General features: G+C 43.7%; 1 protein-coding gene across 5 annotated transcripts; it reads right to left on the reverse strand.

The window, feature by feature from the left end:
- Nucleotides 1–3700: 3700 nt before the first annotated feature.
- IL34 (interleukin 34) lies at nt 3701–47576 on the reverse strand. 5 transcript variants are annotated; one of them, XM_075576585.1, is made up of 8 exons: nt 47226–47576; nt 25188–25361; nt 14996–15096; nt 14158–14235; nt 11665–11826; nt 10021–10175; nt 9475–9580; nt 3701–8797 (listed from the first exon to the last, which is right to left on the reverse strand). In XM_075576585.1, the coding sequence occupies exons 2-7, from the start codon at nt 25213–25215 to the stop codon at nt 9517–9519; spliced, it is 588 nt and encodes a 195-aa protein (XP_075432700.1). In that variant the 5' UTR covers nt 25216–25361; nt 47226–47576; the 3' UTR covers nt 3701–8797; nt 9475–9516. The 5 variants fall into 5 exon arrangements, with proteins under 5 accessions (XP_075432700.1, XP_075432703.1, XP_075432699.1 ...); XM_075576588.1 differs by lacking the exon at nt 9475–9580; XM_075576584.1 differs by having other exon boundaries at nt 3701–9580.
- Nucleotides 47577–72089: the final 24513 nt, after the last annotated feature.

Consider the following 72089-nt stretch of genomic DNA (forward strand, 5'->3'; position numbering starts at 1 on the left):
TTGTATTTCAGCCAGTCCCCTTCCTATCACCGTGTACATTTATAGGAAATCGAAACTGAAAGCCAAAGCACAATACATTCCTTCACAATGAGCCCACAGCTGCCTAGAGACCCAACGAGTCTCTCTCTCTGTATCTCTCTATCTCCACCAGGTCTAGCTAGACTTCCTGCCCTCGGTGATGCTGCCATGCATAGACATAGCACCGACGGATTGACACTGCCAGGGGGAAGGGGGGCATCATACCTTAATGGAGCGAGCTCGGGGGGGGGGGGGGGGGCTAGTGCGTCATACCTTACTGGAGCGAAATTCATACCTTACTGGAGCGGGTCATACCTTACTGGAGCGGGTCATACCTTACTGGAGCGGGTCATACCTTACTGGAGTGGGGTTCATACCTTACTGGAGCAGGTCATACCTTACTGGAGCGGGGTTCATACCTTACTGGAGCGGGTCATACCTTACTGGAGCGGGGTTCATACCTTACTGGAGCAGGTCATACCTTACTGGAGCGGGGTTCATACCTTACTGGAGCGGGTCATACCTTACTGGAGCGGGTCATACCTTACTGGAGTGGGGTTCATACCTTACTGGAGCAGGTCATACCTTACTGGAGCGGGGTTCATACCTTACTGGAGCGGGTCATACCTTACTGGAGCGGGGTTCATACCTTACTGGAGCAGGTCATACCTTACTGGAGCGGGTCGTACCTTACTGGAGCGGGTCATACCTTACTGGAGCGGGTCATACCTTACTGGAGCCCTGCGCTGGGGGGGTGGGAGGGGGAGCGCATCACACAGCTGGAGCACGCTCCTTCAAGAGGGGGGTAGAAGGGGAGGGGGGTTGAGGGGGCTGTCGCGGGCCGCACAGGGAGTCCCAGCGGGCCGCATGTTGTGTAGGCCTGATCTAGAGCAAGTACCTTTTATATTTCTGTTGACTCTCCCAATAAAGTTGAAGAAAATAGGACTGTGTGTGCTTTCAAAAGGGGACGAGTTAAACCACTGGAGTCATTCACATCCTACATGTGATCCTGGTTCCAGAAGACACACACACACGAAACTGCCCTAGCACCAGCCCAGCTGGAGAAATCCACGCCCCCAAGCCGGTCAAGTTACGAAGTCCAGAGAGGTAATACCGGACGCATATGGTATTAGCTCCCATTTTTTACTGGACAGTGGCCAAATACAGGAAAGCCCCTTTTAATACCGGGCACCTGGCAACTAGTCCCATTCAGAAGTATGGACCATCCATAGCGGCACCGAGGACAGGACGTCCTGCTGTATCTGTATATATGTGTACACAGGGCCGCCAACAGAATTTTGGGGGCCCAAGACAAACTTGAAGAATGGGGCCCCCGCAAATGTTATAACATAATCACATTCGGTCTACTTTGTCCCCTTAAGGAATTTTAGTGAATGTAGTTTTGCTGTGTTGCTGCTATAACTCTCCCCCAGCATTCAGACATTTTAAAACTCCCTAAAAATTCACTTTTTCAAGGAAGCCCATCTGGCACGCACCTAACATCTAACACCCCCCCCCCCCCCTCCTCCTATAACCCTATTGGGACCAGCTGTGTGGCTGGACCGTACTCCACGCTAACACCCCATAACATCCTCACCCCCCAAACATATATGTGATCTGCCGTGCGACTGGACCATACTCCCTCCTGACGCATACTCCGTCCCACAGCCCCCACTTTACCTTTTGTTTCAACATTGATGCTTATTCCCACTAGAGTGTAAGCTCTTAGGGTCAGGGTCCCCATTACCTTGTGTATCTGTTTGTCCTGATTTGGTATGTCGTTCTGTTTCTGCACCTCCATTGTACTGCGCTGTTGCATATGCTGGCGCTTTACAAATAAGCGATGGTAAAAATAATAGATGTAACAGTAAGTGAGAATGCATTGAATTCCGTGGCACAGATTGATAAAATGATGGTGGTTCCCGTGGATCGCACTAAGTCGGAGCCAGTCCCACTGATTGTTTAACATCAGCATCTTATTAACTTCAGTGGAGTTTCTGATAAAAATAAATAATAATAATGCGATTTTTGGTCTAGAATTCTCTAGTCTCACTGATCTGAAAGTGGATATCTCTGGAGATTGTCCAAATGACTAATGCTTGCCAGTCCTGGATCCCACGTTATCTCTCCCGCTCTGCTGTACAGATGTAGCAGGCGTTACTGCAGCCGCTGGCATGTTAGGGCTGTTATATAGTGTTCGCGTGCGCTACGCCGTGCGCGCGCGGCACCTATAATTGGCTGAGGTTAGTCAGCCCTTCTATACAAGGACTGCACGCGCGCACGGCAGTGAGCGCGCATTCGGCCGACAGCGGGGAAAACAAAGTATAGAATGATTTTGCGCTGCTACCGGCGCTGAAACGTATGTATATGTGTGTGTGCGTGTGTGTGTATGTGTGTGTCTGCACAATGCTAATAAATATTTAATTTTTACCGATGTGTTTAAAAAAAAAAAAATAATAAATTACACACACGCACGCACGCACGCACGCACGCACGCACGCACGCACGCACACACACACAGTACCTTCTCAGCTCACAGCATACACACAAAAAGCATGTGGCACGTGCACACGCGTTCACACTGGCGCACACGCACTGCCGCACACACTATATAACAAGCCTAAAATCGGCCCTTTTTTGTTTTTTGCATGCGCTTGTGCATTTAGAATGGCAGTTTGGCACGTTGTGCGTGTCCTGTTTTAACGCGCCAGTGGGAGCAGTGACAGCTGCTCCCTCTGTATCTCTGTATCTCGCTCCTTTGTGTACGCGAGACTGAAGCTCAGACCACAGAACCTGTGGTAAAAGCAGATGTCAATTCTTAGGCTGCGGCCAGGGTGGGAGAGCGCTCGCTGGCGCTCGAGCGCCGTGACGTCAGCCGCTGGGCGTTTCATGGCCAGCCAGTTGTGTGCTGGAGGGGGCGTCAGGGGGTGCGGCCTTTACGTCTCGGAGCTGGTTCGCCCTGACGAAGTAGTTCGCTACGAAACGCGTAGGATTGTTTATACTATATTGGACACTCTCCTGCAGTACTACCAGCGTCTTTGATCCTGCTTGCTCTACTCACGGGACTTTCGTTTACTTCACTGATCACTGGGGGGCCCGTTGTGGACCTACGGTGTGTTGAGGTGACGTCAGAGTCCCGGTCTGTGAGTGTGGCAAGTCGGAAGCGTTGCTGTTCCCTGACGGGCTTTGAGCTGAAGCGGATCAGGCGGAGCAGGAGAGATTTGTTTCCTTTTGTCTCTTCAATATAACCTTTATTGGGTACTGAGTTACGGACAATACTTGCTAGCGTTGTTTGGCTACCCCTGCTGCTACTTAATATACTGGATCAGGAGCAGTGTAGGCTGAAGGAGCCCCACGAAGCAAGCCCCCATCTTCCAGAGTAGTAACATGTACCCTAAACACGCCCTGCTTATATGATTAGTACTTCTTGTACGTGCAATCATTTACACTTTATTACTGTCACAATATAAGTACTTTTTTACGCTGTGAGAGTCGTGCGCTTTGTTCTTTTTCTCTTCTAAATGATAATGTGCTTTTTACATAACTAGGTGCCATTAAAATGGGGCTCAGTCCAACTATTTATTTCCCTTCAATTGCAAAAGGGTTATTAGGATGAAATGATATCCAAAAAGAAGCAAACGATAGATAAAATAAAAATCACTAGTCACATAGAGACCTAAAGATTGGAATATCACAACGTTTAATCAGTTAAAAAAAACAGTAAGGAGGCACTTAAAGAAACCAAGCGAATAAGTCATGTTATTACAAAAATATATACGTTGCAAAGATATCTTCAACACTTCATAAAAATATCATTATTAGCGCTTCTGTTGAAAGATCAGAAACTGGTAATTGTGTATTTGCAGCTTGTTTTCACCTTAACCCGGGGGGGCTCAACTCCAGTCCTCAGGGGCCACCAACAGGTCAGGTTTTCAGGATATCCCTGCTTCAGCACAGGTGGCTCAATCCGTCCCTGCTTCAGCACAGGTGGCTCAAGCAGTGGCTTGGTCTTGGACCGAGCCACTGATTGAGTCACCTGAGCTGAAGCTGAGATAGCCTGAAAACCTGACCTGTTGGTGGCCCCTGAGGACAGGAGTGGAGAACCTCTGCCTTAACCCCTTCAATAAAGGAGGTAACATTTGTTCTCTGCCCTGGAAATTTAACATTCAATGTACTGGCAACCGGGGGGAGGGGGTCTCCCCCGGAACCAGAAAGGTTCTGTAAACACATACCCCACCCCACGTCGTCCCCCCAAAAACCAAGCCATTCCCTTTAGAAGCCTATGGCTGTTTAACACATATTGTAATTATAATGTTAATATCTTGCCCCCCGAGCATGTGCTGCCCCTTAAATCAGCTGTTCAAGCGATATCCTACATGTGTGGGGTTTTTTTTTTATTTAAATAAATCAGTTCTGTACTAGGAGAAAATACTTGAAGCATTTAAAAAAAAATGTTTTAAAGACATTTTTAATGTTTCTAATGTAGGAAGCATTTCCAAAGTGACAGCCCCCTTCCCCTTCTGATAGGCTCTGGCTCTTGAGACCCGCCCTCTCCCTAACAGTGAACCAATTGTATCTAGTAACCGCCAAATCAATCAAATTCCAGGAGTACATTGCCCACAATGCTGTGCAAGAACTGAATGAAATAACCCTGAGCAAGCGATTGATTACAGGAGAACAGATCGATCTGCAGCTTAGCGAATCACTTGTCAGTGTGCAGATTGTTTTGATGCACATATTGAATGGGGAAAAAATATATATATATATTTATTTTATTTTTTTAAACGGCAGCTTGAACTGCAGCTTTAAAAATCATGATCATCTCAAGCTTCTGAAGTAACCTTTACTGCACTGGGCTCTGGTGAGAGCTTCATTTTAACCTCCCGTACAATTAACATTTCAAATGCTTATATCTCCTGAATAGCGCATCAGATTTAAAGCAGCATTTCCAAATGAGGTTTGGTTGTTTTTTTGCCCTAGGTTTCAAGCAGACGGCCTCCGGAGCTGAACCACGTTCATCCCCGCTCCACGACCCCTCCTGCCTCCCAAAATACATACATCAATATACTGTAGCGGTTTATAGTTCCTGTGGACCAATAGGAAACCACAATGTCATCCCTTGTGGCTTCCTGTTGTCCCGCATGACGCGGGACCTTTAAACAGGATTGAGAGTAACCGGCAGCACGATTAGAGGTATCTCGGGGAGCAGGGGACCCCCACAGCTGGAATTAACACGGCTCAGCCCCAGAGACCCTCTGCTTCCCATGGAAATGTTGTTGTTGTTTTTCCTGGGTTTGAAATGGGGGGTCTCGAGCTGAACAGCGCTGATTTCAGCTGCCGGGACCCCCTGCTTCCCATGACACTTACATCGGAAGGTGCTGCTCGGACGCACAAAATGTCCTGCGTCTCACCGGCCAAAAGGAAGCCGCGTGGACCTTTAAAGAGAAGTGAGACCCCGGCATCACCTTCAGATGCAAGTATCTCACGGAGCAGAGGGGTTTCCGGAGCTGAAAATCAACACGGTTCAGCTTTAGAGACCCCCTGATTCCCACCTAGAAGGGGGACTTTTTTTTTTTTAATGGCAAAGGAAATGGTTCTTTAAAAAAAATAAAAACAGCCTTGGAAAGGGCAAGAAACAAAACCCTGCGAGCTGCAGCTTTAAATAGGAAAGCGTTGTTTTTTTTAGTCAGGTAAGTGGGGTTGCACCTGTAATTATCCATGTCACGATAGAAGAATACGAGGACACGCCCTGCAACCCTCTCTATAGCTAATCCTCTGGGTTTAGAGTTACCCATTCCTGGCAAAGAAAATGAAAACCCACATTGAGTGCCAGAGCCCAGCGACGCGTTGCTTTGCAAGGGGTACAGTCATTATTTTTTGGGGTGTACATTCATTATTTCTTGGGGTGTACATTCATTATTTCTTGGGGTGTACATTCATTATTTCTTGGGGTTTTGGTGCATGAAATGATGCAGCAGATAAAGAAATAAGAAAAATATTTTGTACAACATGTAAAAAAAAACAACAAAAAAAACATTTTAATACATAAATCTCTTGGCAGGACGATGATTATCCTCTGTAATGTAATTGTCCCCAAGTCCTAAATGAATTGGGGTATTAGTAGAAATCTTGGCTACCTGTTCTGGATCCACAGATGGGTTAAAAAAAAAAGTTTGCGTAAATATATCAACGTACTTAAGGCCATGTTTACTAAGCAGTGCTGTTCCATGAGGCGCCTTGCGGACCATTCAAGTGAATGGACTGTAACATAACGTCTGGCGCCAGAAAGTGTCTTATGGAATAGCACTGCTTAGGCACTATGGGCCATAATACTAATATTGAAGGCCGCGCTTATAGTCTCGGCGACGTCACGTGAAAACGAATGTATTGCATCCGTTGCGTGCGCATATAGTAGGAGCGGCGCGACGGCTTGGTCGTGATCGCTGGAAGTCAATTTGATTTTTTTCAGTGACGTCAGTGTCGCCGTCGCTATAAGCGCTGCCAAATGTGGATGTATATCTTTATTTAGATAGCGCCCACAGTATATTCCGCGCTTTGCAAGAGAGACAATACAGTGCAGGCAATTATAATACAATAAGTGCAAAACAAGATCAGACTATAGGAAAGGAAATCCCTGCCCCGCAGAGCTTACAATCTAAGTGCTATGATGGGAGACTTACAGAGACAGCAGGTGCGGGAATAAGTGCAGTAGATGGCAGTGCTTGGTCACAATGGTTAGAAGGAGCAACTGTGGGTGTGGGACAGTGGCCACGAGTCTCTAAAACGCTCCATTTAAGATGTGAGTTTTAAGGTTTGTCTTCAAGGTGGGGAGAGAAGGTGCTTGGTGTGTACGGAGTGTGGGGGAGTTCCACAGGCAAGGGACAGCGAGGGAAAGGTGCTGCAGGAGGAGGGGGCCCGCTGCCAGCATGCCGCACAGGGCAGCCGAAGGTAAGGCCGGCCCTGCGAGATGAGCAGGTGCAAAGCGAGAGATCAAAGCTGATATGTAAGAAGGAGCAGGTGAGGGGAGAGCATTGGAGGTAAGCAGAAGTTTGTGGGTGATCCGAAACTTGATGGGAAGCCAAGAGAGGGACTTAAGGAGGGGAGGAACAGAGACTGGGGAGAAAGTGCAATTATTCTAGCAGCAGAATTTTGGATAGATTGCAGGGGAGAAAGTTGTAAGGAAGGCCTGCTAGCAGTATGTTACAATAATCCAGACAGGAAAGGATAAGGGCGTGCATTAGAGGTTTAGCAGTAGCTTTACAGAGGAAATGGGGGATCTTGGCAATATTACAGAAGAAGAAGCAGCGACACATTTTAGCTGTGCTGTGGATGGAGAAGGAAAGGGAGGAGTCCAATGTCACCCCTAGACAATGTGCGTTGGAGACAAGATAGATATCATTTACAGTGATGGAAAAGGGTGGCTATTAGGCCACATTTAGGGTGAAATATGAGGAGCTCAGTTTAAGACATATTAAGTTTAAGGCAACAGAAACACGATAGGGCTTTATTGCAAATACCAAGGGAGTTTAGAAGATGAAGAGGGTGGTCGACAGTATCGGAGGCAGCAGAGAGATGGAGTAGGATTAGTAGGGGAAAATTACCATGTGATTTTGCCAGATTGTAAAGGGTCCAGAAGGGCATATGAATTAAGAAACGTGATCATGAGATGGTCTAACAGTCTGGAGGCAAAAAGGTAGGATGGATACAGGGAGGTAGACAGTAAGGCAAGTAGGGTCTAGGGTGTTTTTGAGAATAGGTGTGACCACCCGCATGCTTAAAGGAAGAGGGGAAAAGTGTCAGAGGACAGGGACGAATTGAAGATATGGGTGAGAGTGGGAGCAGTACGAGTTCTGATAAAGTGTGAGGGGACGGGATCGCGAGGGCGTGTGGTAAAGAGAGAAGAGACATCAACTTCGAAAACTTCCAACTCTGTAACAGGAGACAAGGAGCCGAGGTAGAAGCAGAGAGGAGGGGGATGGACAGAAGGCATCTCATGGTGGATAGCATCCACCTTCCCTATAAAGTGGTCGGCAAAGGCTGGAGGATTTAGTTTCTGTAAAATACGGTAACTTGGCACAGAAGACCATGTGCTATTTGCCCCCATTCTCTTGGTATGACTGGGGAATATAGTGCAACCAGCAACATCATTGATCCAATAAATATACTGAGACCACTGATATTGAGACAGGCCATAGGATTCAAATGCATAATCACTTTTTTCAACCAGCAGGAGAGTGATTACATAATAGCATTTGAGAAGGGCAGATAACAGGCAAGGGAGTACTGACGTTTTAACTGGCGAGTTAATCTTTTTTTTAAGGTTATTGCCCAGTTGTCGGCATTAGGAGGGTTCCAGCTGCAAAATAAGACTGACATTTGACAGCTACTGTATAGAGTTTGCAGCTTCTTTTAGTTTCAGCTTGAACGGCTGCTTTCAGCGACTCCAAAATCAATGAAATTGGAGCGGGTCTTTCTTTCAATAGAGATGCTTCTTGTGGCATCTCTCATAAGCCGCAGTCTGCCATTCATTCTGGTGTAAATTTTTGTTTAAAAGCAGCATCCTCTGCGTTTCATGCAGTGCGGCAAGATCGTTTTCAGCGAAAGCACAGGATGGACAAACAAACAACTGGACAAGGGTATCCAACAGCTGTGGTCATGCAGGGGTACTGCAGGGGTCATGCTGCCGCATGGCTGGTCAAGCTGCTGTAGAGTTGGGGTTCATGCGGCCGTATAACTGGGGTTCATGCTGCTGTGGTAAGCTCACATCGCCATTATATAGCTGAGAGGGAAATAAAAGCAAGATAAACATGTGAGAGTCAAATGCATGCATCGCATTGAACCACAGCTGCCAACCTTTAAAAAAAAGCTCACACCAAGGAGAATTTCTCCTACAAAAGAGCAGGGAGAGAAAGAACGGGAGGTTTAGGAGTGTAAGACAAGGAGGTTTGCAGAGTGAGAGTGGTAGACACACCAGCAATGCATAAAAAGGCTTTCTAGAACATCATAATAACATTCTTTGCAAAATACATCACGCCTCTCCAGCGACATACAGTATGGGTCAGCACAGCCATATGGCATACTGGCACTGAAAGGGTTATCCGGACAAAAGCATTAGAACGCTGCATATCTCAGACAGGGTCAATATTTAGCAAATAGTGGCCACTACCTGTTATAGCTGCTGGCCCTCCTAACCCCTACATCTGATACTATTTAACCCCACCGCACACATTCACTATTGTACACTGATACATATACAGACACATTGATGCAGTTGAATACACAGTGCTGATGTTCTGGTGCTGCAAGCCTGTTTATATGGGTGCGACACCCATGACTATACTTATGCTCCTCTTCCATCTGTTCCTTGTCACAGTGTCTGCCACTTTTCTTGACCCTCCTCTGGTTTGCAGAAGAGAAACAAATTAAATATATACCTCAACTAGATTTATCACTTACATGTGATGCGTAACAACCATACCGGCTAACAAGTGAACGTTTTTATCGGGGACATTTGGGAGGAATACGAGAGAGATCGGCTCTGTTAGAGCATGGAAATGGTTTCCTGGAAAAAAAAGTAGAAAACAAATAAAACTTGTTCCCTGAAAATTATATAACAAACAACAGAGAACCCCAAATGCTACATCCAATATGTCAAAAATTGTGTTGTTTTTCCCTGAAAATTACCAAGAGTTGACCAGTATGCATACAACATGTTTTGCATTTTGCAATGGAACCAACATTTCGATCCAAGTGAAGATCTTCTTCTGGACCACTCGTGTCAATTGCTTATCTAGTCGTCTGTTGAGCAGTATCTGTTTTTGGTTGGGGTTTTTTGTTTCAACGGTGAAGCTATGCTGTGCAAATTCATATATCTATGGTCTTGTTTCTCCACCGTTTGCAGAATCGCAAAGTGGCCCAGGAAAACTCTTAACTCTCTCTTTTTTTTTTGATCATTGGTAACAGTCTGAGCTTTCACAAAATGTTTCTCCCTCGGACGCTGACCTTGGATTACACAGCCTACACTCCTCTTCATACAGTAAGTGAAAGACTTTGAAGCAGTTATCCAGCAGCGCCTTTGGGCGAACCGGTTTCCTTGTTTCCGTCTCCTTTTTCAATGTTACCAAAACCTCGTTAATAATCTCACTATCCACCTGGTGCTGAGGAAAAAAAATAAAAGATTATGTCAGGAACGTATGCGGCTTTAACCTGCATGCAGTACGTACACAGTTTCAAATATATCGTTTTTAGAAATTGGGTTTACACGTACTTTTTTTTCTTATTTTTTTTATCCTAGTCACTTAATTCACTGAAATAATTTGGATTTGTTTTTACATTTCTCAGAAATATAGAAGTAAAATAATTTTTAGCCTGGCCTCTTTAATAGGGCAAACCCCCCTGGGACTGACGTGTATTAATGGCAGAGACCTGTTTAAGAGGGATACATCTGGGGGATTGATACCTCTTTGATAAGGACAGGATGGGCTAAGGGAGAAGAAAACATTTGATGTATGCATTCAGAGGCCCCCCAGGAAGACCATTTGTAAATACAGCTCAACCCCCTTATAACGCTGTTCTTGGGGTCCAAAGAATCACATTTATGGATTCATAAATACCAAAATTGGGAGCCATGCTTCACATCGCGTTATAAGCGGATTCGCGTTGTAACGGATCGCGCTATAACAGGGTTGATCTGTATTTCCCTGAGAAACAAAAGAAGCCACCTGTTTTCGCATGGCTAGATTAGTTGAAGGGAGCCAATTAGATTGTTTAATGGTTAACAGAAGGTTTTTTTTGCCCACCCACATGGCAGTGTTCCTTTACACACGTCCTACAGATGAGGCCAGATTCGTCTGCATCCTGCGCTTCACTTGGAGTGGGTGGACCGCAGCCCAAGTGCAGCTTGATTGCAGACCAGTGCAGCGCAGGGGGAGTTTCCCATAAGGATTAACACAGCGGGGGTCCGCGCTCCTGTATGGGAGTCCCGCAGCGTTCGTCCTACCGGAACGCCGCCAGGCTGGAAGATCTGCGCAGAGAGAGCGCGGAGATGAATGCGGTTCAGCTCCGGAGACCCCTTGCTATGTAATAGAAACTGCACGATGACTGTAAGAGCTGTGCAGGGAGACAGAGAGAGGGGCCGCTTCTCTCCACGCAGCTCTTATACTGGTGGAGGCCCGGTAATATTAACGCGGCGGGCGTTCTATTCAGAAGCAGGGACCCCGCTGCTTTAATCCTTACGGGAAATTAGTGTACGGAGAGTTTGGGGAAGCCGCGATCGGACCGCGGTCAGGCTCCCTTCAGCTGCAGTTTCCTTGCGCTCAAATGGCGAGTGCCTCTGGGGGACCAGGATGGTGACCACGTGATCGATTGAGGTAGTGATCACGTAGTCGCCACTAGCCCCCCCAATGGTGTGAGCGGAAGTGGAAGGGGCTTACTTAAAAACTAGCATTCATAGCACGGCGTTCCCTAAACGTCATAAGGGCCCGGGTTAAACATATCGTTTAGTACGATGGCCGGCAAGATGGGATATGCCTAGCGCCTTACACTTTATTGCAACCTGCGTCATATTGCAACGACCTTCTAGAACATTTAATGCAGATACTACAGATCAGGACAAAACGTCATTGACATGCAGAGTATGCATAGTACCTCCGTTTCTGGTAAGAAGCTTTTTAAGATACTCAAAAGGTCTGTGATATAACCGAACGAGGGATGTCTGCCCGGCAACACTTCCTTGATTTTGAACAGTACTCTTTCATTTACAATACCCCAAAGGTAGCGCAACTCCTTCACCGTGATTCCCTGGTTGATCTGCAAGGGAGAGAATGACAACATCACAATCATTTATGTCCATCTAGGGCCGACAGTGTATTCTGAACCACATAATGTATCCCGGTCCCGAACAGAGCTCACACGTTAGCTGCCCAGGGGGCCTGCGGTCCAGCATTTCCTACGTCTCCCTATCCTCCTCTATTACACAATAACGGCTGTACTTATCTGTTTGTAATACATTGCAGGCCCCCCTGGTAGCTAAAGGCTTAAAGAGCTGGCACTAGGTTTCAAAGGGGTGTTTATCAGAGTCCCACTGAAGAGCCCCAAAACATTTCCCTTCTACAAATCCCCTTTTTCATTATCCTGATCACAAACAGTATTTTTCTGTTTCAGAGAACTATAGATATAGGTAAAAAGACGAGTATATACGTAATATATACACACACACATCAGTTTTTCTTTTTGACGGGATCCTACAAAATAATGATTCTTTAAAAACGACTTTCTAGCTCAGCCCCGATCCCTATTACATTGAAGCTGCTGCGGCTGCTGCATTCTTTGCATAGTTACAGTAGATGGAAAGTCCCTAACTAAAAATCTGCAAGGTCTGAAGTGGCATCAAGATAACGTTCTGTAACATCCGCTGCAGCTGTTCTCCAAAACGTGGTTTCCCGGTATTCGTGCATCGACGCCAAGTTTTCATACATTGGTGTAAAAGAAAAAAAAAAAAGAGTGTGCACAACCACTCATAGTGTAGTATGTATAAAATGTATTGACACAAAAAAGGGTAAGTATTGCACGTACATAAAGGTAAAAGGTTAAACAAGGACTTGGCCTATCTGTGGCGTCTAGTGGAAGATCCACGGGTAATCGGCTCTCACCCAAGACCGCAACGTTTATGACGCGTCAGGTACTCCTCAAGCAAACGGGAGTAAGAGCACGCTAGTCCCAGGCTGGACATGAAACGCGTAGGATCCATTGTCTTTGCCAAAGTTTCCTCAGGACATTTTGTTCCGTTGTCCAAAATGTTTTGCTCCGAAACCATGGGAAACACCAAGTACATTTCACCGGGAGTGTCTAGCCTGGGACGGCGTGCTCTTCCTGCTGTTTTGACGTGAGGAGTATCTGACAGACATCATCGATGTGCACCCCTGCACCAGCCAAGGAAGCACAATGTTTGGTGAATAGCTTGACCCATGGGACACACTGTTGGCCCTTCTGTGGAAGCGGGTATCGGGAGGAGTTGCAGTCTTGGGCGAGTGCCGCTGGTCACCAAACATGTAAATACATTTTATACATACTACACGGAGTGGTTCTGCACTCTTTTTTTCTTTCATCTCTTAGATCCTTGTTGTGGAGCCAACATCTGTGAGGAGCTGCAGACCGGGGGTGACTATCTAATATATATTTTTTCACTGGGCTGGAAGAAATCTTTCTTGGGTTGAGTTTACTTGTGTCTTTTTAGAAGTTTGTAGTAGTTTATGTACGTTTATACACACTGTCAATTCTGTTCAAAGAGTGATCAATCGCCAATGGGCTTTTACATCTATATTTGAGGTATATTTACTTCGATTTCCCCCTTGGATTGTAGAAATCCTTAGAGGTCAATCATCATATATTGAGGACTACAGTATTTAAAGTTTCGACAGTGCAGCTCGGGCACAGAGGATGAAGTCGCTTCCGGTGACGAAACGCGTCAGGACGCCACGTTGCACGTGGTGACGTCACTCCGGTCCGGGTGCACGTTTTTTCCCCCCCAAAGAATTGAGTGCTGGCGTCAGTCTCTGCAGACGATACTCAGAGGTATACGGAGGTTGGAATCAACTGGAGAAGGCAGTGACGGTAATCCGTGAGATCATCTGCGGAAGTGTGGCTGGTGAGGGATCCAGAACAGCGCGTCACACCAACATGGCTGAGTCCAGTGAGATTCCCCCAGTCCTTCTCTTCCCTGCCTCTCTCCCCCTGCATTGTGAGACTCACATTGTTTATGCCTGCTTACTCCCATCATATATTACACTGGGATTTAACCACCTGCACACCAACGGACCGCTGTACATCTTGGCAGTGACGATCCCACGATTGAGATTTATCGCATATATGCTGTTTATTATTGGATCTCTTGTGAGTGTATGTCCAAGGGACTCTTTTCTTCAATTTTTGATTTTTGCTCAGTTCAAAAAATGACACGAATCCAAGGGTTGGCCTTTCCCGACTCTTGCTCGTATTGGAAGATGTGTTCTTGAGTTTGTCTCAAGCTTCCGAACCAACTTTGAAGTTCGGATTTCTAACCCCCGAACCTGCTCATCTTTACTACAAACACAACAGTACGAGCCTGAGAAACACAAAGGCACAGAAACAGGGCAGATTTACCAGATTGGTGATGTTCTGGCAACGTAGCACCTCTTCATACCTCACGTAAATCTTGTAATCTAGTGGGAAGTATTCTCCCTGTGGCAAGCAAACACAAAGTAATCAGCAGGTTATCGACAGCATGGTTTAATGCCCCCCAACACTACACTGCTCTTGCTTCATCCTGATCTACGTTGGGTCTCTTCTACATATACCACCCCACTCTGCTCTATCCTTCTATACATACCTCCTAAACCTGTTCCATCCATGCGTTTTCTGAAAACAACTCTCCATCCCGCTCCACCAAAGCTATCGCCTATGGACACCACTTCACCCTACATTATCAAGGGCATCCTACATGTACACATCTCTATTACAGTTTATGGAGGGACTCTTTTCTCTAAGAATTCTCTGCTCTAACCAGATGCATGTAGGACAGTGTTTTTCAACCAGGGTTTGTAGTAACCATTGGGTTCCCCGGGCCTCCCTAAAGGTTCCCTGCAATGTTCTGGTCATTTGAAAATTGTATCAAATACAGAAGAATTTACAATGCATCTGATCACAGAGTTGATATTAGAGATGGTTGGGGTTCCTCAGAATTTCACTTAGGGTTCCTTAACCAAAAAAACATTGAAAACCACTGATCGAGGGTCTCTTCCCTCCACATACTGCCTCATCCAGGGGGTCTTATCTTTGTATGTCTCCCTATCCTTTATTATACAATATGTCTGATATTATAATTAACATATGTAGATGCTTTGCTCATTATAATGTAACATCTGAAGTGAACAGGTATTATTACCACGACAATCACTAACACATCACCGTCTCAACTGCATTGGCCAATTATTATAATTACCATATAGATTAAACGCTTATCATACATCAGTCTCTCGTTCAGTGTCTGTGTGGTCTTACAGTCGTTGGATATGATGGCTGCTCTCCCCAGTACAAGTATGCCTGCAACACAGAATGGATTGAGTGATGTCCTGCAGGTCTCAGCCTGATCAGGGGTTAGAGTTAGACAATGCTCTAAAGACTTCACATACTTTGCAGAGCTCTAGGAAGATGACACAAAAAAATGGCTTGTCTAGCAGAGGAGGGGTTAAGTAAAGCAGCCCACACATTGCCACTTTATAAGGGTCTTCATTTCCCCCTCCTTGTACAATCTGGGTATCAGATCTCCATGAGTCAAACAACCATATTCAGTGCATTTAGGGGTGATTAACATATATATTTTTTTACCAACCTCTGACGTGTAGGGGTTAAAAAAAAAGTTAGTTGGTAAACATAGGGACATTTATCAGGTGCCGATATGGGTTATTACACCCGTCCCGGTGTTCACGCCCATTGAAGTGAATGGAAGTTGAGTGATAACCCGTACATTTGATAAATGTGGTCCATAGTGAGATGAGATTTGAGAGGGTATTGATTTCCTCTAATTACTCCTCTTTGTGATAACGCTGAAAAGAAAAGGCCATTGGGGCACTGCATTATTACTGTATATGATAAAATCTTCATTTTTTTTTTTTGTTTCAATTTATTTTTATTGTTTTAGAGAGACATAACAAATATATTGTCCATACAACAAAGAGCATTAACAGTTCATCATCTGAAATAAAATAATTGATATAACACGCGTCTCTCATGAGCTTAACAAAGGATAGAGAAGAACGTAGAAAAGAAAAAAAAGAAGGGTGGGAGGGGTGGAAGGGGGGGGGGGGGTAGGACGAGCCCATTTGTCTGGTATTTCTGTATTTATTTATATAAATGATATATATTTATATATATTTCCCTAGTTTCCTGGCCATATTTCCCAAATTTTGTGAAATTTGTCAGTTTTCTGGTTCAACTGTGCTGTGAGGAGCTAAAATCTTCATTTTTATTAACAAACGTTATTTCACAATAAAAAAAATGCTTTCATATCAAAATGCACATGTATGTATGTATGTATGTATGGCTTTATTTATATAGCACCATTAATGTACATAGCGCTTCACAGCAGTAATATACGTGATCATCATATAAATAACAAATAATATAAATAGCACATAACGGGAAGAAGTGCTTCAGACATAAAAGTAACATTTAGGAAAAGGAGTCCCTGCTCCGAAGAGCTTACAATCTAGTTTGTTGGTAGGAAGAATGTTCAATGACAGTAGGGGTGCATTCTGGTAAGTGCGTCTGCAAGGGGCCAAGCTTTATGTATGAGGTGTTAGGCCGCGACTATAGTGCAGTCGATGGCGACACGACGGGTGCCATCGCCACAGGCGAAAGTTATATTTCCCCGGGCGGCGGCGGCGCGGGTTTCCGGGCATTTGATTGGTTCAAGGGCTGTCACATGAGGCGACAGCCCTTGAAAAATCAAATTTTGCCGGCTACCACTTTCCGCGACCGCGACGTCGCTCCGTCGCGCTTACCATAAGCGCACGCGGTGGCGGCAATGCATTTGTTTTCGGGCGACGTTGCGTCGCCGTCGCATGCACTATAAGCACGGCCTTAATTTTCAGCCATGGAGCTACTCAGATGCTTCCTTAAGCAGTTGTGTTTTGAGGTGGGTCTTAAATGTGGATAGAGGGGGTGCTAGTCGGGTATTGAGGGGAAGGGCATTCCAGAGGTGTGGGGCAGTCAGTGAGAAAGGTTTAAGGCGGGAGAGGGTTTTAGATACAAAAGGGGCAGAGAGAAGACATCCTTGAGCAGAACGCAAGAGTTGGGATTATGTATAGCAAGAAATTAGTGCTGAGATGTAAGGAGGGGGAGAAGAGTGTAAAAGTTAGGAAGAGAATGGAGTGTGATACAGACACTGAGACAGATTTTGGAAATACACTGGCGACACACTTTATTCGAGCTCGGCTAGTCCCACGAATTCGGGTATACCCGGGTGTATTGAGGTTTGTGACTGTTTTCTGCCCGAGTGCATTGAGGTATTTTCCAGGCAGGGATTGAAGCATTTTATTCCCCCTGGCTGCAATACTGCACAGTATATATATATATACTGCATTACAATTCATGAATTTATGCCATCTGGTAGACACGCGAAGCATTGCAGCCTATTAAATCCTAATCATTATCATTTAACAGATCAGCCGCCCATCAGCCAGGCATGAACCCAGGCTGGGAAGGCAAACACAACGGGGCTTGTCAGAGGTGAGGAGCGGCGCATTCCAGGTATCTGCCAGGTACATACTGGGTATTTGCTCAAATAAAGTGTGTCGGTGCAGTAGGAGAGTGATTCTGGCAGCAGCATTTCGGATAGATTATATGAGAGATAGGTGAGAGGCAGGAAGGCCGGACAGCAGGAGATTACAGTAGTCGAGACGGGAGAGAATGAGGGTCTGTGTCAGAGATTTGCAGTCGAGCAATAGAGGAAAGGGCGTATTGTTATATTGCGGAGGAAAAAACGATTGATTTTTGCTACCTTTTGAATGTGAGAAGAGAATGTGAGAGAGGAGTCGAGTGTGATCCCTAGGCAGCGTGCTTGGGCTACTGGATAAATTATAGTGCTTCCAACAGTAATGTGGAAGGAGGTAGTAGGGCCAGTTTTGGGACGAAATATGAGGAGCTCTGTTTTTGCCATGTTAAGTTTAAGTGGGCGGAGGGCCATCCAGGATGATATAGCCAAGAGACCTTCAGAAACTTTGATCTGTACAGCAGGTGTAAGGCCAGGGGTAGAAAAGTAAATGTGTGTGTCATCAGCATAGAGGTGATATTTGAACCCAAGAGATGTGATTAGGTCACCTAGAGAGAGTGTGTAAAGAGAAAAGAGGAGAGGTCCCAGGACAGAGCCCTGGGGTACCCCCACAGAGAGATCGATAGAGGAGGAGGAGGTGTTAGCAAAACAGACACTGAAAGTACGGTGGTAGAGGTAAGAGGAGATCCAGGATAGAGCTTTGTTACGAATGCCAAGAGTATGGAGAATGTGAAGGAGAAGAGGGTGGGCCACAGTATCAAATGCTGCAGAGAGCTCGATTAATATGAGCAGAGTGTAATTACCTCTGTCTTTGGCAGCATGAAGGTCATTAGTTATTTCAGTGAGGGCTGTTTCAGTGGAGTGAGCAGTGCGGAAGCCAGATTGTAGAGGGTCTAGGAAAGAATAGGTGTTGAGAAAATGGAGCAAGCGAGCGAATACAAGACGTTCAAGGAGTTTAGAGGCAAAAGGCAGGAGGGAGACAGGTCGATAGTTAGAAAGACAGGTAGGGTCAAGCTTGCCGTTTTTGAGTAATGGTATAAATGTCTTACTTCACTTCCTGTACATTAATGTATAGGAGTCTCTTTAAAAGTATGTGTTAGGCCTCGTCCATAGTGATCGCAACCGCGAACACGATGGCGTGCGCGGCACGAACAAGAGACAGCTCCTCTATGAGGCCGTCCATACTGCGCGTGATGAAGCGCAATGGCGCATTTCCAAAAGACAAGATTTTTGTCTTTTGACGCGGCGGCCGTGTCACGTGGGCAGTTCAGCCAATGAGGGCGAACCGCCCACGTGATGTCATGGACACGCCTCCACCACGCCTCCCCATCCCTCGCAGCATAGCATTGCCACAGGCCATGGATCGCCTCTGCAACAGGCGCGTGCAACGCCATGTGCTCCGTCGCGCGGCTGCCTGCACTATGGACTTAGCTTTAGTCCATCTAGACTTGTCTTGGTGGGGAAGTGGCTTCTTCGAGGCAAAAGTGGGTTTGTGATACACTAGATCCTCCTGGCTAAAACTCTACAAGTATGACATCCCTTCCTCCCTTCTCTAATTAAATTAACCCTTTACTAAACCAACACACACATATAAGATAGTTAAGAGGGAACTGTCACTGGTAAAAACAATAGTAAAAATACATAAAGTAATGAAAACACATTACTTCATACATTAATATTGTTCACTGAAGGAAAGAAAATAATTGTAATTATCAAAACATCTGCAACCTTGGGCACCTGGTTAAGTGAAATCACATATAAACAAAAATACATCATGATTACCAGGATTATGACAAATATTAACCTCAGTATTTGGGGACCAAACATTTTGTTTTCTTTAGATCTACCAACTGAAGTTGACCAACTGGGTTGAGATGGAACGAAGCAGTCCAAATCGTTTTTCCCGAGTTTACCATTCAAAATCCGTTCTGCGGTGTTAAATCTGCCGACGGATTGTTATAGTTTCAATCCGCGTGGATTCATCCAACACCGCCTTTGGATACAATCCGCGGGTGGATTGTAACAATCCGTCAGCGGCTTGCGGAATCTGTGGAAGGATTGTCGCGTGTTAAAAAAAAAAAATCCGCAAAAAAGTCGAATCGCCATTTTTGAGACTGATCCGCGGGCCAAAGGAACCATCCGAACCAGCCGATCCGAGGCAGATCCAAAGCCGCAAAAAAAATCTGATGACTCTAAATTGTGTAAGGTAATAGAATCAGAGCAGGATGTAATTTCTCTTCTGAAGGACTTTAAGAGACTGGAAACGTGGGCAGGTAAATAGCAGATGAGGTTTAATACAGATAAATGTAAGGTTATGCATTTGGGATGCAAGAATAAAAAGGCAAGTTACAAATTAAATGGATATAAATTGGGGGAATCCTTGCTATAGAAAGATTTAGGAGTGCTTGTAGACAGCAGGCTTCGCAATAGTGCCCAAAGTCAAGCAGTAGCTGCAAAGGCAAACAAGTACTTATCTTGCGTTAAACGGGCAATGGGTGGAAGGGAAGTAAACATAATTATGCCACTTTATAAAGCATTAGTAAGACCACACCTTGAATACAGAGTACAATTTTGGGCACCACTCCTTAGAAAATACATTATGATTGGCTAACCTATCAAAAGAAGCCAAAATAGCCAATCAAATATTATCGATTTGTACAAAAGAGGGCAATAGAACATCAAAGGCCAAAGAAATATGTGCAACATTTCTAAATGACTACAAAGTTATACACAACTATGCCAGATGAAAAATAATTAGGAGAGGCATTTATAAAGGAAGCAGATCTTGCCCAAATCTCACCAACAGATAGAGAGGCGCTAGACAAACCTAGAACATCCCTAGAGGTGCAAGAACCTATCAGCACCCGTAAAAACAAATCACCAGGTCCTGACGGCCTCCGTGCAGAATATTATAAATTATTAAACCCAGTAATAGCAATAACATTAATTAATCTGTACAACCATATAAATGTGACACAAAAATACCGCAAAACTTTAATTTAGCAGAAATAATTGTTCTCCCAAAGGCAGGCAGAGACCCAGAACGACCTTCGTCCTACAGGCCCAAATCTCTGCTGAACCAATATTCCAGAATCCTAACAATATTATACGTAAATCATCTAAAAAAATATACTCCCAAATATAATAATCCTCTGAACAAACTGGTTGTGTTCCTGGGAGACAATGAGTCAGAAGTGTGAGGTCCGTAATAGCGGTAGTGGTGGCCTCAGGGCAATCCAAGGGGAACCATATAATAGTAAACCTCAACGCCGAAAAGGCATTTGATAAAATAACATGAGCGCACATTACCAGAACACTAGAAGCACAAAACGTTGGAGAAAAGTTTATAACGCTAATTCAAACTATATACGACTCACCCAGGGCCTTCATCACAGCGAATGCACTGAACTTGGACCCCTTTGTTCTGCAGTGAGGAACGAGACAGGGATGCCCCTTGTCACCAATGTTATTTGATATCGCATTAGATCCCCTGATTAGACACCTAAAAAAGATGGGAGATTTCAAAGGTGTTCCAATTGGAGATAAAGACCTAAAAATAGCAGCTTTCGCAGACGATATGCTCATCTCAAATCCCCAGGTAAGCAATACCAGCTATTATAGCGGCTATGCCAACATTTAGCAAAATATCAGGTTTAACAATAAACCACAAAAACTCAGAAGCGCTAGCCCTTAACAGCAATAAAAAAATAGAATGGAAGGGGCCTTCCCCTTCAAATTGGCAAAGGATTGTATTACATTTGTAGGTGTGCTGATCCCCAGCAGCTGTACAGAACCAATATAAAACCGGTGTTAGACAATATCACACAAACACTATATAAATGGCTAAATGTAACTTTTCTGGAGAGATGCCATCTTGTAAAGATGACAATTTTCCCTAAAATCCTGTATATTCTCCAGATGCTTCCAATAATATAATATAATAATATAAGAGATAAAGATGGGGAAAAAAACTCTAAATAAATCATTCCAGAGTTGTATATGGACAAACAAAACATCTAGAATAAGTTTGGCACAGCTACAACAACACAAAAGAAACGGAGGTGTAAACTTCCCCGCACTTAGCGTGTATAAAACAGCGTCTCGTCTGAGATATGCGGGGGGCTGGATTAACCACACAAACCGTTTCACAATACAAGAATTAGACCAACAAGTAAGCCCAGATAACAGTTTAAATATTTACTACACGTCATCTAAAAATATCCCAGTATTGATCAAATAAAATCCACTATTATTCAGCACATACACAGCATGGGACCGGGCTAGGAAACCCTCCATCTGCAGAGAGACAAATCGTTACATTAACCGGTTATTATAACCCAACAATTTCAGGAGGGGACCCGTTTGTTGCTTGGGAAACGAAGGGAATATTTGATATAAGACAACATAAGCTAGATCAGCGGTGCGCAAACTGGGGGGGGGGAGAGAATTTCTAAGGGGGGCGCGGCGGTTACAAAGGTGCCGCGCTCTTTCCCACGGCATTTAAATTAAATGCCAGGGGAGGCGTGAGGCCTCTGCAACTCACCTGCTGCCAGCCGGATCTTCGGCGCCGCGTCGCCTGGCAACACGGCGTCAAATGATGCAGCGAGGTCACGTGACGTCACATGACCCGCGACGTCATTTGACACCGAGTCATTGGGAGAGGGATGGCGTGAACGCTTTGGCTCCCGGGCAGGGGGGGCGCAGCTCAAGAAGTTTGCACACACCCAAGCTAGATAATGCAACATACTCGTTCCAAGAGCTAAAAGATAAATATGCACTATTTAACACAGCGGTGCGCAAACTGGGGGGCGCTACCACCAAGGGGGGCGCGAGACTGCCTGCGGAGGGGCGTGTGGTTTACAGAGGCCCCGCGAGCTTCCCGAAGGCACTTAAATTAAGTCCCGGGGGGAGCTGCAGGGCCGCTGTAAACCTTTACTTACTTTGGCTCAACACGCGTAGCCATGGCAAGCCGACGCCGGAGCCAAGGTAAGTGGGGGTGAGGGGTTGAGGTGACCACCGGCAGGGGGGCGCAGGGAAAACAGTTTGCGCCCCCCTGATCTAACACACAGTTTTTTGCATACCTCCAGGCCAGACATTATACAATGGAAATTCTAAACAATTTAACAACACAAGATCGGGATAATCATCTTGACGATCTTTTCCATATGGCGAGTTATAAGAAAACCTCAATCTCAAGTAGCTACCAGTGTTGGAAGAAAACAATTCATTTTGATGACAAGACACATGGGATAGGAGTTTGGCTAATAGACCGCCTGACTCTAAACATGGAAACTATTATAAGTCAGTTTGAAAAGTCGTTAAAAATGATCCCATCTACAATATACCAAGAAATGCACTATAATGTTCTACACCTAAATTTAGATTTCAAGCGCAATTAGCGCCTGATATCAAATGTACGAAGTGTGCAGCCGGTGAGGCAGATCATTTGCATGGTCTGTGGAATTGCTCGGTAATCCAGGAATTCTGGTCACAGATAGGCAAATATTGCAAAGATTCACTAGACAAAAAAAACATTCATATTATAGACTCAGAATATGCCATCTTTCATTTTATAAACCCAGCTACAGAAAGAGAGAGTGCGATCCAAACAGGGACAAGCATGTCCGAAATAGTCCGAAATCCCCCAATTAGAATTTGAATACTTAACAGTCCAAAACAGGGATCAATAAAACAGGGAAAAGACAGACAAGACAGTTGACAATAATATCAAAAGTCGCAAAAGTCGGAGGTTTAAGATACACACCATATAAATAAAGAAGGGGTTTTATGACAACGGGAACAGGCTGATGAGGTTTGAGAGTAAAGGACGGAGGTGCCCGGGTTACTTACCAGGAGTTAGTTATTCAAATTGTGTTTTAACTGGTTGACAACTTACAGTAAGATTGTTATATATTAAATTGTTGTTGGGTGAAGGTTAAAAAAAAATAGGAGGAACTTACAGCATGTATAACTACTGATGCAAGGCAGAATGTATTGAAAATAAGTATGTTTTACCATGTAAGAATGGAAATGTACTGTACAAGATTGTAAGATTTCAAAGAAAAAGGTTTAAAAAAAAGAAAAGACATGATGGTATTAGAGAGAGTGCAGAGAAGAGCCACCAAATTAATAAAGGGGATGGACAATCTAACTTCTGAGGAGAGGCTAGCTAAATTAGATTTATTTACATTAGATAATGAGGCGTCTAAGAGGGGATATGATAACTATATACAAATATATACGGAGATAATACAAGGAGCTTTCAAAAGAACTATTCATCCCACGGGCAGTGCTAAGGACTCGGGGCCATCCCTTAAGGTTGGAGGAAAATAGATTTCATCAGCAACAAAGGAAAGGGTTCTTTACAGTAAGGGCAGTTACAATGTGGAATTCATTACCCATGGAGACTGTGATGGCAGATACAATAGATATGTTGAAAACAAGGTTGGACATCTTGTTAGAAAGGAAAGGTATACAGGGATATACCAAATAAGTGAACCTGGGAAGGATGTCGATCCAGGGAGTAATCTGATTGTCAATTCTTGGAGTCAGGAAGGAATTTATTTTCCCCTTATGAGATATCATTGGATGATATGTCACTGGGGTTTTTGTTTGCCTTCCTCTGGATCAATATACTGTAAGTACAGATATAGGATAAAGTATCTGTCGTCTAAATTTGAACTTGATGGACGTATGTCTTTTTTTAACCTCATCTACTATGTAACTATGTAACTATGTCATGTCTACAGCTGGGTAATATAGTGACTTAGCACTTATCTGGAGCCCCATTCAGGGAATTCTGTGTTTTCATTTCTGTAACCTCCCCCTCCAGTTAAACAAGGGATAGTTTTTAAGATTGCAACATAACTGTCCGTCCGTTAGTTTATTTGAAGCTCATTCTGAGATTTTGAAAAAATACATTTCGGGATAAGGGGTGGGCTGACCACGCATACATCAAAAGGAAATGTATCTTTCCCACTAGAGAACAAAAAGAGGAGAGCAGCGGCAATTTGATACATTTAGTGTTTAATTATTCTCCTTAAGCAGACAAATGAAAAACATTTTTTTTTACGAGACAATTGAACCATTATTTAAAATGACCCTGTCTTGGGGTAAATCGTAAGAACCACAGAGGGAAGTGCTTAGAACGAATTTAACACTTGGAGACACTTAGGGAATTCAACATTTCTTTCAGAGACACGTCTGTTCTTAGTGACTTGCGGTTTTCTATCAAAGACACATGGCTGTGAATCATTATTGTGATTCATGTAATATATGCAAGAATTGAATATAAGGGAAAGTATTCAATTACAGTGACATTTGGTAGAATTCATGATCCTATCAATTGTAGAAGCGCTTTTGTGCAACAACGCGTTGGGGGAACATAGACGGACAATCGGGGACCCTCACTCAGATTTACAGAGCGTGCAGCATTTCAGAGAGGTACACAATAGTGACCCCGATAACTCATCATTTATGGTTTAGAATAGAGCATGTCCCTGAGCTGCCGGGGTAACCGGGGAATGTAAATCCTGCTTCATTTCTACATTGGATATCCAAGGATGTCGCGGATTTATTGACCCCAATCATTTTCTTCCATCTGGTAACTGAAACACTTGATTGACAAACACCCATTCAAAGGCTCCCCTGTAAATGCATTCAATTTCCAAATGAACAATAACTTAGCCACATCTTTGCTTCTAGCACGGTTAGATGCATTTAAGGAAGCCAACTAGACTGTTCAACATTTTGTTTGTAAGTGGTTGTTTCGTGGGCACCTACGTGGGATTACAAAGTGCCACAGTTGATTTAAGCTTTCTCTTGCCAAACTTTCAAGTGCACAGCGTTGCGTTATACTCACAAAGAAATACCACAATCTGGCTCTGCATTGTCACCGTGGGGACAACAACTCTGTTCTTGGTCCGACTGTCCTTTAATCTGCACAGGGGACAAGGCCATCTACTGTATGAACCACCCAGAAAGCCCCCAGCTCGGCCTGTTCTGTGACTGACGCCTTTTTGTTTCTGTCCTTTGTCTGTTGAAATAAGAAACAAGACAGTTACTGTCAGTGTGTGCCCCCTATTACCATATGACAAGCAGAACTCCAGTATAGGGGCACAGCCAAACCGCCGGAATATACAAACTCAGCTCTCCGAAAATGGCCTCACAGCTATACTTCTGTAATATACAGGCATCATTATCTCTGTATGATAGAATAATGCTATCCCACTACATGACGTATTAAAATATAAGCTGCACAGCCATATGATTATAATGCATATATAATGCAAAAATTACAGCTGTCTTAACCCTTGCGCTGCCAAAGGGGCCTGCCGTAACTGTTTTATATGCACAATACATAGCTATTTCATAATGATACACTCACCGTTATCTTTAAAACTTTATATGTACATCTGTCTCACTGTAGTCTACACGTATCTTACAAATATCGGATTACTATTCTTATTACAGGTGTTTTATTTGGATGCTGCGATGAAAATTAAAGACGGTGGCATCAGAGTAAATTGAAAGGGCAAGAAGATGAGAAATACAGACAATGCACTCACGCTGCTATACACACAGTTATCTTTATGTGCTCCCAGCATGGTACTTAAGTGAAGTTTATCTCCATTGGGAAGCAAGTTACTGTATGTGAGTAACATTCTGCCATTAAAGCTGCAGACCAAGCAATACCCTACATGTGTGTGTGTGTGTGTGTGTGTGTGTGTGTGTGTGTGTGTGTGTGTGTGTGTTTTTTTTAAATAAATCAGTTCTGTACTATGAGAAAATATTTGTAGCATTTTATTTATTTTTTTAAACAACTCTGAATATTTCTTTTTTTGTTTCAAACTTTTTTTTAATTCTTTTTCTTAGGCATTAGCAAGTGAGAAACACCACAGAGTAAACACAGAGCCAAAGGTTTGCATACAGGAAAAACGAGGCATTTCACTCTTATTCATTCATCTCTTTGACCTCTATAGCCTCTTTCAATTTTACTTTGAAGTACGGTGTCTCCCCGCCTATCCCCAATTGGGAAAAACAAAAGAATAGATGGAGAACAGGGTAGAAAAAGAAGGGAGAAGGGGAAGAGGGGGAAGAATGGGAGGAAGAGGGGCGGGAAGGAGGGAGTTCAAGGGGTCGGGATTGGCAGGAATAAGGGGGTGAGGGATAAATCCTCTCACTCCAATCCCTCCCGGCCTATCCCATCCGTCGTCAGACACCTCCATCTCTGTTTTGGGAACCTGTTTTTTTTGTTTTTATTTTAATCTGCTTCTCAATTCCAGGACCACAATTCCCATACACTATAAAATAGCTCCATTTTTGATTTAGTAGCGCTGAGAGCTGCTCCATGAGTCTAACCTCGTTAATTCTTCTAATTACTGTGCGTTTTGACGGAACGTTAATTTTCTTCCACGCCGCAGCTATGGAGCAACGAGCCGCGGTGAGAATAAATTATACTAGTTTTCTTAGAGATACCTGTAGGTCTTCAGTAGGTTTGGCTAGGAGAAAGGACAGCGGGTTCATCTGTATTCTTACACAACTCTGAATATTTCTAATGTATTATAATGGAACAAGCCTTTTTTTGTTTCTATAGCAACCATTTCCAAAGTCACATCCCCTTCCTCTTCTGAAACAGGCTCTGGCACACCCCTTTTTTGACCCCTGCCCTCTCTCTAGCAGTGCACCAAATGCATCCAGTGACTGCCTGGTCACATGATCTTCCCCACAGAACTTTGCATCTTTGGTCCTCTTCTGCTGCACTGACAGCCATTTAGTGAACCCCCGAAGCCGAATCTTCGACGATCGTTCACAGGAGAACGGATCGATCGGCAACTTAGCTAATTACTTATCATTGTGTGGATTGTATTGATGCGCATATCAAAGAGGGGAAAAAATAAAATGAAAAAAAAAACGCAGCTTGGACTGCAGCTTTAATGGCAGCAGCTATTGTAACTTCCATGGAAGGTACATTTTTGACCATAGTACACTTGGAGAAGAAAACAATGATTGTTCAAAAGCTCTGTACACTATGATTTAATCTATGAAGATCTGTAATGTTGATCTAGTAAAAAGTATCACAAGCTACAACAAATCCATGTCTAACTTTTGAACTGGTAAAAGTCGATAACAAATACAACCACAATGATATAGGATAGGCTATTTTTAAAAGTATACAGGTTAACCTGGAATACATCCCGCAAACAACATTGCAAAACCATTTAGGGCGGGTTTCCCCGAAGCACAGATATTGCAACTGCTGTAACATGAAAGTGCAGAGCCACATTTTTAAGGATTGAAAAATCAAGGCATTTGTGGCAGCTTTTTAAATTTGATCACAAGAAAAAACAAAAAAGTGTAAAAGCGCCGAATGGGTTTTAGGTTTGAATATAGGCAATGGAACAGAAAAAAAAAAAAAAAAAAAAAAAAGGTCATGTGACATGAACCAGTCCGGTGCAAGTGAGTGTTTGCTAATATTGAAGGTGGAAAATAGATGAAGATATAATAATCAAGGTAAAATAATCACAACCCAGTGGTGAGTGCAGCTTCTGATAATAGGGAACCCCCCGTCCCTAATATGACCGTTACAACAAAAAGAAAAAAAGAAGAGAAGCGCAGACAGTGGGGGTTGTGATTAAACTAAGGTACTTTATTATAAGAACTTGTCCCAAGAAAACATACTCTGGGACAACAATGGTATCAATAGTGAATGGTAATAAAACAAATTATATATATATATATAATGCTGGTTGAAAAGATATGCAATAACACTTGGTCAGTTTACAGGAGATTGAAAACGGGAATTGCCCGATATAAAGGTCTTAGTCCTGTAGGTAGTGCACTGCCCGGGCAGGTATTAGTGAAGAGGGGTACCCCAGGGTTGAGACAATGTAGGAAAAGCTCACCCTTTGAATCTTGTAGATCCTTGATGGTCCTGTCTTCCCTCAGATCACAAAATAAATGCTCCGGTGCACGCAGCTTGAATGTGCTGCACCTCGCGATACCACGCAGCCCTCCGGGTGTCCAGGTCTGATGTCACTTCCGGCTGTGACGCACAGACCCTTCCCGGTAGTCTCTGGGCTCCGTCTTTCAGCGCTACTTCTCCTGATGGTTGAAAATGACCATGCGGACAGCGCGGCGAGTAATGTTAAATGCTCCTCTCAAACGCACACAATGGCAAGCAAACACTCTATTTGCTCCTCCTCCTACGCGTTTCACCAAAAGGCTTCGTCAGGGATAAAGTTACACCATGCTCCTTCATAATTTATAGCTCAGTTGATTGAAATCATTTAGATGTCCAATTAATGGCTCATTGATTTTGAACTTAAATTCATATAGGTACCACTATTGGTACAGAATGGTGCAAACAGTATATATGGCTGGTTCATGTCACAACAAAAAACAAAAGGAACACACACAAAGTTTATACAAAGTACTTAAAAAACTTAAAAAACTTATAAGTGCATGTTGGTATATTTAAAATAGACATTTGGATTAGATTGATATTAAGATTGATATTTTAACAGTTAATAATACAATAAAATGAACTGAATACATTCCTTAATAATTTAAATAATGGTGGTCACTGTTAGACACCAACATTCAATGGTAAATAAATTTTGGTTTCTCTGATATTATACATTTTCCATTATATATATTTATTAGTTCTCAGTGTTCAGATTTATATATAAGCTGGATTGTTACGACACATTGAAAGTTCAAAATAAATAGACAGAGAAATAATACATAAGGTATATTGCTACATAGATTAAATGAAATAAATCATTCTGGAACAGTTATTTATATAATCTATTATTCTTAAAAATACATAACTTAAGGTTCATACTAAAAAAAAAAAAAAAAAAAAAAAAAATCTATAAGATAATTAATTTATGTTTAAAAATATACATTTGATATGAAATTTGTTTAAAAATAAAATAAACAATAAGACAAAATATAAAAGTGATGTCAGCTCTGTTGTTTTTCACCTCCATTATTTCTATTCTTATTACTAATTTATTATTTTTATTATTATCTATATTTTCAATTTTTAATCTTATTTTTAATCTTTGAGCTTTCTTGTCATATAAAGGCTGTGATTGACAGACATCAAACTAGTGAAAGGCTAAAAGATCCAGTTCTTCGTTCAGACCTACTGGACTCATCGTTTGTAATTTAAATATCCAGTAGGTCTCCTGTTTCCTAAGTTTTAGAAGTCTGTCACCCCTTAGAGTTGTATGGCTGATGTGTTCAATGCCCACAATCGATAAACCTCCTACATCTTTGTTGTGGACCGTTAAAAAGTGACGAGAGACCCCATGTCCAAGAAAACCCCTTAAAATGTTCCTTCTATGCTCAGTGAAGCGTTCCTTTAGGCTTCTCTTCGTCCGGCCTATATAGTATAGGCCGCAGGGACACTTTAGCAAATAGACAACGTATGTTGTATTACAGTTAATGAACTGTTTTATTTTGAATTTCTCTCCCGTGACATTTGATGTATATTCAGTACACTTGTTTTTAATGTGTTTGCAGGTAAGGCAATTTGTACGCCCACACTTATAGCAGCCATTTGGGCATGATGGTAACCACGTTGTTTGTTCAGTTCCTAATGCATTCTGATTGGTTTTGTTTTGTTTTAAAACTGTAGGAGCTAAAACATTCTTAAGGTTTCTTGCTCTTCTAAAAACAATCCCTGGTCTATTTTTTAATGTCTTACCTATGACCGGGTCATTTAAAATAATACCCCAATGTTTAGTGAGAATCTTCTTAATTTCATTACTGGCCCCAGTGTATTTTGTAATGAATAAACATTCGTCTTTATCTTTATCTTTGTGATCTGCGTTTGGCTGAAAGTCTATTTGATTGGGGAATTCCTTATTGTTATTATTCTTATTAGAATTTTTATTTTTATTTTCTTGTATTAAGCTCAATCTGTTTTGCCCCTTCACCTTTAAAAGTGCTGCATCTAGTTTGTCTTTGCTATACCCTTTTGCTAAAAATTTTTGGAAAAGTACTTCTGATTGTTCAATAAAATCTGAGTCTTTTGAGCAATTTCTAAAAATTCTTAAAAATTGCCCATAGGGTATGTTGTTGATCCAAGCTTTTGAATGATTGCAATGAAGCAATCATTCAAAAGCTTGGATCAACAACATACCCTATGGGCAATTTTTAAGAATTTTTAGAAATTGCTCAAAAGACTCAGATTTTATTGAACAATCAGAAGTACTTTTCCAAAAATTTTTAGCAAAAGGGTATAGCAAAGACAAACTAGATGCAGCACTTTTAAAGGTGAAGGGGCAAAACAGATTGAGCTTAATACAAGAAAATAAAAATAAAAATTCTAATAAGAATAATAACAATAAGGAATTCCCCAATCAAATAGACTTTCAGCCAAACGCAGATCACAAAGATAAAGATAAAGACGAATGTTTATTCATTACAAAATACACTGGGGCCAGTAATGAAATTAAGAAGATTCTCACTAAACATTGGGGTATTATTTTAAATGACCCGGTCATAGGTAAGACATTAAAAAATAGACCAGGGATTGTTTTTAGAAGAGCAAGAAACCTTAAGAATGTTTTAGCTCCTACAGTTTTAAAACAAAACAAAACCAATCAGAATGCATTAGGAACTGAACAAACAACGTGGTTACCATCATGCCCAAATGGCTGCTATAAGTGTGGGCGTACAAATTGCCTTACCTGCAAACACATTAAAAACAAGTGTACTGAATATACATCAAATGTCACGGGAGAGAAATTCAAAATAAAACAGTTCATTAACTGTAATACAACATACGTTGTCTATTTGCTAAAGTGTCCCTGCGGCCTATACTATATAGGCCGGACGAAGAGAAGCCTAAAGGAACGCTTCACTGAGCATAGAAGGAACATTTTAAGGGGTTTTCTTGGACATGGGGTCTCTCGTCACTTTTTAACGGTCCACAACAAAGATGTAGGAGGTTTATCGATTGTGGGCATTGAACACATCAGCCATACAACTCTAAGGGGTGACAGACTTCTAAAACTTAGGAAACAGGAGACCTACTGGATATTTAAATTACAAACGATGAGTCCAGTAGGTCTGAACGAAGAACTGGATCTTTTAGCCTTTCACTAGTTTGATGTCTGTCAATCACAGCCTTTATATGACAAGAAAGCTCAAAGATTAAAAATAAGATTAAAAATTGAAAATATAGATAATAATAAAAATAATAAATTAGTAATAAGAATAGAAATAATGGAGGTGAAAAACAACAGAGCTGACATCACTTTTATATTTTGTCTTATTGTTTATTTTATTTTTAAACAAATTTCATATCAAATGTATATTTTTAAACATAAATTAATTATCTTATAGATTTTTTTTTTTTTTTTTTTTTTTTTTAGTATGAACCTTAAGTTATGTATTTTTAAGAATAATAGATTATATAAATAACTGTTCCAGAATGATTTATTTCATTTAATCTATGTAGCAATATACCTTATGTATTATTTCTCTGTCTATTTATTTTGAACTTTCAATGTGTCGTAACAATCCAGCTTATATATAAATCTGAACACTGAGAACTAATAAATATATATAATGGAAAATGTATAATATCAGAGAAACCAAAATTTATTTACCATTGAATGTTGGTGTCTAACAGTGACCACCATTATTTAAATTATTAAGGAATGTATTCAGTTCATTTTATTGTATTATTAACTGTTAAAATATCAATCTTAATATCAATCTAATCCAAATGTCTATTTTAAATATACCAACATGCACTTATAAGTTTTTTAAGTTTTTTAAGTACTTTGTATAAACTTTGTGTGTGTTCCTTTTGTTTTTTGTTGTGACATGAACCAGCCATATATACTGTTTGCACCATTCTGTACCAATAGTGGTACCTATATGAATTTAAGTTCAAAATCAATGAGCCATTAATTGGACATCTAAATGATTTCAATCAACTGAGCTATAAATTATGAAGGAGCATGGTGTAACTTTATCCCTGACGAAGCCTTTTGGTGAAACGCGTAGGAGGAGGAGCAAATAGAGTGTTTGCTTGCCATTGTGTGCGTTTGAGAGGAGCATTTAACATTACTCGCCGCGCTGTCCGCATGGTCATTTTCAACCATCAGGAGAAGTAGCGCTGAAAGACGGAGCCCAGAGACTACCGGGAAGGGTCTGTGCGTCACAGCCGGAAGTGACATCAGACCTGGACACCCGGAGGGCTGCGTGGTATCGCGAGGTGCAGCACATTCAAGCTGCGTGCACCGGAGCATTTATTTTGTGATCTGAGGGAAGACAGGACCATCAAGGATCTACAAGATTCAAAGGGTGAGCTTTTCCTACATTGTCTCAACCCTGGGGTACCCCTCTTCACTAATACCTGCCCGGGCAGTGCACTACCTACAGGACTAAGACCTTTATATCGGGCAATTCCCGTTTTCAATCTCCTGTAAACTGACCAAGTGTTATTGCATATCTTTTCAACCAGCATTATATATATATATATAATTTGTTTTATTACCATTCACTATTGATACCATTGTTGTCCCAGAGTATGTTTTCTTGGGACAAGTTCTTATAATAAAGTACCTTAGTTTAATCACAACCCCCACTGTCTGCGCTTCTCTTCTTTTTTTCTTTTTGTTTTAAATTTGATCCCAGGAGCCAAACTCCAAACAGTACAAGAAGAAACAGAGAATATATAGAATATATCACGCCCGCGGCTGTTATTGGATGGCCAGCGACGGTTCTGATCCGAGATGAATTACAGACCGTTCAGAAACAGAATCACAGAGGCAGACACTTTTATTAGATCGTGAAACTCTGTTGCACATTAATCTGCCTCCAAACTACTGGTGTGTTCTACAAGGAAACTAAGAGAGAAATATGTGAACTGAATGTACAGCACTGTGTATATTGGTCACTTTTGTCAAGTGGAAAGGTACAGCTATGCGGCCTACCCACCACTGACTGTTGTGATATGTTAGCTATAACCTACATTTCAACTCTTGTTCTCACCATGTGCCACCATGACTCAGTAAGATGTCACTGTCTCTGGGCCTGTTCCATCTCCTCAGCACGACATAGAAGAACATTAAGTAATAATTTTAAACCCAGCCACATTTGTCACCATTTCGTCCTCCTAGCTAAACCTCCTTTTCTATCGCTGTGTCTAATTAACCTCTTCATTTTGCCTTTCTAAACCTGACCAGATTCCCAGTATACATGGACCACACCGGAAGCGCCCGGCCTTGGATTATCTTCATCACACATCAGTGATGTGTCTAAAGCAGCAAATCTGAGCAGCATTGAAAATCCTGCCCAAAATCAAGTACTATGCTAATTTAGTCCCATAACATCTGAAAATCTACAGAGTCTAAATTATTTTAGTGTAACTCAGCGTCTGCTATTCCCTTTGCCAGAATCCTTTGCTTGTCTCATCCTCTCTGTTTCTTGGCTCTCACTCACAAGTGAGGGCAATGACATCATCAGCCTGGAATTAAAGCTTCATACGGTATTATCCACCATGTTTTATTCTATGCCAGGCAGCAGAGATTTTCAAAGGGTCAAAGGGTCTTATATATTTTTTTCTTCCCTTTAATATTTGCATCAATACAATCCACACAATGATAAGTAACTAGCTAAGTTGCCGATCGATCCGTTCTGCTGTGACCAATCGGTGAAGATTCGGCTGAAGGGGTTCACTAAATGGCTGCAGAGGAGTATTCTGCAGTCAGTGTGACTTTGTAAATGGTTGCTATAGAAACAAAAAATGCTTGTTACATTATAATACATTAATGTCAGCGTTGTTTAAAAAAAAGCTACAAGTATTTTCTCATAGTACAGAACTGATTTATTGAAGGGAAAAAAAAAAAACACATGTAGGATATTGCTTGGTCTGCAGCTTTAAGAGTTAAGGGGACAGCACCCTTAAAACACAACTAGCCAGTCTATACATAACTACATCTGCATGACGATGCAGACAAAAAATATTATCCCAATCTAAACATGCACAGCAAACAGTACAGAACGACTGGACGATTTATGGTTGTGTTCTGTCAGACGTGGGGCGGTACATTCCAAGACTATACGCTCCTTCGCTTGATTCGTTTTAACTACATAACATGATCTGATCGTATATATTTTTTATTTTTAAAGGACACTATTACAAAATAAGTCCCGTCATAAATAAAATGAAACAAACATATAAAATAGAAGACGGGGTTATTTCCCAACCACAAGGTGAAAAAAGGAATTCAGCCCCAATAATATTCCATAAATAGATGGTCGTATATATTACTGTAATGTATATATTATCTAGAGCAGGGGTGGGCAACGCCAGTCCTCAAAGGGCACCAACAGGATCTCCCTGCTTCAGCGTGCTGGGGTTCTGTGTGTTGTTTGTTAACTTATTTTCAGCTGATAGAGCAGATTTTGTACTGCAGTTTTGCAGCCGGAATACTGATACATAGGGGCAGATATATCAAAGGCAAAAGTGCTGCATATTCACCATATGTTTTAAAACAAAAACTCCCATTGAAATGAACAGGATATTTTACCTTGATGGGGTGCAATTGTTTTGCCAAACAACTGCTCCACGTTTGCTTTGATACATCTGCCCTATAACTCCCATTGTGAGGATGCATGTCCATAAAAATGTAACAAAATAGAAATTGTGTTATGACTTTAAAACAGCAGTGCAAGATAAGGGTGTAGACTGCAAGATAAGGGTATACTGTGCAAGATAAGGGTATACGTGCATGATAAGGGTATACAGAGCAAGATAAGGGTATACCATGCAAGATAAGGGTATACAGTGCAAGATAAGGGTGTACAGTGCAAGATAAGGGTATACGCTGCCGTGCAAGATAAGGGTATACAGTGCAAGATAAGGGTGTACAGTGCAAGATAAGGGTATACGCTGCCGTGCAAGATAAGGGTATACAGTGCAAGATAAGGGTATACGCTGCACACCATAAAATGAATACATTGATATAATTACCAGGGGGAACCTGTCTAAACCCAATCTGCAGGTGAGGAAAAAAGTGAATCGGGGCACTACGGATTTGTGAAATCTAATCTACTTTATTCAAGCCATAAATACGACGTTCCGACCCTCACTCAGGCCTTCCTCAAGTGATAAAGTGGCATGAATAAAATAGTTTACATTTCACAAATCGGTAGTGCCCCGATTCGCTTGTTTCATCAACTTTAAAACCGCAGTGCCAGGAAATGATGGTATTATTTGTTGTAATCAACCATTAACAAGGGTGTCCACTTATCAGGACCCTGTCAGACCAACAACTAAAGTCTCCCAGCTGCAAAACGGGGGAAAACAATGCCAAAAACAGTAGATTTATCAAAGATAAGAATTCACATTTAAAGCAATAATACTTTTTCTTTTTATAAATTGGATGCAATTCCTTTGCGCTGGTTTGGGGGCCATTGTGGCAGCCGATAAATAAACAAGTCCCAGCACAGACAGAAAATACCGGGCCCGGCAAGCAATTAATGAGGGAAACGCCACGTATTGATCATTCTGTTCCTCTCAACCTTTGGCCGGGGCAATATCGCCTCAAAAACCATCACACTGCACCTCAATTCGCTGGCACCAACAAGTCCGTGGTCCCTGTTTACTAGGAAAAATATGTAATTGACACAAAACCCTGTTTACTTTTATGTCTGAAGCACTTATTCCCATGACCTGTTATTTATATTATTTGTTACTTATATGATTACAGCATGTATCACCACTGTGAAGCGATATGTACATTTATGGCGCTATATAAATAAACAACAAAACAGGTAGCGCTAACCGCAATGTGTGTGGTGTAGTAACTATTACCTTATATATTAATTAAAACTATACATAAGGGGCTGCCTAGGACACAAAGCCTGACCCCCTGGTCAGGAAAACAGTATGGACAGGGAATAGTTCCGTGGGCACCTATAAAATTTTACCACTATAAAGGATATACGAAAACCAAGCCTGTTGGTTGTGAAGATTGTTGATCCTCACGGTGGGCTTGAAAACAAAGAGAAAGCACAACACATAGCGTAATACTGTTGAAACATTAAACAAACAACATATAAGACAACATATAACAGCTGAATACTGAAATGGTATTTTTAGGACAATAAAATCATTTAATAACATAATATATATCAATTATACCCCTGAGGAAGAGAGCAGATCGCTCTTGAAACGCGTAGGGTGGAGGTTCAAGCCCCGCACACATTGGTGTAGTACCCCCCGTACATCGGTGAATCAACGTGAGCTGCCAGCTAACCATCTCTTATAGCCGCCGACGAGTTGAACCAGCTGTTGCGGTTTCCCATTATTCAAGCGCCCTGCTTGGCGCCCTGCAGGAGTACCTGCTGACAAGTTGCGTCCACGAGCGGATAGAGACGCCAGCTAGCAGTGAGCAGCAGATAGACTAGCTCACGGTGGTCCGTGGCTGACATCGTGCTGAATCAGCTGCAGCTGAGTTCCATCTGCTCAGACGTGCTTCCTGGAGTTGCAGGAGTCCCTGCTGATGAGCTGCACCCACGAGCCGACAGAGACGCCAGCTAAGCAGAGAGCAGCACACAGATGAGAGGGGATACTCTCTAAAATATCCACTGCCTGCAAACCTATTCCATCTGGTGAGTAGGCATTGCTATCATCAACATTGGTGCTACGGAGCAGTTGAACCACCTATTCAGATTTTTAATTGCTTAAATCTATATGTCCATGCAAATTGTGCATTATAGTAAATATTAATTGTTATTAAATGATTTTATTGTCCTAAAAATACCATTTCAGTATTCAGCTGTTATATGTTGTCTTATATGTTGTTTGTTTAATGTTTCAACAGTATTACGCTATGTGTTGTGCTTTCTCTTTGTTTTCAAGCCCACCTTGAGGATCAACAATCTTCACAACCAACAGGCTTGGTTTTCGTATATCCTTTATAGTGGTAAAATTTTATAGGCGCCCACGGAACTATTCCCTGTCCATGCTATATAAATAAAGACATACAATACAATGTAGAAAAATATGTCCTAAAGTGGGGTTAATCCAGAGGTGCGCAGGCTGATAGGCAAAGTATAATGCAATCATAAGCACTGGCGTTAAATAAAGTAGTGCGCTAAATCGAGGGGTTAAATCAATCCCTCTAATGAATGTAATAAAATCGGTGGCGTGCTGTGTGACCTCCTACGGCCTTAACTGGTCACTCACTCAGGTAAAGCGTAAATCACTTAGTATAAGTATGTGATATGCACCGTCATTCTCCGTGAAATATCTAGCACTCGGCTGAGACGTAAAGTCCGGTAGCCGTCAGCGGCAGATGACTTCTTAGTAAATATCACCCAGTGCTTCCAATACAATGTATTTATTCTTTGTTTGACTATGGAAAAGTTTCTGGTGAATAATCTCGTGACTGTTTGTTATGTGGGTGGAGGCTCATCCATCGGAAGGATGTTCTAGCATCCCAATGACACTTGCATTGTATGTGGATGGAGACTCATCCATCGGAAGGATGTTCTAGCATCCCAATGACACTTGTATTGTATGTGGATGGAGACTCATCCATTGGAAGGATGTTCTAGCGCCCCAAACGACACTTTTATTGTATTCTATTTATATTGGCAATGGAACGTTTTGTGGATTTGCATTAACCTCAGGGTACATCATGTCCGTTTCTGATTTTGATAACATGACATTATGAGTCCTGAATTGATGGAGCTTTGTGAATCTGGGCCTATGAGAGGTTTACTCTGATGAATGATCCTGCCCAGGGGAAAGACATCAAGAGGTTATGCTTCAAGAGTGGACCACTCAAGTGGCTTCTCTCAACATCCTGAGGTAGCTCCAAGTCATTTTTTTAACATAAATATATAGGTTGAGCGAGGTTTGTGTTCAGTTTTGTTTACTGTTGTGACAAAGGGGAAGAAAATACCACGCCCGGAGGCAGAATTTGATGCTTTCCATTATATGTCCTTCTGAACTCCTACCTATCACCTCCAGTAGGCACTCTCCAAATTGCAAGTGGGTGCACCAGGAGGAAGAGGGGGATTCACTAAACTCCGATAGACGGTATATATTAATCTTCCATAGGAGACGAGGAACATTTTATCCAAGAGAAAGTAGGGGGGAAAAAGATGCTTTTGTCACCTGATAGGTAAAGACTATACATATGGTCACTATAGTCACAGAATAAAAATGTATGTCTTTGCATCAAATTGACATGGCCTTAGAATAGCCTTTTTGAATGGGATTACGCTTCCCTACATGGAGTACGCATACTTTAAACTGGTGATATCACTTTGGACTGACAGTTCAGCTTTGACGGCGTGGATGAGTGAGCAAAGATGTTACGAGAAATAGAATTCACTATGCTTCTTTATACCAGCCCCCAAAGTAATAGTTTTACCCTTTCGCTGTCACATGGCATAGCAAAGCAATGTGTTGCAGGCCCCTCTGGCAGCGAAAGGGTTTATCTAGAAGTAAATGAATACCAGGTAACCAGAGGCGCTTCTTAGAGTCATGAGATAGCTGCATCCTGAAAATGAATGTATAAACACAGTACTGGCTGATCTCCAAACTGAACCGATGAACGAAAGTCTTCTCCAAATAAACAAATAGCTCTCCTTAGAGCACCAGTAAAATTGTAAAAGGAGACTCACGGTTGTGGGAGCAATCTTCAGCCAGCAATGAGAATAAACAATAGCATGGGCGATCCGCAGACCGCCAGGAACCTCTATGTGCCACTGTTGGGTGTATTCCCCCGCAATCCGGTGATGACAGGTAAGGCAGCTATCCGGCGTGCAGCCGGTGACGATCAGCAGCAAAGAAACACTCCTCCCGCGGGAGGCAGGAACGGCGCACAGCCGAACAAACAAATCGCAAGCTGGCAGTGGTGGTGTAAAGAACCGTTTGTTCCGACAGCAAGGTAAAAGTCTGGCAGATCCTCTGACGCGTTTCAGCCCGGGGGCCTTTGGCAAAGAGTGATCCGCCAGCAAACAAACAGCCCTTATATGAGGTGTCATAACTCAGAGCACCTGCAAAACCGGGAAGTGGTTAGCAGGTGTATCTGGTGGCAAATCACATAGGGAACAAGACGCATATATTAAAAAAGCAGTAACGGATTCGTAACATGGGATAAAAGGAGCATTAGTACAAGTATACATTTATAACCCATTTGAACCCTGGAACTGATAAGCAAGTTAAAAATACAATGGCTAAACCAAACATAGTAGATGTCACAAAGGATATGAAAGTTATATATCACATATCAATTAGTTTTATACATAATGGCAGTATCAATGGATGAAGAGTAATAATACTAAAAATATTGTATTTTATAGAATATTTTGGTAACCATATGGACCATATAAAATAATTAATAAAACATATGACCAAAATTTGATAAATCATTAAATATCACAAAAACCGTCACAAAGAACATATGATATAAATTGCAAACAAGGGAAATGCAAACCCAAAAAGAAGTTAGAAAAGAAAAAGAAATGGGAAAGGGAAGGAGAAGGGAAAGGGGGGGAGAGGAGGGGTGTGATAGGGTGGGGGGGAGGAGGGTGGACGGGGGGAGGGGGAAAGGGGAAGGAAGGGGGGTGGAGAATCCATGGACATCAAGATCACAAAGATTCTGAACTCGGCTTTTTCAATAAGAGCTATTTAACAAGTACCGTGACGATACATCCAGACCCCCCGTGAATATAACAAATACACAGTCAAAAAACGGAAGAGGTCCAGAATGGAGAAGAAAAACAGGGAAAATCACTGGCTCCGACAGCAAGCGAAAGAAATACTTCTAGATACATCTAAAAGTAATGTCATTAACATCTCAGACACGCCTTTAACTGAGCAACAAACATTGCTGTTGAACAAAGGCCTCAATTTTGCTCCACATGAGAATTTTAATCTTTTTTCCACTATTATTGACCTCCAAAAGTACACCAGGAAGTTAGCGCTTAAAAAATTGTTTGTTAAAAAAGATAATACTAATGTTTGTACAGATATTGATCCATATGTTGAACCGACTAATATTGATGTGTGTTCTTTTAAGGAAGATGTCTTCAATCTTGAAATGAAGTCACTGTATCTTGAGAGTTGTTTAGATCACCCAATTGACACCCCATTTTTTGGTCATGTAGATTCTGGTCTAAAAAGAAAATCATTATTCATTCCCCATAATTCTAAGGGTCCCAACATATCAACTTTTGAAAGGTTGGTTGACAGGGACCTTAGGATTTTGGCTGAAGGTTTTTCCTTCCGATCACCTACTTTTGATAATCTCTCTAAGGAAGAGAGAACTGACCTTGATATTCTAAAACATGACAAATCTATTATCATAAAAAAAGGCAGACAAAGGGGGTGCCATTGTGGTTCAATCTGCCTAAAATATAAAGAAGAAGCCTTAAGGTTATTGAATGATAGTGACTTCTACTTGAGACTGAAGACAGATCCAACAACTAATTACATTAAAGATCTACAAGATCTATTGGAGTTGGGAGATGTTCTATATGTGTTAAATATCAAAGAAAGACAGTTTTTGAATTGTGAACACACTGTGATACCGGTTTTTCACCATCTCCCAAAGATCCATAAATCTCTCGAGAACCCTCCTGGGCGTCCCATCGTCTCGAGCATTGGATCTTTGGGGGATGGTGTTTCCCGATATATTGACAGGTTTCTCCAACCCTTAGTACATAACTTGCCTTCCTACATTCAGGACACCACCGCCCTTCTCGTAGCATTGAAGGATATTATCTGGAGGGATGGATATAGATGGGTCACCATGGATGTCACGTCTCTATACACCATTATAGAACACCAGCACGGATTATTGGCTATTAATCACTATCTTGAAGAATCCTCACTTTCTATTGCACAGATATCATTTATCACTGATTCGATTTTGTTTCTACTCACGCATAACTATTTTTTGTTTGACTCTCTTTTCTATCTTCAAAAACGGGGCACGGCTATGGGGAGCTCTTTTGCTCCTTCATATGCCAATCTTTTTATGGGTCTATGGGAATCCACACACATTTATGGTAGCACCAATTTTTTTCTTCCAAATATTATTTTTTACAAGAGGTATATTGACGACCTGATTTTCATTTGGCACAGTGAGTTAGACAGTTTACATTCTTTTATTCACAATCTCAACACTAATGATATCAATCTAAAATTCACATTTCACACCGATACACATTCTATTGATTTTCTTGACGTGACACTCCATGGTGACCCCAACACCAATATACATACAGATATTTTCACTAAGCCTCACTCCAGAAATTCCTATCTACACGCTAGAAGTAGCCATCCAAAATCACTCATTCGAGGCATCCCCAAGGGCCAATTCCAAAGGTATAGAAGATTATGTTCCAACAAAGATTCCTTTGAGAAACATTCTAAAGAACTAAGTTATACATTTTTGGCCAGGGGCTATGATCCAAATGCTATAAAGGCAGCCTATGTTGATGCTGAATCTATGGACCGTACCGACTTGATCTACCATAGTAAGCAAAAAAGACAGAAACAATCTGAAATTCGGTCAAATCCATTGTTTATTACACAGTACAATGCACAAGCACCGCAGATACGGACTATTGTATATAAACATTGGGGAGTTCTCACATTAGATCCGGATTTGGACTCTATTACTAAATGTGGCCCCAGATTTGCTTTTAAAAAAGCTAACACACTGGCTACTTCAGTGTCAAGAAGTTTATTTCAATCATGTCCTTCTAGACCTACGGGTCAGACAATAAAAGGATTTTATAAATGCGGTTCCTGTAAATGGTGTCCATCTTCTGTTCCCTCTAAGAGATTACACACATTGTACCCTAAAGATAGACACAAAATTAGGTATTTCATTAACTGTAATACCAGTTATGTAATATATGTCATCATTTGCGGGTGTACTAAGAAATATGTCGGCCGAACCATTAGACCACTCAAAGTTCGTATCTCTGAACACGCTAGGCTGATTCTGAAAAAAGATGTTATACACCCAGTGCCTAGGCATTTTTCTGAGTGTACACATGGAGGCATAGCTAATTTTAAATTCATCGGCATTGAACATGTCCCCATTAATGTCAGAGGTGGAGATAGAATCCAACTCCTGAATAGAAGAGAAATGTTCTGGATCTTTGCTCTTCATAGACTGTATCCACACGGCTTAAATATTGATTGGGAATTGCAACATTTTCTTTAACATGATTCATATTTATGTGTAGTTACATTTTCATGTTTCAATGTGTTTTACTTTTTTCTTTTCCCCTTCCCCTTTCCCCCTCCTCCCTCCTCCTTCCCCCCCTTCTGCCCCCCCCTCCTTCCCCTTTCCCCCTCCCCCTCCCCCACCCTCCTCCCCCCCACCCCCCCTCCTCCCTTCCACCCTACCACACCCCTCCTCCCCCCCCCTTTTTCTTCTCCTTCCCTTTCCCATTTCTTAATTTTAATATATGCGTCTTGTTCCCTAAGTGATTTGCCACCAGATACACCTGCTAACCACTTCCCGGTTTTGCAGGTGCTCTGAGTTATGACACCTCATATAAGGGCTGTTTGTTTGCTGGCGGATCACTCTTTGCCAAAGGCCCCCGGGCTGAAACGCGTCAGAGGACCCGCCAGACTTTTACCTTGATGCGGAATAAACGGTTCTTCACACCACCACTGCCAGCTTGCGGTTTGTTTGTTCAGCTGTGCGCCGTTCCTGCCTCCCACGGGAGGAGTGTTTCTTTATCTAGAAGTATTTTGCAGAGGCCATGTAATTAGCTGGATAGGGGTCTTTTCAAACCATTAACGGGGGCACTGTATTTATCAACACAATGAAGCCTTTTTGCCAGAAGACCAGTGCGCTCAGGAAGGCAGTTTGGAAATGCCCCTCGAGGTGCGGATTTATCCAAGGAATGTTCTCTTCCTCTGTGGGCTTGTTATCTGGGGATAGGTTGTGGAAGAAATTACCAGCTGCTCGTGTCACAGTGAGGTGACGAGTCTGGATGCATCACTCTTCCTTTTCGTGCATCAAAATCCTCTGCCAAATCCAATTTGGCATAAACTCCTGCGACTAACAATCTGCGTAAAATATTAGGGGTCTATGTATTAACGTACGGAAAAGTGTGTTTTGCCGCACTGCTCCGGTTTTTGGAGCACCGTAACTGCATAGGTAAGAACAGTATTTTACATCTGATGCAGAATTTTAGACTTAAGGGAAAACTAATGGCGCAGACAGACACACAATGTGATACATCTCATTATAACATGTAACTCCTCCTATTGACATTCAAGTACAGACACTTGAAATCCAAGCTGGGGCAAACAGCACCGTTGTAGCAAAGTGCTTTGATACATAGGTGCAGGATGAAAATGTCCACGTTTTGAGCCAAACTCCCCCAAGATGCTTATGTAACTTGTTACCTAACTGTGGCGCAGACACGGATGCATCTAATTACACTTCCCTTTAGTTTTATCTCTCCACAATGTGTCAATGATGCTGTCTTGTAGCTATAACAATAGCCCTTCAGTAACAGAACCACGAGAATAAAGGCACACTCCGTGCAATGATTGCAGACAGTGGTTGAAGTGGCTTAAATAAAAGTAGTGGTACCGTGCCAGCCACGGAAAAAAATTCTGCGCTAATTAAATATCAAAAAACAAACAACTAATTTGCTTATATTTTAGAAAGATGTATGTTTGTATGTGGATTCACTGCCTGTGGGTGCATTCAAAAGTTCTTCTTTAAAAAGGCCTCAGCCACTCGGAGTCTTCAATGACCTATATTTCTAACAACCCTGATTTGAGCACGGGTTTCTCCGGAGCTGGCTTCCGTCTCTGGAGAACAGCCGGGGTATTCCGCCGGAGAGACTTAGGGAGCAGAACAAACCCAACTCCAATAGCTGTTTTCTTTCCAGACAAAGTTCTAGAGAAGAGAGAAGTTTTCCGCTTCTTACAACTCAGAGGCTTCTTTAGTACAAGGAACCCTGGAGACTCTCTAAGGCCGAGATTATAGTGGTGGCGACTGCGACGGCGCGCGGCGCCAAAACAAAAACCTGAAGTCCGTCGCGGGTGCCCGTGGTGTGTGCGACCGCTTGGGTCCAACGACGAGCAGACCAAATTCTGAGGCTGCAAAAGATTTTGTTTTGAAACGGGACAGCCGCGTGACGTCAGCGTAACGTGGAGCGGTTCAGCCATTAATGGCGAACCGCTCGCATGACGTCACTGGGCTCGCCTTCGCCACGCCTCCGCAGGTCTCCTGCACCTACAGTGCAGGTTTCGCGTGCGAGCACCGCGCTAGTGACATCACAAGGTCACGCGCACGCCCTGCAGCCTCCCACTATAATCTCGGCCTAATCCAGTTTGAAAGAATGTGTCCAGACTCAGGCAATACCAAGGGCAGAATCTCAGCCCTTTCACCGGCTTACTCAGTGACAAGCCCCCCAGCTTTATCAAGCAATGGGAGGGAGATCTAGGAGAGACACTAGAGGAGGAGGACTGGGATAATATTTTCAAAGTTACATTTTCCCCACTATTAAAGAAGATGCATATAAAGTCCTATACCGATGGCACTACACACCCATTATAAGGTTATCCAAGATCTCTCCGGGCACATCTCCACTCTGCCCCAAACTTTGTGGTGCCCATGGTCCGTATCTCCATATGTGGTGGGATTGCCCGGGGGTCCAGAGAATTTGGAGAACGATCCACGGGTGGCTCCAGAGGATAATATCCCAAAACGTTACTCAGGACCCCTGGTTATTCTTGTTAAATAGACCATCAAGTGTACTCATCAGAAAAGTAAATAAACTTATCCCCCAGATAGCCACGGCGGTTAGGTGTGCGATTGCTTCGCATTGGATGAAACAGACCATCCCGTCTACGCCCCAAATGAAAGCCAAGATTTGGTACGCGTGCCAGATGAGTAACCTCGCAAGTTTGGTAAATGATAATTACTACAAATACACTCTGATCTGGCAGCCCTGGTTAGACTTTTGCAGAAACTCAGGCAATCTCCCCCCGTTAACATACTAAATAAGATAACCCAGCCAGCTATTGTGTAGTATCTAAATATTTGTCTGTATTGTTTACGTACCCATCTCAGAAGTTTAATATCACACTGTATATCTAGGACTGTTGACCTCAAGTACTAAGACTGAAAGCATTCTGTACCCCTCCCCAATTCCCTGCTAATCCTCCCTATTTTATTTTCTGTACACATTTTAATTTAGAAAAAAAAAAACAATTTTATGCAAGTTAAAAAACAGACAGCTAAAGGTTTGGAATAAAGGTTCACGGTGGCCAACTCCAGTCCTCAAATGCTACCAACAGGACAGGGTTTTCAGGAAATCCCTGCTTCAGCATAGGTGGCTCAATCAGTGGCTCAGTCCTTGGCTGCTGAAGCAGGGATATCCTGAAAAACCTGCTGGTAACGCTTGAGGACTGGATTTGGCCACCCCTGACCTACGCTATCAGAAGCACATGCTCTCTTGCTAGCACACCCCCTTCTCTGTATACTGTACACTCGCTTCACATCTGTTAACAACTATAAATGAAAAGAGCGATTTATTTAATTTAAAAACAAAATTGCAACCATATTAACCCTTTTGCTGCTAGACGGGCCTAGCCATGCATTGCTCCAGAAACGGTTTAACTTTACAACTATATACAGGTGTCATGCCAGATGTTGTTCTTCAGGCGGTGGGGCAAAATGTAGGTGCATAGGCACGGGGAGGAACTTTTAACTGTGGGTATCAAATAAATAAATAATGCATCTACACACAGTCCTTTCATCTGAGTGTGTCTGGGCTCAGATGGGATCATCTCTTTGCCTTTACGGGTATCATGAAATATTTAGGAGGTTATCATATCTGTAGTTACCAACACATTATCTGCCTCTGTTGTGCAAGCAAGGGTTAGAACTGCCCAGTCTAGACAGCTGGGACATGGAGGTTGTTTGATGCATACATTACCCTTTCAGGGGAGTGATACAATCTCACATGACACATAAGTACAAATACTTACCAGCAGCATGGCTACCACTGAGATGAGCAATGCAATGAAAAGCAATGGGCCCCTGTAAGTGAAGGGGTTAAGGACATGGGCCCTTATTTATTTATTTTTTTAATAAATACCACTTGACAATGTAACATATTTAATTATCAGAACGAAATCTTCCATGTCCCCACTCTCCCTCCTAGCAATGTGTACAAAGACTGATGAGCTTGCAAAGGACACCTACACAGCCAATTATCACTAACACGCTGCTAAGTGACTTATTCTGCAGGGCACTGGGTAAGAATGTCCATGTGTAACTATAGGATAGAGGGAAGTGAAGCAATGCCCAGGGGAGATTATAGGACATGTAAGGGATACTCTGTCTGGGAAAAGGTTGGCAGGGGATCTCAATTCCAGTCCACAAGACCCGCCCACCCCCCAACATTTCATGATATCCCTGCTTCAGCACAGGTGTCTCAATCAGTGGCTCAGTTGATCCATCTGTGCTGAAGCAGGCTCTTGGACTGAGCCACTGATTTGAGCCACCTGTGCTGAAGCAGGGCTGCCCTGAAATCTGGCGTTACATGATACTCTGACAATCTCTGATGGGCAGGGGTCAAATGAAGCTCTGCAGACCTGGGACAGAGAAGGGGTTAAGTCATGGTTTCCCGGCACGGAGAGAGAGGTGCTGCTTGGCAGGTCTTTGGCAGTGGTAGGGTTAAGTGGTGGCAAAGAAGAGGTTAAGCACAGCTGTGAAAAACTCAGGCAGGTAACCCGTTAAACAATTCTCTGCCAGATTACAAGGGGTTAAGTGTTGCTCCACAGACCTCTAAACAAGGGATGAAGTATCATTACTCAGCAGGGGTGAGGAAGGGGCTACATGTATCCACTTACCCTTTGTTGAAATTTGGATAATCAAATACTTTCTGTACTCCTGACACTCTCTTCTGTGGTGATGCTGCTGTCCCGCTTAAACTCCTGACACTCTTCTGTGGTGATGCTGTCCCTTAAACTCCTGACACTCTCTTCTGTGGTGATATGTCCCTTAAACTCCTGGCACTCTCTTCTGTGGTGATGCTGTCCCTTAAACTCCTGGCACTCTCTTCTGTGGTGATGCTGTCCCTTAAACCCCTGACGCTCTTAGCTTTCCCATGTCTGCAGGCTCCTCCATCTCTCTTCCTTAAATGAGCTGGAAGAGAGCCCAGCCCAAAGTGTGTGAGCCAATGCCTTTACTGTCTGACTTTCTCTTACTGGTCAGGGGGGGCAGATATGGGGTCAGGAAAGGAGGGGGGGAGAAAGGGGGAGGGGGGGGAGAAAGGGGGAGGGGGGGGGAGAAAGAGGGAGGGGGGGGGAGAAAGAGGGAGGGGGGGGGAGAAGAGGGAGGGGGGGGGAGAAAGAGGGAGGGGGGGGGAGAAAGAGGGAGGGGGGGGGAGAAAGAGGGAGGGGGGGGGAGAAAGAGGGAGGGGGGGGGGAGAAAGAGGGAGGGGGGGGGAGAAAGAGGGAGGGGGGGGAGAAAGAGGGAGGGGGGGGAGAAAGAGGGAGGGGGGGGAGAAAGAGGGAGGGGGGGGGAGAAAGAGGGAGGGGGGGGGAGAAAGAGGGAGGGGGGGGGGAGAAAGAGGGAGGGGGGGGGAGAAAGAGGGAGGGGGGGGGGGAGAAAGAGGGAGGGGGGGGGAGAAAGAGGGAGGGGGGGGGGAGAAAGAGGGAGGGGGGGGGAGAAAGAGGGAGGGGGGGGGAGAAAGAGGGAGGGGGGGAGAAAGAGGGATGGGGGGGGAGAAAGGGGGGGGAGAAAGAGGGATGGGGGGGAGAAAGAGGGATGGGGGGGAGAAAGAGGGAGGGGGGGAGAAAGAGGGAGGGGGGGAGAAAGAGGGAGGGGGGGAGAGAAAGAGGGAGGGGGGGAGAGAAAGAGGGAGGGGGGGGAGAAAGAGGGAGGGGGGGGGAGAAAGAGGGAGGGGGGGGGAGAAAGAGGGAGGGGGGGGGAGAAAGAGGGAGGGGGGGGGAGAAAGAGGGATGGGGGGAGAAAGAGGGATGGGGGGGGAGAAAGAGGGATGGGGGGGAGAAAGAGGGATGGGGGGGGGAGAAAGAGGGATGGGGGGGGAGAAAGAGGGATGGGGGGGGAGAAAGAGGGAGGGGGGGGAGAAAGAGGGAGGGGGGGGGAGAAAGAGGGAGGGGGGGAGAGAAAGAGGGAGGGGGGGAGAGAAAGAGGGAGGGGGGGGAGAAAGAGGGAGGGGGGGGGGAGAAAGAGGGAGGGGGGGGAGAAAGGGGGGGGAGAAAGAGGGATGGGGGGGAGAAAGAGGGATGGGGGGGGAGAAAGAGGGATGGGGGGGGGAGAAAGAGGGATGGGGGGGGAGAAAGAGGGATGGGGGGGGAGAAAGAGGGATGGGGGGGGGAGAAAGAGGGATGGGGGGGGAGAAAGAGGGATGGGGGGGGAGAAAGAGGGATGGGGGGGGAGAAAGAGGGATGGGGGGGAGAAAGAGGGATGGGGGGGAGAAAGAGGGATGTGGGGGGGGGGAGAAAGAGGGATGGGGGGAGAAAGAGGGATGGGGGGGGAGAAAGAGGGAGGGGGGGAGAAAGAGGGAGGGGGGGAGAAAGAGGGAGGGGGGGAGAAAGAGGGAGGGGGGGGAGAGAGGGGGGGGAGAAAGAGGGAGGGGGGGGAGAAAGAGGGAGGGGGGGAGAAAGAGGGAGGGGGGGGAGAAAGAGGGAGGGGGGGAGAAAGAGGGATGGGGGGGGGGAGAAAGAGGGATGGGGGGGGGAGAAGAGGGATGGGGGGGGGGAGAAAGAGGGATGGGGGGGGAGAAAGAGGGATGGGGGGGGGAAAGAGGGATGTGGGGGGGGGGGAAGAGGGATGTGGGGGGGGGGGGAGAAGAGGGATGTGGGGGGAGAAAGAGGGATGGGGGGAGAAAGAGGGATGGGGGGGGTGAAGAGGGATGGGGGGGGGAGAAAGAGGGATGGGGGGGGAGAAAGAGGGATGGGGGGGGGAGAAAGAGGGATGGGGGGGAGAAGAGGGTGGGGGGGAGAAAGAGGGTTGGGGGGGGAGAAAGAGGGATGGGGGGTGAAAGAGGGATGGGGGGGAGAAAGAGGGATGGGGGGGAGAAAGAGGGATGGGGGGGGAGAAAGAGGGAGGGGAGGGGAGAAGAGGGAGGGGGGGAGAAAGAGGGAGGGGGGGGAGAAAGAGGGAGGGGGGGGAGAAGAGGGAGGGGGGGAGAAAGAGGGAGGGGGGGGGAGAAAGAGGGAGGGGGGGGGGGAGAAAGAGGGAGGGGGGGGGAGAAAGAGGGAGGGGGGGGAGAAAGAGGGAGGGGGGGGGAGAAAGAGGGAGGGAGGGGGGGAGAAAGAGGGAGGGAGGGGGGGAGAAAGAGGGATGGGGGGAGGGGGGTGAAGAGGGAGGGAGGGGGGGAGAAAGAGGGATGGGGGGAGGGGGGAGAAAGAGGGAGGGGGGAGAAAGAGGGGAGGGGGAGAAAGAGGGGAGGGGGGAGAAAGAGGGAGGGGGGGAGAAAGAGGGAGGGGGGGAGAAAGAGGGGGGGAGAAAGAGGGGAGGGGGGGGAGAAAGAGGGAGGGGGGAGAGGGGGGGAGAAGAGGGAGGGGGGAGAGGGGGGGAGAAAGAGGGATGGGGGGAGGGGGGAGAAAGAGGGAGGGGGGGGAGGAAGAGGGAGGGGGGGAAAGGGGGAGGGGAGGGAGAAAGAGGGAGGGGGGAGAAAGAGGGGAGGGGGAGAAAGAGGGGAGGGGGGGAGAAAGAGGGAGGGGGGGAGAAAGAGGGAGGGGGGGAGAAAGAGGGGGGGGGGAAGAGGGCGGGAGAAAGAGAGAGGGAGGGGGGGGAGAAAGAGGGAGGGGGGGGAGAAGAGGGAGGGGGGGGAGAAAGAGGGAGGGGGGGGAGAAAGAGGGAGGGGAGGAGAAAGAGGGAACAACAGACTGGCAGAGAAAGAAAAGACAGACAGTCTGTGACTGCCGCCTCCCTCTCTCTTCACTGAGCAGCTGCTGGCAGAGAGCTCACTAACTGCAACACTTCAACACTTTTATACCCTTCTCCTCTGTAAACATGAACATACAAAGTCACCCTGCCTAACTCTACCAGAGACCCACACAGACTGCCATAGCTGCTCCTCTGCATAAATGTATCCTGAGTATGAGTACACACTTCCCGAGTATGAGTACGCACTTCCCAATGTATGAGTACGCACTTCCCGAGTATGAGTCCGCACTTCCCGAGTATGAGTACACACTTCCCGAGTATGAGTACATACTTCCCGAGTATGAGTACACACTTCCCGAGTATGAGTACGCACTTCCCGAGTATGAGTACACACTTCCAAGGAGTCATTGGGGGCTATGTATTAAAGAAGGCCGTGGATCATTTGGACATACAATTCCTTGCTCGGCTCCAATTTAAATGTGTTCCTACAATGTATCTCGGTCGTTTTCACTTCTTTTACCAGATGCTTCAGTAAGTGAAGGGGGTGGCTCTAGGAGGAGCTGGGGAAGGCCTGCTAGCTGTACTTACAGTAATACACAATTCTCTGCCAAGCAGTGTGACAGGTGGTGGCACTAGAGATGGTGACCCCCCAAACTAATACGAACCACGGTTTGGATATGCATTCCTCTGACTGAACCGAAAACTAAGCTACAGTACACCTTGTTTGGGGGAACACCACCAGAACAAGCATCCTCCTTACATGTCCTTCCTTTAAAACTGGCCCTCCATTGCCGCAATTATGCAAAGGGCGGAGAGGGTGGTAGTGAGGAGGCATGAGGGGCAAAGAGACACAGAGCAGAGGGGTAGATAGAGAGAGACGCAGAACAGAGGGGAAGACAGAAAGAGACAGGCGCACAGGCAAACAGACAGGTTTCCTGTTGCTTTTATATATAAAGAAATGCTATTATCTCACTGTGACCTGTTTCTACTTTTCTTTTAACCAGTTCCAGTTGGCTTAGCACCGTTATGATACCTGTTGGGTATATTATATATAGGTTGGCATAGGAATACCTCTATCTGACCTGTCTCTGATCTCTTAGTATGCCAGTCAATCTGTTCCAGTTGGGTTAACACCATTCTTTTATCTGTTGGGTATTATATTATAGGTGAGCAGAGAGATACCACCATTTTACCAGTCTCTACTACTAGTCTGACTAGTCAATCAGTTGTTCCATTTGGGTTAGCAGCCTAAGGTTACCTGTTGGGCATATTAAATATATAGGTTGGCATAGAAATACCACCATATTACTTGTCTTTACTTTCTTAGTATACCACTCAATCAGTTCCAGTTGGGTTAACACACCATGTGGTTATGTGTTGGGTGCATATAAATTGGTGAGTAAAGAGATACCACCATCTGGCCGGTCTCTGTTTTCATTATTTTTGTTAAATAGTTTGCAAATGGCATAAATATTTACGCAGGAAGCAAAAAAACAGCTCAGAATTACAGGGTTATGATCTTTTTCATCAAATTCACATTTTCCACATATTACAAAACCAAGGGGCAAGAGTGGACATGCCAATTGGAAAAGCCCTTTCGCCATGTAAGGCTTCGCCCACCTGGGGTGAGGATCTGCTGTACCCCCTAACGCTCCCATTGAAGCCGCCCCCCCTGTAAAAGGCCCTTTATTCTTTACGGCTCTCCGTGTGATTTCAGCACTCTACCGGGAGAAGGGGGGGGGGGGGCCAAACCGTGCGTCCCACCAGGGACCCAGTGACATGGCAGGCCTACATTAGGTACAGCAAAACTACAACCGAAAAGCGAAACATGGAGGGCAAGAGAGTCCAGGGTACCACTACTTTTCAATTTACCATCAATCCCAGAGGACCATTACTTATTTTTATTAGCAAAAGTTTGTCTCCGCTTTCTATTGAAAATAAAAATAAAAAAGGTTTATTCTCTCCCTTTCTTCATTATCTGTATAAATAATTCTAAAATATGGTCAAAATAGCTTGTCCTCAATGTTAAATAATTTAGGAGACTTTTTTTTAAGTCAGGCATAGTACCACTATTTTTTTAAGTCACTTTAACCATTGCCCTCAAATCCCACTGGCCATAGACTCCTCTAAGATCTGTGTTAGGTGCAATTCGTTATTTTATCCTTCTTCTGTACCTTTGATCATAGCCTACCATAGTACAGTATGTATAAACACTCAAGACATGTCTGGCAAACATAGTGTCCTTTTCCATTTCTGCTTGCAACTGTAAGTGTGTTAATCAGGTTTCCTGCATGTGACAGTCATTAGCCAGACAGGTTACGACCTTGGTGTTGTAAAAATATGGGAAGGAACAGCACTCAAAATATAAAACACCTAAACATATCCTAGAAGGGTTATATAAGTCCAGAACCTGGCGCATGGGGATAAGGTCAATGATCAGCTCAAGCCTCCCATATCATTCTCTCTTCCCACCATCTCAATCTCTCCCCTCCATATCAATATATCCGCTCAATGTTCCTCCCTCCCTGTGTCACTCACTCCCCCTACCCGTCTCCCACTCTTTCCCCCATGTGCGCTACGGGCCTCAGTGAATGTTAACTTTTTCACTGCCAGTGAGGGCAACTACGTGTTAAGGAAAGAATAGTGAGGGGAGGAAAGGGGGAATAAGAGGGGGGGGGGAGTGGGGAAGGGAAGAAGAAAGCAGGGAGAGGGAGAGGAGGAGGGGACCAAGAGAAAGGGGGAGTGGGGATGGAGGAGGGGAAAGCGAGAGAGGGTAGCGAGGGCAGGGGCAGTTATAGGGGGAGAGCGAGAGAAAGGGGGGCAAAGTGAAAAGGAGACAGTATGTGAAGAGAAGTATGTGAGAAGGAGATATGTTGATAATGAACACACTGCGCTGTATACTGATGGTATCTACATACTGATAATGAATACGCTGTTCTGTATAACGATACCAAGTATCTATACACTGATGAGCACACCACAGTTTGCACGACCCTAAGTCTGTATTGTGGCAGTAGGTCCTTCCAGCTGCATGCTGCCAAAGCGTTATTATTTTCAGCGAACCAGTTGTTAAAAATGGGGAAATCACACCTGCCCACAGGTAGGACAGTTCTGTCCAAAAAATCCAAATCCCTCTTTAACACACCACGTCATCAACTATGCATTAAAGTCTTCTGTGACTTCCCCACCCCTATATACCCCTTTGAAAGAAAAAATGAAGTTGTTTCCTGCCTAAGAGTTGTCCTCAACTACCTGAATTCTACCGGCACAATTCTTAACTACATACAGTATGTAACCAGGTCACTTGTCCCTATGAGGACAATGATTTATCTACCTCTAAATCCTGTCTTGTTGCCCTAATATTTCCCGGAAGGTGCCACCTATCTCTCTGAGCTGTCACCCCAGGTATAGTAGGCACCTTACCTCCATCTTTTTCTCACTACCTGCTCCCAAATCTATACCAATTATGTACTATGCAACTAGCATGCAACTACCCCAACGCCTTTCATGAAAAATCACTTCATCAGGCCTGTCCTCCCCAAAAAACTAGTGGTCATTTTTTGATAGACTAAACAGAACTGTACAAATTTGGTGACGCTAGTTGTCAATCATCTGCAATATTTAACCTCTGCATGGTTGGGCAGTAACTAGTTAATTCCATAAAACATATAGAAACAAATATAAAACAACATCAATATAATAATCATATAATCCATGATAACCAAACACGCAGAGACATATTTTAACATCCCCAAAAATATTTATTTCAAACTAACAATCACATATACCTCCATAAACATTGTCTAACCATTCATTCTTATATACAAAAAGGGTGTCAATATAATCACCCTATACTCACTATATCAGATTATGAAGCATTTTTGTAGCATATACTTTCATATGCAAACAAAGGTAGAATACATAAACATACCGTACCATCTATATTAGATTAGGATTTAAGAAAAGGTTTCATCTCCACATAATCAATAACACCGCAGGAATGAATATGTAGGGTATTTAACACCCTTTCCCCTATGCCTAAGGAAACCATGGGCGATTACACGTGCTGCTGTTACCTGTACGCTCACAGGAGGCCTGAGCCTTCACTTCTGGGAGCCTGGGTTGAGCCCTCTCTCTTTTAGTGCAGCGCCTCCACCTATGAGGGATCCCAGCGTTGGCGGGATGACTCCTCATAGGAACCAATACAGTCAGTAATAACAATATCACACTATATATATATATATTAGCTGAGAGACCCGGCGTTGCCCGGGATGTAATGTTCCCGTTCCTCTCTCTCTCCTCTCTCCTCCCCCCTCTCTCTGTTTATCTCCCATTCACATCAATCCAGTCTCCCCCCCTCCTTTACAGCTCTGTTAGTCCCCCTTTACAGCTTCATGCAGTGTGTGTGCGTTAGTCATTGTGTGTGCGTCAGTCAGTCACTGTGTGTGTGCGCGCGCGTCAGTGAGTGTGACGCAGAAACACAAACACACACACACAGACTGACGCACACACACGCAGTCAGTGTGTGCGTGTGTGTGTGCCTCAGTCAGTGTGTGCGTGCGTGTGCGCCTCAGTCAGTGTGTGTGTGCAGCAGTCAGTGTTTGTGTGCGCGTCAGTCAGTGTGTGCGTGCGTGCGTCAGTCACAGTGTGTGTGTGGGGGGGGGTGTGCGCACGCGCATCAGTCAGTGTGTGTGTCAGTCAGTGTGTGTGTCAGTCAGTCAGTGTGTGTGTGTGTGTCAGTCAGTGTGTATGTGTGTGTCAGTCAGTGTGTGTGTGTGTGTGTCAGTCAGTGTGTGTGTGTGTGTGTGTGTCAGTCAGTGTGTGTGTGTGTGTGTGTGTGTGCGTGTGCGCATCAGTCAATGTGTGTGTGTCAGTCAGAATGTGTGTCAGTCAGTGTGTGTGTCAGTCAGTGTGTGTGTGCGCGCGTCAGTTAGTCTGTGTGTGTGTTTGTGTGCGTCAGTCAGTGTGTGTGCATCAGTCAGTGTGTGTGTGTGTGTGTCAGTCAGTGTGTGTGTGTGTGTCAGTGAGTGTGTGTGTCAGTCAGTGTGTGTGTGTGTGTGAGTCAGTCAGTCAGTGTCAGTCAGTGTGTGTGTGTGTGTGCGTGCGTCAGGGTGTGTGTGCGTGTGGCTGTCAGGGGTTGTGTGCGTGCGGCTGTCAGGGGTTGTGTGCGTGCATCAGTACGTGTGTGTGTGCGTCAGTCAGTGTGTGTGTGTGCGTGCGTCAGTGAGTGTGTGCATGCGTCAGTCAGTGTGTGTGTGTGCGTACGTCAGTCAGTGTGTGTGTGTGCGTGCGTCAGTCAGGGTTTGTGTGCGTGCGTCAGTCAGGGTTTGTGTGCGTGCGCCAGTCAGGGTTTGTGTGCGTGAGTCAGGGTGTGTGCGTGCGTCAGTCAGGGTGTGTCTGCGTGCGCCTGTCAGGGCTTGTGTGCGTGCGTCAGTCAAAGGGCAGACGCGGGGGGGGGTGAAGGGCAGGGTGGGGGGGATGTGAAGGGCAGGTGTGGGGGGGGGGGTGAAGGGCAGGCGGGGGGGTGAAGGGCAGGGGTGGGGGGGGGTGAAGGGCAGGGGTAGGGGGGGTGAAGGGCAGGGGTAGGGGGGGTGAAGGGCAGGGGTAGGGGGGGTGAAGGGCAAGGGCAGGGCGGGTGAAGGGCAGGGGGGGTGAAGGGCAGGGGCAGGGGTAGGGGGTGAAGGGTAGGGGGGGTGAAGGGCAGGGGGGGTGAAGGGCAGGGGTAGAGGGGGTGATGGGCAAGGGTAGGGGGGGTGGGGAAGGGCAGCAGGGGTAGGGGTGAAAGTGAGGCAGAAATTGTTGGCAGGACACATGTCCACATGTCCAAATGTCCACACACACACACACACACACACATCCGAGGAGGCTGCTTGGCCCCCCCAGTGGCCGGGGAGTTAAGGTAGCGCCGGGGAGTTAAGGTAGCGTCGGGGAGTTAAGTTAGCGCCGGGGAGTTAAGGGAGCGCCGGGGAGTTAAGGGAGCGCCGGGGAGTTAAGGTAGCGCCGGGGAGTTAAGGTAGCGCCGAGGAGGTAAGGGAGCATTGGCGGTTGGGGCATGAGGGCCGTGCCGCGCTTACCCTCCGTGTTTTTGCGGGAGCCGGTTGAGAGCGATGGGGGAGGAACCTGCAGTTGGCGGCAGGGGCAGGAGGGCCGCGCTTCCCCTCCGTCCGGGAGCCGGTGCAGGGTGGCGCACGTGATGGGGGGGACGAGGGGGGAGGACAGAGGATGTGTGTGTGTGTGTGTGTGTGACCTTTGGCCCGTCACTCCGCCTCAGGCCAATGAGAGGTGTGCGGGGGGCAGGCTAGGGACAGGGAACACACCAGGGAAACATACATACATACAATGCTTTCAGAAATATATAGTAATAAGATATACTATTCGGAAATAATTGGACACTGATACAAGTTTTGTTATTTCGGCTGTGTACCAAAATAAATTAAAATTACAGTTAGATAATGAATATAGACTTAAAGTGCAGTCTATCAGCTTTAATTTGAGGGTATTCACATCCAATTTGGAGGAAGGGTTTAGGAATTACATCCCTTTAATATGTAGCCCCCTCTTTTTCAAAGGACCAAAAGTAATTGGACAATATACTCAAAAGCTGTTTCATGGACAGGTGTGGGCTATTCCTTCGTTATTTCATCATCAATTATGCAGCTAAAAGGTCTGGAGTTGATTCCAGGTGTGGCATTCGCATTTGGAAACTGTTGCTGTGAACCCACAACATGCGGTCAAAGGAGCTCTCAATGCACGTGAAACAGGGCATCCTGTGTGACTCTGTGCTATTTTTGATTACTCTGGGGAGTGTCGTTTCTCACCCCCCTTTCTCAACACGCCAGCTCCCTAGGAATCATTCAAGATCTCCTTCCCATACCGTCCTTGCCCCTTTGTGTAATTCAGCTACAACCCGTACATATTTCATGTATATACACTACTGTTTTTAGACATGTCAGGTTTTTTGGCTACCACACAGGATTTTGGAACATGGAAACATGAGGCCGCCTGTTTGTTCTGCAGAACAACACCAGACACACCAACGATTTCTACGGAATCAGATGATATTAAAAAATACTTTATAGATCTGGAAAGCCATCTTAGTATACAAGCCAAAGTCTGGTGGGAAGTGGTCAGGCTTGACAATTATATTCTGTCAGATTTGGTCCCTAGAGGTTTGAGGGTTTACCTCCCTCCTTCCCATCTGATCAAGGATATAGAATTTATCAAAGACTGGGAAAATATCCTTTTGAAGTGTTCAGGTGACCTGATTAGGTTACTCATTTCTTATGAAAATAAAAATCTTGACAAAATCAATATAGAAGTTAACACCTTACTCTCTAATGTTGATACGTGGAAAGGGCATGCTGAATTTGTAGACTTTGAGAAAGTCTTAAAGGACAAATTGACAAATTGACCACAGACATCAAAGCTAGAAAACAGCGTAAATTCGCACGGGACACTAGAGATTTTGAAACAAATTTAATTTTCCGGTATAAACTTAAACGTGAGAAAACCAAGAATAGACATTAGAGGCGTAGAATCATCTACTGAGTGGGAGGCCTCGCCAGCGACATTGAATCGAACACACAACAGGGTAGAGGGAACATTCTCCAAAAACGAACCGTTCCTCCATCCACATCTGGTGCACCTGTAGGTCCACCTTTTTTAGATTTTGCCGGCCCAGATTACATCTCCCCAAGACAAGAAAGACCAGGGGGGGGGGGGGCAGCCAATAAATCTAAGGGACAGGTCAGTATGGACGTACAGGGACCAGGGGGACAGGAGACCTTACAGACGAGGATGACGCCCCCGGCACAGGTGATTAATCTATCCACTAAGGTATTGAGTCAGGAAACACCAGAATGTCCTATCAAAAAGGCTTTCGTTTTGCCCGACAAACAACATAGACGTATTCGAGAGTATTAAAGATCTTAATCTCTTTGCACGTAAATTATACCTTTGTGTCTTTTTTAAACGGAGACAAAGATTACAAAGCATAAATACTCCAGCAGAAAATGTTGACTCTAGGGATTTTGCGTTTTTGGATGTTCTACAAGACCTTGCACAGGAGAATCCCTGGCGAAGGTCCATTTACTCACCTACGTAACAAGTCACGGTTTACACCCTCGCTACAGACATGTACTAACGTTGACGTCTTCACCCAGCCAGTCACCCAAGACCTGACCCATATGACACATAGCCGTAAGAATTACAATCGGAGCTTTAGGGAATATCAAGCTCTCAAAGACCTTGAACATGACCACTCTACCCCCATAAAAACCTCGGATAAAGGGGGCAAGGGTGTGGTCCCGGACACTGAAACCTACGCTGATGAATGCCTCCGTCTCTTATCCGATAAAAACTGTTACAAGATACTATCTGATGACCCGACCGACACATTTTTGACTGAATTGTCTATGGTTCTTAAAAATGGGGTGGATAGAAAGGTGATCACGAAAAAACGAGTCTGACTTTATCTTTATTAAACACCCTCCCATGGCCACGTTCTATCACCTACCAAAAGTACAGAAAGGTGTTAGCCCACCACCTGGCAGACCAATAGTGTCTGGCGTTGGAAATCTCACATCCAACGCTAGTATCTATCTGGACACTTTCTTACGTACTTTTGTTGATACCCATAGGTGTGTGGTTGAAACCTATACCAACTTCATACTGCAAAGCCAGTATAACAAGCCTCACACAGATGAGACCCAAAAGGTTGAAACAGCTGTCTGTGAGTATGGTTACTGGCTCTGCACTTCTTTAACCCAGGCTGTGCTGAAAACTGTGTAATGCGGCAGGCATAAGCTTATAGGGTTCCATGTTAAATGGATCTGAAGCATAAGGTGTGCTCATTTGCATGTAATTTCCCAGAATCCCTGGCTGCAGTGGGGGCACTGTATGCGAAGAGATAATGGCAAAAAGCGGGGCTGCAGATGTGTCTGAGACACGTGAATGTGCTCACAAGGGATATTTTTATTTGCAGTATAATATATGAATTGTAAGTGTAAATATTTCTCTTTTTATAAGTAAAATATTATATTTTTTATAACGCATCTGCGCCTCTTTGTTTGACAATGTTGTGTGCAACTCTTTTCTAATTCATAACTCCCAAAGTTTAAAATCCAGCTGCACATGGAATGCTAGATTATTTTACAGGCCGTGTGTGCAGTGCGGCCACACACTATATCCCTACCACATAGCGCGTTTGTATACGGTGTCATAATGACGAATGACGCGACATAAACAACGTACAGCTGTGCTGCAAAAAAAAAAGGTAAAATAAAAAAAAAACATGGAAATTAAAGTATTAAAAAAAAATAGCGCAGGCATTTAAACAGGAAATCAAGAACAAACTGGGTAAAAAAACCCACAATCGTATACAAAAAGAGGAAAGTGAGAAAGTGAGAGTATGATATAAACTAATGACAAACCCAAGATTAAAGCAGCATTTCTGCTAAAAAGATATACTTTTTGCAGCATTGGGACTGGAGGGTCCATGCTGTTTTTTGCTTCAGGAACCCGCTGGTTCCTGCGATTCTTACGGGTGTTTCTTCAGGGCTTTCAAATGATTATCCAGTAGAAAGCTGCAAACAATAACATTTGTGGCTTTCTCTTGACACGCAGGACCTGCAAGGTTTGGCAGCCATTTTGATTTTCATGGCGGGAGCAGAAACACTTCTAGGTACACCGGTACGTATCTCGGGAACCGAGGGGTCGCCAGAGCTGAAAATAATAAGGTTCAACTATAAGGCACCTATTCAATGATATACTCTGCAGGGTGTCATACGGCAAAAGACTTCTTAGTACATTTGGGCCTAATAATATGCAATGAATCTCTACCGATCCATATTAACGATGTGCAAATGTCTTCAAATGTGCAGTGCAAATATTTTTCAACATTTATCTTCAAGTTTGAATTTTTTCAGAAGGTCACAGTGTGCAAATGTTTTGATCCATTTTGAAGTAAAAAGCTTTAATAGCTCATTTGCATGTCATTACCCAGAATCCCTGGCTGTAATGGATGCTACGAGATAAGGGGGAAAGGCAGGTTTGTGGACCTGTCTGAGATGTGAATGCAATAGTAAGTCGTATTTTTATTTGCTGTACACTTAGTGCCAGACTTTTGAGAATATGGCACTATACTGTATATAAGGTCATGCGACCAGCAAATTTGAATGTTTGTCAAAAAATAATTAAAAATGTTTCGCAAAATCCAAAAATTATAAGGTTCGTCAGAGTCTTTGGAGAGAGAACTTAAAAAAACTATTTTTAGTAAAAGAAAATTCCAAAAAAATTACAGGATCAAGTAATCCAACACTGGCAGAGCCTAGGAGTTTAGCGTTCGTCAGGACTCAAGAACAAAATGACACTTGGGGATCTTTATCCATGTATGAGGTCATATTTAATGTTGAGACCTCTTGGTGATCTGGTATTCAGTGCATGGATCATCAATAGTCCTCTTTGTGTTAGCAAACTGTTCCGAGCAGATGTGTGTAACTGTCCAAAATACATGCGCCAAATTGTAAGTGTTTTTCCCACCAATTTCAATTTTCTGCGAAACGCGTCATCTAGCCTCACAGGGCTAATGATGTTTCCAAATTAGTAAACATACAGCTAAATATTGCCAGACAGTGAGCAAAACATGGTGTGTGCTCTCTCTCTCCCTCTCTGTCTTCCCCTCTCCCTCTCTCTCTCTCTCTCTCACTCACTCACTCTCCCTCGCTCTCTCACACTCTCACACACTCTCACACACTCTCACACACTCTCACACACTCTCACACTCTCACACCCTCTCACACTCTCACACCCTCTCACACACTCTCACACTCTCACCATTTGTCGGCAAATTGTCTGATCGCACACCAGTGCAAATGAAAAACAAGTGAAAACATTTCAAACATTTAGACCATTTCAAAAATTGATAATGAAACAATAAAATGATAGAAAAATATGGACAATCAAATATAATGTCAGTATTATAAAAACAGAAGGCAAAAATAACTGGCAAAAAGAAAATGTGAAAGTACAAAAATATGGCAAAAGGGATTATTTTCCAGCACAAAAAGTATTAGTAGTTTCATCTACAAAATATACAAGAAAGTTCTTGAAAGACAAAAAATGTAATTAGACAAAAACAGTGATGAAGATGATAGGGTGGTATCAGTGCTATGATAGGAGAAGTTAAAAAAACGATTGTTAGTAAAAAATAAGGTGACAGGATCAGTTAATCCAACACACACGGAGTCTGGTAATATAATACATAGTACTATTAGTATTATTATTACTTGACTTGTTCCTTCGCTGTAAGTGAGTAATACAGATTCCAGAGACATAAGGGCATATTCTCATAGCTCATAGATGTGGCCATCGACTGCTAAAGTGCCCATTACAAGCGGATTGGTAAACCGGGGGGTGCGGAGGGGGGGGGGGCAAATCCAGTCCTCAAGGGCCACCAACAGGTCAGGTTTTAAAGATATCCCTGCTTCACAGGGACAAGTCGAAGACTGTCCAAACCGTGCGGAAAAGGCTTTTTTTCGAAGCGGTTTAATTCTGGCTGTGCAAATCCGAACGGAGTGACCAAACTTGCATTTTTTTGCTAACAAGCTGAATTTTAGTAACTTCGAAAAAGGCAAAGATTAAATGGCTTCAAACCACTCACATTTTCTTCCCCACCGTCTCTAAGTAGGCGAGATAGAAATTGTGAGTCTGAAGTAGGGCTTTGAGGAGGAGGAGGAGGTAGGTTTGAGGGGACATATATACAACTGAAGATACTACTACATTTAAACTTCTCCTATCACCCCCCCCCCCCTCTTCTCCATCTCCCTCCCCCCGCTCTCCTCCCCTCCCCCCTCCCCCCATAAAGCTTAACCCATTACCCTAATCCCCCAACCTTACACCTTACCCTAAAAGGCTAAACTAAAAGCCCTAATGCTAACGCTAATTGCTTACCTGCGGAGCAAAACGGCCAGCGGCTGAACGGCAACAGCGTAGCGGATGCTGCAAAAGATCCCGTTCCATTGGTGACCTGGCGTTCAGTGTACGGATCTTTGTTTCAGCAAAACCTCCACAAGGTTTTGGGACGGCCTCCATGATTAGGAACCTTCGTGCTTGGCCTGTGCAACTGGAGCTGTAACTGTATCATTCCTAATTGAAGACATGTTGTTTGCTGGCTTGACAAGGACATTGTATCATATAAAGAGCGAGGCAGTGTGTGAATGGGTGCAGAAATGTCTTCCAGCACATTATTTCACGGTGCATACTCCCAGTAAGAGAATGTGCCATTTTTTGCTGTGCCAAGAAACAGCTGTTGTGATATAATTAAAGGACCTGTGTCTGCTTTGACCCACCTGCAGTACATGTATCTTGCAATTGTTTACCCCTTTTAGAAGAAAAGTAAGGGGCTGAAGTTGAAAGGCTGGATTGTGAGTGTTGTATGAAGAGTCAAAATGTGTCCTTGGTTCACCAAGGGATTAAAAACATCCTAACTACTCACTAATTGTATATCATTGCGGTACAATTTGACGTGAACGTGAGGAGAAAAGGTGCTTAACATACACTTTGTGATAGGGAGTTCCACAGGTACCGGCAGTGAGGGGAAAAGGTTTTAGGTAAGAGAAATAAGTAGCGGTAGAAAGGAGACCGTCACGAATAGAGCCAGGGAGGCCAACAGCGGTATAGTGAGGAATGAAAGCTGAGATGTAGGGAGTAGCAGAAGAGCCTTCAATGGTATAAAGGGAACTTTGTAGCGTATGTGTTACTGTTTTCTATCATTTGATGGGAAGCCAGGAGAAGGATTTTTAATTCATTTTTTTACTTCAATAGTTTCATGTGGGCAATCTCTAATTACCTAAAGAACTGTATAGCTGCAGGTCAATTCGTTCTCCGTGTATTGATAGGCGAAATTTGGTGACATAATTAGAGCTGGCATATGTTTATATTCTGCCTCTGTCACTCAGTGGAAGCTCATGAATATTCATGAGCACTCCTGCACTGACATGTGCTAGAGGGAGGGCAGGGCTGACAAAGGGGTGTGCCAGGGCTTGTGACAGGACATGAAGGGGCAGTGCCTTAGCAAATGGCTGTTAAAATAGAATACAAGACAATTGGTCTTTCAAAGTTGTTTTTTTAAAAACAGAAAATGCTAAAAGTATTTTTTCTTACTACAGAACTGATTTATTAAAAAAAACACACATGCAGGATATTGCCTGAACTGCAGCTTTAAGGAGGAGATGAGCAGACACTGTTCTGGGAGACAGGGAAATGCTTCTACCTGCAACATTTTTGATAGATAGTAAGGGAGGAAATTGTGAAGCAGGGAGGCCTGTTAGTAGTAGATTATAATACAGTACTTAAGAAGGGAGAGAATAAGGCGTTACTAGTCTCTAAAACAGGGGTACGCAATCTTTTTTCCCGGCGCCCCCCTGCCGGCTCTACCCCCCACCCCCTTCCTCCTCGCACACCGCTTCCTTTCCTTGGCTCCGGCGTTCTGACGTTACAATGTCATGTTGCCATGACAACGCGTCGCCAGAAGCCGCCTGAGACAGGCAAGTGAAGTTACAGAGGCCTTCGCCCCTCCCCCAGGCATTTAAGTTAAATGCCTTTGGGAAGAGCGTGGGGGCAATTGCAAACGCCGCGTACGCCCGCGGAGAATCTCGCCCCCCCTAGTTTGCGCATCCCTTGCTCTAACAGGGTAAGAAACTAACTGCTGAATTTTCTAGTAGGGTAATGCTGGCTGGAAATAAAAGATGAAGTGATACTCTGCAGATTGTTTGTAAGTAATCAATCATTTCTATCTCCCCTATAAGGCAGGGTTCTTATATTATAGTCCGCTCCATCTGCTGTAGAAGTCCAGACCAAGAAACAGTTGCTACTTTATTTACTTTGCCCAAGGCAAGTTTGAATGAACATGTGTTTGTTTCAAAGCATGAGAGAGCAGAGATTTTCCCAAAGAGCGTGGGAAAGGGAAAGCTAACTATCAGTGGAAATCCCCTGTCTTATTTTCACTCAGATTTTACAGGACTAATGTACAGTACGTTGCTGCCATTTATCCTTCAGCCTACATCTACACCTTAACCACTGATAGTTCACATTAGCGCCCCAAACCCCTCACTCTTGCAACAATACAATATCATCCATGAAAAAAGCCCCTCTATCCTCCGCATTTCCTATTTGAATTCTTTGAAAACTGCCTGGTTCCTTACTTTAATTGCCAAAGGTTTGAGAAATATCGCAAAGAATAATGGCGATAACGGGCAACCCTGCCTTGTGCCCTTAACAATGTTGAATTCCTCCAAAGTAAAATATTGAGGTATTATCCTTGTTTTAGGATTGATATAAAGAATATTAATAGATTCTTGAAATGTACCTGTGATACCAAAACGAGAAAGAGCTTCAAATAAGTGATCCCAATTTATGATATCAAATGCTTTCTCCACATCCAAGCTTAATATAATTGCTTGGGGAGCATTTCTGTTGTCTTTCTAATTTTGTAAACCCATTATTCATTTCCTAATGTTGGTTACAAGGTTTCTTCCCAGTATAAATCCAGTTTGATCTGGGTGGATTAAGTTAGGGAGTAAAGACTGTATTCAATTACTGTATCTTGGTATATTTTTATCTAGCCAAATTGTATTGTAGACCTTGATAAAAAAAAATGTGGTGCAACTTTATCTTTCAGAATTGTAATTAATTAATTTGTGTAACAATCTGGCACTGGGGCCTTATTATATTTCAGAGATTATATAACCTTTAGGACTTCTAGAATAATGTTACTATTTAAATTCTTTATATACACTATATAATAAATATTACAGAAATTATTAAGTATTTTAATCAATCTGACACACGAGAGGTTAACATTGGTTACTAATAGTCTTAAAAATACATGAATAGTTTATTGCAAGACAAACCACCATCAATGCCTAGTTTTACGTGCTGATCTAAAGATAAAGGATATCTGGTTTAGTAAGTGGAGGAATTTAAATATGGATCACCCTGACACTAGAATAAACAGGACCCTTTTAAATGTACAGATGTAGCATCTTATATATATCAGTGACCCCCAGATGCTTCACACGTCCTCCGCTATCACTCCGTACGGCAAGTAGTGCGGTGCCACGGCATGCCGTTCTTGTGCCGTCTGAATTTATTTTGTGGTCAGTCAGACTTATTATTTGTCTTGTTGCAGTTCAGTGCGTGTCCGGCAGATGGCGAACTGAATATCTTTGCCTATGGGACTGTGAATGTTACAGTGCAATTCAATATCTGAAGCAGGTGTCTTACAGTACAGTAGTTGGAGATAAACATTGATGTATGTTTCTTTGTTTAATTACCGTGTACTGTCAATACTGTATCTAATGTTGGTATTTCACATTTTATTAGAAACCAGTATGTATTTAACGGAATCTGTGTCAGACAACTTCATTTCTGAGTGTTGCATGGGACATGATGTCAACTCATTGTAGCAAAAGGCCAGCTTGCAGTTGTGCATGTATGTTATATTCTGCAATTGAAGTCAGGACAGATAAGAGAGCAACTCTATCTGAGATCTATGAGTATATAATTGACAAATTGACGAATATGTCACGGGTCTCCAGGAGCAATATAGGACCTCGATGGCCGGAACAGCAGGGAAGGCAAGGATCTACATGGTCATGGGCTGAGGTCGGTGGAAAGCAGCAGCAAGGATCATCTGGATCACGGACAGGGTTCGGTGGCAGGTAAGGATCGTCGGGGTCACAGGCAGGGTTCAGTGGCAGGCAGCAAGCAGGATCATCGGGATTCAAGGATGGGGTCAGCAGCAGGAAGGCAAGAACAGGGCAGGGAACAGGGGAGCAGGAACAGGAATATATATATATATATATATATATATATATATATATATATATAAAATGATATATCTGTATACTGTATATATCTACAGTATAGTGTGTATTTATTTGTACTCTTGAAGTATAACTTCTTATTAAATATATTCTTATGAAATAGATAGTAGCAAGATATCGCTCAAACCTTGTCACTTTCTCTGTGCTCTTAAATAAATTCTTATATATCTATATATATATTATATATTTATATATATATATATATAATCAAAAAATAAATAGATGATACCGTTCTGTGGCTAACAAAATGCTTTTATTTGTGCGAGCTTTCGAGATACACTGATCTCTTCTTCCGGCGATGTTACAATGAATGAAGCAAAAGGTATACTTAAAAACAGTGTCTCTTGAAATGTTATCTGTGCTGTTCCTTCCCCCGGTGTGGATGTGTTTTATGGCTAGAGGTGTCAAAAGGTTACTAAAAGCAAGTGAAGAAAGAGTGTGTATGTGTATCAGTGTGAATAAAAATGAATGGAGAGCCCACAGTATATACAGTGCTTTACACAAGGTGTGTGTGGAGTGGGAGTGGATATAAATGGTGTGGGTGGGTGTGGAAATGTGAGAGTTTTTGTAGCACAACTAAAAGTGTGTGTGGATTCTTAGTGGTCCCTATTGGTGTATAGGGATGGAAAAACAAGGAGTATTAGTATCTGTGAGAGACAGCTGTGTGTGCATACATATAGCACAGTATGTACAGACATGGCCTTTAGCGCTCATGGGACGAGAGTTCACTAGTGTCAGTAATGACTCAAAATTTCGATCTCTGTTTAGGCCACTGCTAAGTGTCCCAAACAGTTGCATAAATTTGTATTCATGCAACCGTCTCTCTTTCGGGGTTTTAAGATTACCTTTGAGTATGGCAACCCTCAGATCGTTCATCTTATGGCCAGAGTCAGAGAAATGTTCGCCAACAGGACTGTCTCTTGTACCGCGTGTGATGCTGTGGCGATGCAGGTTCATTCTCTTGTTTAGCCCCTGCCCTGTCTCACCTATGTAGTAGCAGCCCCCTGGGCATTTCATGCACATGATGAGGTACACGACATTGCTGGAAGAACAGGTGAACCTTCCTCTGATTTTGTATTCCCGATTCCTGTGTGGTATTTGTATTGTGTCCGCTGTGTAGAGCATTGCGCAGGTTTTGCATCTTGGGTCCTGGCATGGTTTTGTCCCGCATTCAGTTGTACTGCTGAATACTTTACTCCTCACCATAATATTCTTGATATTATGGGGTTGTCTGTATGATAATAAGGGTGCTTCAGGGAAGACCTGTTGCAGTCTTGTATCTTCCTGGAGGATGGGTTGTAGTTTCCTGGCGATCTTGCGTAGGGCTCCTAGGTGTGGGTTATATGTGACCACCAAAGGTACCCTGTCGCTTGTCTCCTTCTGTTTGTATTCAAGGAGATCACTTCTTGGTATTCTGGTGGCTTTGTGAATTTGCTGGTCTACAATTCTGTGGTTATATCCACGGTTTATAAAGTCTGATCTCAAGGCTTTAATCCGCTGGTCTCTGTCTGATGTGTCGGAGCATATCCGGTTGTATCCTATGGCTTGACTGTAGATTGTTGCATGTTTGGTGTGTGTCGGGTGGAAGCTGTTGTCCCTCAAATAGCTGGCTCTGTCTGTAGGTTTGCGGTATACCGAGGTCTGTAGTTGGTTGTTCTTTATAGTAATGGTGGTGTCTAGGAAATGTACTTCATCCGGGGAATGGGTGAGTTTGAGGTTTGATGGTCGGGTGGAAAGTATTGAAGTTGTCATAGAACTATAGGAGGTCCTGTTCGCCAGAGGTCCAAATCAGGAGGATGTCATCGATGTAATGAAGGTATGTAAGGGGTTTCAAGTGACAGGTGGACAGAAAGTCACTTTCCAGTTTTGCGCAGAACAGATTGGCATACTGTGGCGCCATCCGAGTACCCATAGCGGTCCCGGTTGTCTGAAGGTATGTGTCATTTCCAAATGTGAAGTAGTTATGGGTCAGAATAAATTTGATGCATTTAGTCACTGTGTCTGTGAGTGGCTCCTGCGGTCCCAGAAAGTATCTGCAGGCTGAAATCCCATCCTCGTGGGGGATGTTGGTATAAAGTTACTCTACATCCATGGTTGCTAGTAGTGTTCCTGTTGGGAGGGGGCCAATTGCATTAAGTTTGTTTAGCAGGTCGGTGGTATCCTGGATATAGCTGGGTGTGTTCCTGACAAGTGGTTTTAGAATGCCCTCCACCCAGCCAGAAATATTCTCAGTAAGTGTGCCAGATCCAGAGATAATAGGGCGCCCAGGGTTGCCCTCTTTGTGAATTTTAGGGAGCATGTAGAATGTGCCAGGTTTTGGGTTAGCTGGTATATATATATATATATATATATATATATATATAAAATATGATATATCTGTATACTGTATATATCTACAGTATAGTGTGTATATATGTACTCTTGAAGTACAACTTCTTATTAAATATATTTTTATATACTGTATATATAAAATTGTATGCAGTGTACTGTGCCAAACCATGAACAAATACTTTATACTAAATCTGAGACTGCTGTAAATTTGAGTACAGTAGGGTGTGAAGTGCACTGAACAGACAATTAAACATGATAATCCCTCCTTTTGTTAGAGAACCTGAGAAACGGAAAAAGGGGATTGTTAAACATGATACTATCCCATGTGATGTGTTCTGAATGAATGACTCTCTTATTGCCAAAAGATTATCTCCAAGTAGTTGACAAAGCTTTAGCAGATGACACTCCCACTTTGGTACTTTGCCTGTTGCAACGGAAATCTGAATCTGTAAGAGAAAAAAAATACGTTTTGTGATAAAGACTACATCCAATCATCATGCCCCCACATTCTAAAATGATGGGCAAAACATTGCTTATGTGATTTATATCATTAAATATATATATACACACATATATAATTATTGCACGTTTGACAGTTAGAATGTTTTCCCAGTAACTATGGATCCCCTTAATAAGCTCTTCTTTGTTCGCTGGCTTGACATAGTTCCTGAGGTGATGTTTCATAGCATGACACACCAGTTCTATGGTGCTCAAATCGGGGGATATTGTGAATTATTGACCATACAGAGTGTGAGTACGGCTCTTACTCTTCTGATTTGCGCTATCTTATATAATTTCTTACACATTGAGGTGCATCTCTTCTGAATCCATACAACTTACCATTTTGCCACAGTTTTGAAGTTGCGAATTACATTTATTTACACTGCAAGTAGGCACAGCACATGAGCCAAGACTCCAGCTTACCACATTTTGATCAAAGCTCCTACACTTAGATGTTTTGTATTGTCTTTCTTTTTTTGCTGATTATCTCCCATGCTCACACTGGAATTTGAAGAACATTTCATCCTTTCTGGAACCAATGGAGACTGTCCCTACCAGAGGGTTTGAGCAGGGAGTTACAGCTATATTCATTTAATCACTGTATGCACTTTGTATAGATATTTTATTCACCATCTTATTGTAGAGAATATAATTTTTTGCACATTCACTTTGTATCACTTGATTAAGTTGTAGGAGCACCTTTTTTATCACCTTTGTTTGTATTACATCTATATAGGACCTGATTGGATGGCTTTCTACCCTTTAAGAGTTTTTTATTTTTATACACAATTGCACAAGTACATCATAATATCACACCGATTCACTTTTGCAATAAATTACAATTAATTTTATCAACACATTAATATTCACCAACAATCATTTTTTATTTTCATCACAAATACAAACGATTTTCTTCATTATTAAAGTCAACATTATATTTATTCACTTCAAACAAATAGACTGAGAGCACTTAGCTAATGTGTCATATATATGTTCACGATTATATGTGCCTGGACACCTTGGTCTCCGCATGAATTGAATTTTTCACCCTGAATATCCAGGGCTCGCTGTTCCTTAAAACTTTAGACATGTGACCCCTTTTTCAGCATTCTCAGTCTTTGTTTTAATATGTCTGTACCTTATAGATACACCGATTTTTTCACAATTTACTTATTTTCTTTGGAATAATTTTCTTGGTTTATTCTCCCGGTTTATGTTTTTTTGTTTTTTTTTACATATTGTTATGTAGGTTTTAATTGTTAATTTAAATTACTCACATGAATGCACTTCCATGATCCTGATTAATCTAGTTGCAATTAGGCAAAGTGCGTATATATACCTGGATTCATTCACCTCCGTGCTATATTCCCCTGAGGATGTCGCCGCCAGCCCGACGAAACACGCAGGGTTGTTTCTGTTGGACTTTGTCCTGCAGCTATGTCACGGCATCACGCTGCGCCTAGCCCCTCCTCCCTCACACACGAACATGGAGTGCAGCGCTGTCGTCAGCCTGCACCAGGAAGCACTGTGGAGATGGACCCACAGATCCCACCGCCATTGTCAGCTGTGCCCCTGTGGTGTGCCTGCTGCTGAGCCTTTTCCACCTCTGCTCCAGCGGCACACAAGGACTTCGGTACCGGCCTGCTGTGCTGATCTCCACCTGTATTCAGGTTATACTAACTGCGTTTTAAACTACTTCACTATATAATGCTATGGGGCACCCTCCACCCCCCCCGATCCATGCCCCCCGCTCCCGCTTGCAAAATTAGGCAGGACACTCTGCACTCATGCTTTGAGAGTTGGTGACATCACCGCTCTCAAGCATGAGCGCGGTCAGCGTGGAGTTGTCCCACTTCATCCAATATATCCTTTTAACCCCTGTTTCTGGTTATCTGGACAACAAATGGAACTTTCACAATTTAGATTTACAATATTTGTGTTGGTTTAGCACTGATTTTTTTTTCCAGTTTGTCTTATATACTGTGAGCAAGTGAAGGGATAACTCCCTCACTCTGCAGGCAGGCAGACCACACCCTAGATGTATGCTGTGCTAGGATGTGGACAATTATCTCCAGAGCAGACTCTTTGATAAAGCACCCTGCATGTGAAACGCGTTAGAGGGACTGAATCAGTATTTTTCTGTCCATGTTTTAATATAAATAAACCCTTCTGAATTATTCATCCCACGACTGACGCTGTGCACCGGTTGTTCCCCTTTGGGGAGTTATTTGCATGTCTCCAGAGCAGGGCTTTAAAAGGCAGGAAGTGGCTCCCTGTCAGTGCTACCTGTTCCAGAAGCTGCAGAGACAGGTCAAGAGGCTGTGGGGACTGCCCAGAAGGGTGTACCTGGGAGCTGCAAGGACTCTGAAGTCATGAATGAGGTGAACCAGGAGGAAGTCAAGCTGCCCAGAGGATGTGCCTGGCACAGGCGATAGACATACCTCAGGAGCCTAAAGTAAGTACAATTTAGACTGCTTTTGTTGCACTGCCTGTGATTCAGCTATCACTGAGTTTTGTTTAACTGGTAAGTGGGGTAGCTATTCGCGATAGTTAGGGGCAAGATGGGTACAGTGTAGTTAGTGCTCAGAGAGGAGCTAGGCATTTTCTTTTATAGTTGCTCTTGTTTTATGCCTGTAAGAATAAACCTGCTAACAGATTCTTATACTCCTGCCATTAATGTGAGAGCAAAGATCCTGCAACGTGGCCGAATTGTCACAATATGTGATTATATATGTCTGTATGTGTTCCTTTTATATTTAATATACTATTTTTGGATTACTACAGAGTGCTGCCTCTTTTTTTCCTATTGGAAATATTTTTCTATACATATAATCACATATTGTGGTTCATTCATTCACTTCAATAGGAGTTTCCATTGCAACAGTTCTCCGATCAGCACTATACTGTAACAGTTTAATGAATAATCCTCTAAATTGAAAATGATAGGCTCATTACTGTACAATTCTACTCTGACTGCATCCTTATTCCATAAATTCTTCAAAGTGATAGTCTGTGCATCTATTTCCTTCGCCCTAAAAGATCACAGACTCAGTATTACTGTTGCATGCAGCCCTGAAGGTCACAGGCTCTGTATGCGTTTTGCCGATTATTGGTCCATGTACATCAGTCTCAGTGTAA

This window comes from Ascaphus truei, chromosome 19 (assembly GCF_040206685.1).
Source record: "Ascaphus truei isolate aAscTru1 chromosome 19, aAscTru1.hap1, whole genome shotgun sequence".
Taxonomy (NCBI): Eukaryota; Metazoa; Chordata; class Amphibia; order Anura; family Ascaphidae; genus Ascaphus; species Ascaphus truei.

Coding starts and splice junctions, on each gene's coding strand:
- IL34 (XM_075576585.1), bottom strand. CDS start 25,215: ATGCAGAGCCAGATTGTGGTATTTCTTT. Junction 15,097..25,187: donor CCAGATTGTGGTATTTCTTT/GTGAGTATAACG, acceptor TCTGTGTTGCAG/GCATACTTGTACTGGGGAGA. Junction 9,581..10,020: donor TGTAGGCTGTGTAATCCAAG/GTCAGCGTCCGA, acceptor TTTTTTTTCCAG/GAAACCATTTCCATGCTCTA.